Below are 72089 nucleotides of genomic sequence, written 5' to 3' on the forward strand. Positions count from 1 at the left end.
CTATACCTGTTTGGGGTGTAGAAGCCGAAAGGGTTTTAGGTTTAATCCTAGGAAACTTAAAGATTACGATTCCTTAGGTAGTTTTGCATTAAGCTGCTTTCAAAAGGAAAGTAGTGGATCTGACGGATCTGACACGCGAATCCCGAAGTATCTGGGAATTTTAAGAAATCAAGGCACGTGGCCTAGGACCACGAATGTGACCACGCATTGAGGCTAGGGCAAAGCTTAGCTCGTATAATTTTTCAAATCTCAAAAGTAAGCCACTTAAACCTTTGATCTTCTGTACCTCTATAGTCGTAGCTAGAAACCATCTTAGGTCGCCTACTAATAGACCACTTTGTCATCAGGCGATCTAAATCATGGCACCCGCAAAGAAAGCTTCCACGAGCTCCTCTGTTCAGAACCAAGACAAAGGCAAGCAGATTTCCTTTGATTCTCCAATCCCTCACTTTGGTCTTGTGGTGGAGAGAGAGATCGTGGTCGACCCCAACGCATTCTTTGAGGCTGAGCATATAGTCTCCCGGATAACGACTCAGGGGAAAGGGAACAAGATCTTGCTGAGTCACAAGACTGAGATGGGAGCTGACGATCTTGTCGCCCGACCTGCACTAGAGGGAGAACAGAACTGTGCCTCCTCCAAGACAACTACGAGGCTTGGAGTGATGAGCACCTGAAGGTCGGTACATCTTTCCCGTTGGACTAGTATTCGGTAGACTTTTTGAACTACGTCAAACTGGCTCCATTCCAGCTCCCTCCAAATTCATATAGGCTTTTGATGGGGCTAAAGTATTTGTTTCTGAGGCTAAGGCAAAGCTTACCTCTTATAATTTTTCAAATCTCAAAAGTAAACCACTTAAACCTCTTATCTTCTGTACCTCTACAGTCGTAGCTAGAAACCATCTTAAGTCGCCTACTAATAGGCCACATTGTCATCAGGCGATCTAAATCATGGCACCCGCAAAGAAAGCTTCCACGAGCTCTTCTGTTCAGAACCAAGAAAAAGGCAAGCAGATCGGCTCTGATTCTCCCATCCCTCACTTTGGTCCTGTGGTGGAGAGAGAGATCATGGTTGACCCCAACGCATTCTCTGAGGCCGAGCATATAGTCTACCCAATAACGACTCAGGCGAAAGTGAACAAGATCTTGCTGAGTCACAGGACTGAGATAGGAGCCGACGGTCTTGTCGCCGGACCTACACTGGAGGGGGAATGGAGTTGCGTCCCCCTCAAGGACGACTATGGGGCTTGGAGTGATGAGCACCTGAAGGTCGGTACCTTTTTCTCGTTGGACCAGTATTTCGTAGACAATTTGAACTACGTCAAACTGGCTCCATTCCAGCTCTCCCCAAATTCATATATGCTTTTTGTGGGGCAAAAGTATTTGTTTCTGAGGCTAGGGCAAAGCTTAGCTCGTATAATTTTTCAAATCTCAAAAGTAAACCACTTAATGTTAGGAACAAGTTTCCTAATACGCAGCGGAATGGTGGTGGGGTTGGCCCAGTGTACAAAAACAAATTTGTAACATATTTAAAATACCTTGAAATATGCGGATCCATTAATATACATACATTAATCATAAGCAAATTAAGAATATAAATCATACCTCTTGAAGCCTATCAAGTGTCCTTGCTATCTTTTCGTAATAAGAACGATCTTCCTATCCAAGCTGCTCCCAGGTACTCACACCAAGATCTTCCACAGCGTTCTCTACACCTCAAGAAGTGTGTGGGCACTTAGAGAATGAATGATAGTTTATTTGTGATTCTACTTGATGTACTCAATACATGAGATCAAGAGCATAGGCTTGAGAATCGGTTCTTTATTTTTCAGAGAGATAAAAGTATCGTTCTATTTTTCATAGAGCGAATAGACTTAGTTGTCTGAGATATCTCAATTATATGTATATTTTCTGATTAGTCATACTTAAAAGAAAATATTCAAATTTAAAAAATAAATATGTAACCAACTTACAATTTACTTTTTTAATTAATTAATTAAATAAATAAATACGAAAATCCTATCTCTGAAAAAATAGCAGTACACGCCACACACAGTCCATGGACTGTGTGTGCACGTGTACCACCCCTATTTTTAGGGATATTTGTTTTTTCTATTTTTATTTAATTATTTATTCAAAATACTTTGTCAGATAAAAATCTAACAACCTGATAACTAATTCAAATTTAAATTAAATATATTTTTAACTAATTATCAAATATAATTAATTATTTGAATAAATATTAATCTTCTAAATTCTAATCCAATTTGAACTTATCAGATTATTATCTCCCACTCAAATAAAGATATATAATTAATACTACAAATTAATTAAATCCAATATTTTCGAAAAAAATATATTTAATTAATTATATTTTTTAAAATAATAATTAATTAATTATTTAATTAAATTTCAAACTTAATTTAATTATTTAATATAATTTCAAAAATTTAACAATAATTAAATATTAATTAATTTTTTTGATTACAACTAATTTGTAATTAATTAATTAATCACTATTATCATATAATTGCATATTTGGCCCGAAAAATAAATTTCTTCTAAAATTTGTCTTCCAACAATTTTTCCCTTCATATCAACTCTTATCTTGAATAGTGTTGATAGAGCTGCTGTGGGGACCTATGGACCTATAATTCCAAGCTCCAATAAATTTGATATTATTAATTAAACTCTTTAATTAAATAATCTTAATTTATTAATCTCGTGATTATTCTACTATAAATATGAGACTACACTATTTTAATTATAGACATTTCATTTATTGAGTACTTTATAATTATAAAGCGTCCATTGATATAATCATTGCATACAAATTGACCCTCTAATAATAGTTCATAATTAATCGGGAATAAAATTACTATTTTACCCTTTTAATTATCTCTTGTTTCCTTAAGTACCATTGACTTTACTAGTGAAGGTTAATTCATAACTAAATTATGAATTTGAGCTCAATAACCTTTCAGTCCCAAAAGTCAAACCTTAAGAGAACTATTATTCAATCTCTTGCGAGAAGGCATATATTCCATATCTGTATACTATGTCCCCAGCCATCTACATTAATGAGTTCCCAAAACAAAAGTTTCTAGCCTTATCATTCTGACAGACCCTAATGAGTGAATCAAAGAACTCATATAACATAAACAGGAGTTCATAGTAACTTCAGGATTAAGATCTATTTGTATATGATCATCAGTTGATATATTTAATCAATACTTCGAAACGATATTTAACTAAGTATTAATAAACATATCTGATCCAGTTCTATATATTCTCTAATATATAAAGTACATCCACTAAAGTGTCCTACCACACTAGTGATCCGGATCTAGATCACATGTATTCATAATACTAGTGGACCGTACTTGCAGTAATTAATCTAAAGATTCCATAACTTTATTCTATTGCGAACTATTCAAGTTCATTTATCTCAAACACAATCCTCCTGTACCAATACGTTTTTGAGATCACATATATGAACTTAGGTATTCTTTTGATATTTACATAATATTATCATAGAATAATATAGTCCATAAAATATATGCATAACAACTTCAATATATTTATTTATTTCATAAAACAATGTCTACTGCATATGCTTTCAAGGCACAATTCCCAACAATCTCCCACTTGCCCTAAAGCAAATGAGGCATCTCTCTCATTCCCATGTTTCTTACATGCTCCTTAAAAATATTTTATGGATAAAGTCTTTGTGAAATGATCTGCAAGATTATGCTCTGAAGCTATCTTCATAACTGCAACATCTCCTTGATGAACTATCTCCCTAAGCAAGTGATACTTCCTCTCGATGTGCTTTCCCCTTTTGTGACTCCGTGGTTCCTTTGAGTTAGCTACTGCCCCACTATTGTCACAGTATAGGACTAGTGGCTTATCAACATCTGGTACAACTTCCAGATCGGAATAGAACTTTTTGAGCCACACAGCCTCCTTAGCTGCTTCACAAGCTGCTATATAATCGACTTCCATGGTGGAGTCTGCAATGCTGGTTTGTTTAATACTTCGCCAGACTACCGCTTCTCCTCCAAGAGTAAACACTAATCCAAAAGTCGATTTCTGACTATCTCTGTCTGATTCAAAATCAGAATCAGTGTAACTAGTGGGGTTTAGGTCTCCACCTGAATATACAAGCATATTATCTCTAATATTTCTAAGATACATGAGAATATTATTCACTGCAGTCCAATGACTCAATCCAGGATTGGATTGACAACGGCTAACTATCCCTGCTGCATAACAAATATCAGGTCTTGTACACAACATGACGTACCTTAGACTGCCTATCGCTGAGGCATAGGGATACTGTCTCATGTCTTCCTCTTTCTGAGGTGTTTTAGGACACTGCTCCTTTGAAAGGAATAATCCAAAATGGGTTAGCATATCACCCTTTTTGGAGTTTTGCATATTAAAGCATTCTAGCTCCTTATCAATATAAGTTGCTTGAGACAGTACCAAAGTTTTGTTCTGTCTATCTCTAAGAATCTTAATGCCCAGAACATACTTGGCTTCTCCTAAATCTTTCATTTGGAATTGTTTAGCTAACCAGTTATTTACCTTTGATAATGATGTTACGTCATTTCCAATCAGTAATATATCAATAACGTAAAGAACAAGGAATACTGCTATACCATCTTTGATCTGTTTATAGACACAAGGTTCGTCAACGTTTTGTTCAAAACCAAACATTTTAATTGTGTCATCAAATCTAAAATTCCAAGATCTAGAAGCTTGTTTGAGTCCATAAATGGACCTAAGAAGCATGCAAACCTTTTGCTCTTGAACTTTTAATTCGAACCCTTTTGGTTGAGACATGTAAATGGTTTCGTCAAGGTAGCCATTCAAAAAAGCTGTTTTGACATCCATTTGCCAAATCTCATAATCCATGCACGCATCTATGGACAAGAGTATACAAATGAATTTTAGCATGGCCACAGGAGAAAAGGTTTCTTCATAGTCAACCCCTTCTTTCTGTGTGTAACCTTTGGCTACAAGCCTTGCTTTGAAAGTCTTTACCTTCTTATCCACTCCTCTTTTCTTCTTGAATATCCACTTGCAAGCAATGGGTTTGATATTCTCAAGTGGATCTTCAAGAACCCAGACAGAATTGGAATACATCGATTCCATTTCTTGGTACATGGCTTCTTGCCATTTTTCCTTGTCAGAATCATTCATTGCATCTTTAAATGTCAATGGATCATCTTTTTTTGTGTCAGACAGAAGCATTTGGACTTCGTGTTCGTAGCGTGTGGGTTGCTTACTAACCCTCTCACTACGACGAGGTTCTCTACTATTCTGACTAGAACTAGCAGTTTCCTCTTGCTATTTTTCATTGGTTGTTGCTGGTGACTTTACAACTTCATTTGAGACCATTTCCTCCAGAAAAGTTGCATTTGTCGATACAAATGTTTTATTTTCTTTTGGACTATAGAAAATTCCACCTCTAGTCTGTTTGGAATATCCCACAAACATGCACACTTCAGAGCGCGATTCCAATTTCCCGGTCTTTCCTTTAAGCACGTGTGCAGAACACCCCCAAATTTAAAAATGGTGTAAACTAGGTTTACAACCATTCCATAATTCTATGGGTGTCTTTTGGATAGACTTAGATGGAACAACATTAAATATGTATCGAGCACATTGAATCACATAGCCCCAGAATGACAATGGTAATGATGAGAAACTCATCATTGATCTAACCATATCTAATAACGCTCTGTTCCATCTTTCTGAAACACCATTTTGTTGTGGCATTCCAGGTGCTGTGAGTTGGGATTGAATGCCATGCTCACACAAATGGTCCTCGAGTTTAAAATCCAAGCATTCTCCTCCTTGATCAGATCGAAGAGCTTTTAGTGATTTACCTAATTGCTTTTCAGCCTCTGCTTGAAATTCTTTGAACTTTCCAAAAGTTTTAGATTTTCTTTGCATTAAGTATAGGTAACCATATCTTGAATAATCGTCAATGAAAGTGGCGAAGTATTCATAACCTCCTCTTGCTTTTATATTAAGTGGACTGCAAACATCCGTATGTACTAGCTGAAGTGGTTCTGTGTCTTGATACTTTAGCAGAGAAAGGTCTCTTGGTCATTTTGCCTTCTAGACAGGATTCACAAACAGGGAGAGATCTAATAGATAGTTCTCTTAAAGGACCATCCTTAACAAGCCTATTTATTCTGTCTAGACCAATATGGCCCAATCTCAAGTGCCACATATATGTTTCATTATTGGAATCAGTCTTTTGTCATTCAATAGATCTAGGATTAGCTGTTTTAAATAATTTAGAATTATAAAAAATTTGTCATTCATTATAAGTATGTAAATTTTGTTTATCCCAAAGCATTTGCATAACAAGTAAATAGACAATTTCTTTAAATGATAACTACTTTATTAATAAAAGAAATAAATGTTATGAAAAAAATAGAAATAATTTTCCAAACATTAATAATCAAAATTACTAATAATAAACTAAATTTCTAGACTGTAGTTTTCTTTGTTTAAAGAAATCTAAAATTTATAAAACAAAATACAGAAATTTAAATTATTCAACTAACAATAAAATTACTAAATAAAACTACTCTCCAACTCCTCCAGCTCTTTACTTGCTATCAAAATCCTAATCAGTCTCTTCCTCATTTTCAGGGTTCTAATTCTGCAAAAGGAAAAACAAAAGAAAAATAGATTAGTGGCATATATTTTTTAATCTACTATCCAAAAATTTGAATTTGATATTCATAATATTTGAATCTACTATTCAAAGTTGAAAAATATATGTAAATCTTATTTACCTTTTTTGTTTGATATAAACGATGACACTCAACAAAGACTTCCTCTGTCATTGTTCGCCACATCTCATGTGCTGAGTCATAGGGTATATATTTTTTCTTTGTTTCGTCAGGCATGGTTGAAAGCATGCAATAACGTGCCAACCGATTGGATTTCATCCAATTTGCATATTTTTCTTCTCCTTCATAGCTATTAGCCAAATGTGGTTCCATTGGAGGTTTGTTACAGATGGTTGACATCATCTTTTTATAAGAAAAAATGGTCAACATGCCTCGAAACTAGTGCTGCATGTTTTCAGGTTCAAAAACCAAGGATTTGAGAGAGGCATCAGTGTGTAGTTCACCAATAGATATATTTTCTAGGAATAAATAAATAAACTAAATGAATTTATGCATATAATAAATATCAGTCATTTTCGGAATAGTAAGCGTGATGCATGAATGCAACAATTAAAGAATTATAAAAAATAATTACTAATTCCACGATTAATTAATTTGAACATTAATGGACTAGCCTTAGGGTAGGTCAGACTAATTACAAATTAATTTCGAGACAATTTCTCATATTTATAAGTGAAAACTTAAATCAATATTTCTCTTTTGACTTATAAACAACCGCTTGTTTGGTCAATAATACACTAGTCCGCTTGAAAGCCTAATGTATCTTGTGAGTGTAACTCATTATTTTAGATCAATGACTTAACTCAAGAGTGTGCCTTAGGGTCAGTCAAACTTGAAATATATCATTAAATTCTATTCTTGAAAAAGAAGTTTTCCTTGAGAATAACATAGTCGGAAGCCTTCCTTAGGGGGACACAAGAAATGGTGCCGCGAGGCCCACTCCATGCTACCTCGGTGCTAACTAATAATGGAGACCATGAGACTTATTGTCATAACTCCCTCTCCCACTCACTATTTTATAATATGTGTTTTCTCAAAACATCCTATGCTTTTTAATTGGTTGTAAAAATAAAGTGATCTATTTTTACCAAATGATATTCTAATAATTACTAATCAAATTAAGCAAAATTAAAATTATAGAACTATGCCCTAATTAATTCAATTTTAATTTGCTATAATTACTAAGAATTGCATTTAAAATTTAATAAAACAATTTTATTAAATACTAGAAATTAAACAACTTTTAAAATCTATTTATGCTCTTGAACTAGTTAAAAACTAGATTTATTATTATATGGTCCAACATATAATCACATAGGACAATCCTAAGGCATGTTTCTACTCATATGAGATGCATGCACAATTTTAAATACTGTATGTGTTATATGTATGGCATGTCAAAAAATGCATGATAAAGTATTAAACAATTTAATCTCTTTCAAACATTTAAATAAATAAATACCAACTAAATAAATAAATAAATGCGGGTCGGGTGTCTTGGGTATTTCTAGAAAAATTACAACACTTGCAAAATTATACACAAAAATGTAAGAAACTAAATAAGACTTAAAGAGATCTCTATCTTTAACTTTGGGCCTTCACAAGTAGTCTTGATCCATTAAGCCACTTATCTATTTAATTTTGAATTAAAATAACTTTTAATTATCTTAAACAAATTTTAAGAATAATTAACTTGGGCTTTAATGCCCGATAAGTTATTAGGCCCAGTTTTGAATTTGAGATTATACAATTAATTCAAAATAAAATAATTTTAATTATTGGCTAAAATTAATTAAGCCCATAATTTAAATGGATAATTTTAGATGCAAGTCCTAGGGTTTAGAAACCCTGGGGGTGGCTGCATAAGGTGGCTCGGCATGGGGCACAACAGCAGCTAGGAGGTGCAGCTGGGGCGCACAGGATGCTGCTAGAGCAACAACATGGGCGCACGGGGCAGGCAGGTGCAGGGGCGCATGTGCGCGTGGTTGCGTAGGCACAGGGGCGCGCTGGGCGTGATGGGCAGGCAGCACAGGGGCACGAGTGCGCGCGACAGCATCAGGCGCAGGGGCGCGTTGGGCTGGCAGAAACGCAGGGCCTGGGCACGGTGCACAGGGGCTTGGGCTTCAGGACACGGAACCCGGGGCTCGGGCCTTACATATTTTTTTTTTCAAATAATTTAACACAAAAACTTAAATTACAAAAAATTCCCATGCCCCAAAATGGCTTACATTTTTCTATCTAGAATCTTAAGAACAATTCCTAAACCCAAAACACCATATAATTAACGACCCTTAAGAATAAACTATAATCATATATACATCCATCCATTCACATGTATTACAATAACATAAGAATGCATATTATGCCCACACAGTAATTAATGTGTACAGAGATTAGTGACCGCTCTGGTACCAATTGTTAGGAACAAGTTTCCTAATACGCAACAGAATGGTGGTGGGGTTGGCCTAGTGTACAAAAAAAATTGTAACATATTTAAACTACCTTTAAATATGCAGATCCATTAATATACATACATTAATCATAAGCAAGTTAAGAATAGAAATCATACATCTTGAAGCCTATCAAGTGTCCTTGTTATCTTTTCCTAATAAGAACGATCTTCCTATCCAAGCCGCTCCCAGGTACTCACACCAAGATCTTCCACAACGTTCTCTACACCTCAAAAAGTGTGTGGGCACTTAGAGAATGAAGGATAGTTTATTTGTGCTTCTACTTGATGCACTCAACACATGAGATCAAGAGAATAGTCCTGAGAATTGGTTCTTTATTTTTCAGGGAGAGAAAAGTATCATTCTATTTTTCATAGAGCGAATAGATTTAGTTGTTTGAGTTATCTGAGTTATATGTATATTTTCTGATTAGTCATACTTAAAAGAAAATATTCAAATTTAAAAAATAAACCTGTACCCAACTTACAATTTACTTTTATAATTAATTATTTTATTAATGAAAATATCCAAAAACTAATTTTTTGAATTATCCATTAATTAATTAAATAAATAAAAATGAAAATCCTATCCCTGAAAAAATAGCAGTACACGCCACACACAGTCCTTGGATTGTGTGTGCACGTGTACCACCCCTATTTGTAGGGATAATTGATTTTTCTATTTTTATTTAATTATTTATTCAAACTACTTTGTTAGATAAAAATCTAACAACCTCATAACTAATTCAAATTTAAATTAAATATCTTTTTTACTATTTATCAAATATAATTAATTATTTGATTAAATATTAATCTTCTAAATTCAAATCCAATTTAAACTTATCAGATTATTATCTCCCACTCAAAAAAAGATATTTAATTAATTCTACCAATTAATTAAATCTAATATTTTTTAAAATAAATATTTAATTTATTATAATTTCGAAAATTATAATTAATTAAATTTCGAAATTAATTTCATTATTTAATATAATTTTGAAAATTATAAAATAATTAAATATTAATTAATTTTGTTAATTACAACTAATTTGTAATTAATTAATTAATCACTATTATCATATAATTGCATATTTGGCCAGAAGAACAAATTTCTTCTTAAATATGTCTTTCAACTATTTTTCCATTCATATCAACTCTTGCCTTGAATAGTGTTGATAGAACTGTTGTGGGGACCTATGGACCTATAATTCTAAGCTCCAATAAATTTGAGATTATTAATTAAACTCTTTAATTAAATAATCATCATTTATTAATCTCATGATTATTCCACTATAAATATGATATTGCACTCTTGTAATTATAGACATTTCATTTACTGAGTACTTTATAATTATAAAGCGTCCATTGAAATAATCATTGCATACAAATTGACCCTCTAATAATGGTTCATAATTAATCGGGAATAAAATTACCGTTTTACCCTTTTAATTATCTCTTGTTTCCTTAAGTACCAATTGACTTTACTAGTGAAGGTTAATTCATAACTAAATTATGAATTTGAGCTCTGTTGACGCGGTTCTTCGCCAACAGGTAATTAATAGAATAAGATAATGGGATTAGTGCTAAGTAATGAACTATAACAGATGACTGGTCTTGAAATAAAATGGTGATACAGATACTTTTTTAGGTGGTTCAAAGGTTAAAATCCTTCTACTCCACCAGCCAATATTATTGTTAGTTTTCTGGTATTCTTTACAGGGTATTTCTTTACGCAATAGAATCCAACCCTTTGCAACTCCCAGGGTCTCCATATTTATAGGAGAGGGCACCTGGGGGTTGGCAAAGGAGCCATCCTGTGACCTTCTTACCCATCATGTCACTTCTGTGACATTCATAATTAATTCCTAAAACATGACAAATGAAGTGTGGTCTAATCAATAGGTAAGGGGGATAATGGGCCGCACGACCCAACCCAGTCGTGGGTGCCTGAACACGCACGTTTATGCTGTGTGTCCGAAAATTCAGGGATATATCACACATGTGATGTCTGATATATGCATGTTTACATTGCGTGGTTGACTTTATAAGGGGTCACAGCTGCCAACCCAAGCTCGTACCTCGAACTGGAGGTCTTCTTAGCCCACGGTGTCCATACTTCTGACCCGACTCCTTAGTAACCTTAGTAAGCCTTTGGTAACCTCGAGCTAAAGAGGTGGGACCTGGTAACAGCAACTCTGGGTACATGTCACCCACGTGGCTGATAAATGATTATGCCATACCTCAGCTCGCTAATAGCCCGTTGGAGAATTAGGGCGTACATTTGCCCCCCAAGCCCCTGCTCGTGGCACACGACATCACCTGGGGCCATAGTGGGGGCTTTAAGGCTTCCTTGTGGACTCTTCACATCCCGCCCATTACGCAGGCGTCGAATACGTGGAGCATTATGGTTGGTGACGGTACGTCTTCCGAGAATCGCATTAAATGGCCTAGCCTATACCCGACCGTTGTTTCGCCTTTCGAGTAGTGATCCTCGAATCCTACATCAAGGCAATCGAACAGTCCTCCTCACTTGGCCTCTTACGTATATAAAAGGGGTGGCCACCTTACACATGGCCACCCATTCATTTGGAAATTTTCTTATTTTCTTCTTCCTTCTCAGCCTCAAAAAACCCTCCCTTTCTTCCGGTTACTGTTCCCAGCGTTCCAGAAGTTCAGGCGCGAGAGCTCCTTTGAGGCTTTGGCACCAGCAGTTTTAACAGGAATCCAACCCAGACGACCCTTTCAGCCTCCTCACAGTAAAAAATTATGTAAGTTCTCCGCTTATGCATGCTTTAAATTTCCTTTTCACTGTTGCTTAGGTAAATTGTTTCTGTAGCCGCGTGTAGTGTCCTGCTGGTTTTTTGTGGGTATGATAGGCGTAGGTTTTTATTCCAGGGCATCGACCGTAGAAAAACCATTTAGTAATACGACTCAAAGGGTACACTTTCAGGGGAAATTTTCTGGGTAGAAATTTTGTAGGCCTGTTTGAAATAACCAGCTTTTAGGGTGCAAAACCGGGTAGCTTAGGAGACACGCTTCACAGGCGGTTTTGCACTGTTTGCCTACTGAAACTTTCCTTCCAAGGAAAACTTTTATCCTGATCCTCCTGACACACGGATTCCGAGTAATCGGGGATCCGTTGGGAGCACAGGTGCGTGTTCATAGAACCGCGTGGTCTCACTCTCCATGGGCTAAGATTACCTCAGCCCGTGTAAAGGAAACACTTCGCGTCAGATTCTTTCTTATGCCTAGGTCGCCTTTTCTAAATTTTCTTCTTTTGTTCGCTAGGTGACCAGATGGGACCAAAGAAGAACGCCCCTAAGAAGACCGCTGGCAGCTCGTCTTCTCAGCAAGCCAAAGGAAAAGAGGTGGTCATGGACTCTCCAATCCCTGTTTTTGGTCCTGCTGTGGAGCAGGAGATCGAGGTGGGGCCCGATGCTTTCTTCGAGGCTGAGAGGATCGTCTCTAAGATCACCAACCAGGGGAAAGTGAATAAGATATTCCTTTCCCACAATATTGAGATTGGGAGGGGCGCCCTAAACACCCAACCTCCCCTAGAAGGTGAGCGTAGCTGCGCGCCGCTCGATGAGGAATATGCGGCCTGGAGCGACGATCACTTCAAGGCTGGGGCCTTCCTTCCGCTAGACCAGTACTTCGCGGATTTTCTCAATTACGTGAAGCTGGCTCCTTTCCAGCTCCCCCCTAACTCCTACCGTTTGTTAGCGGGGTTGAGATATTTGTTCCTGAAGAAGGAATGGGAGGTCCCCACGCCTGCGAACATCCTTTACTTTTTCTGCCTCAAGGCCAGCCCGGAGTAGAGGGGGCGAGGCGACGGGTTCTACTATCTGACCCATTTTCCAAACACGGCTGCAGTCATCAAGTTGCCCAGCCACCCCAACAACTTTAAAGACCAGTTCTTCATGTCCAAGGGGTTTCGCAATTGCGAATATCACTATTTCAACCGCCCTCGTAAGTACCCTTTACTCTTAGCTCGTAAGTTGACTATAGATTAGCTTCCTTTATTAGTTCCTGACTTAGAAACAATCATGCAGCCATTTTCGTGAGGACGGCCGAGTCTGTGACCCTCGGGGGTCAATACGAGACACTGGCGGGGCTGCCCCCCAGCGAAAAGGACTATCACCAGCTTGTATCAGACGAGACGATGCTGGCATGCAAGCTAATCTCCCCAGGCCAGACTCTGGCCTTGAGGAGACCGCGGGGCCTTCCTCCAGCCCGCGAGATGGTGCCCATCCCCGAGGAGGAGGCCGCGGGAGAAGAAGACGATGAGGAGGATGAGGTGCCCCTCGTGAGGCGGAAGCGGGCGCTGGAGGTCACCCAAGAAACAGACGTGGAGAGGGCCCGGTCCGGAGCAGTAGTCGATCCCTCTGGGCAAGGTAATCCTTATATGTTTAGGGACTTAGATAAGGCCACTGCAGACCTTCGGTTAGCTAGGTTCAACCCCAGCCAGCCCGTTCATCGCCATCGAAGTGACCCAGACCGCGACGTAACCTTAGTCCAATGCGTCAACTAGCTCGTGCTTGATTACGAAAGTAGCCGCCCTAGGGGCACCGTAGTCGTAGATAACACCATAGCTTTTAGGTTGGTCTTTTTTGAGGAGTATGGGACCAATATTCGGTCGTGGCCCTCCCTTTGGGAGGGTATAGTAGCTCTGGGTCTTAGGCAATACGTAGAAGAGTCTAGTCCCGAGCCAGATTCAGACCCAGAGCCTCTTCCAGCTCGCGAAGTCATTATCCTAGATTCCCCCGCTGCAGCTCCGGGGCTGGTGGTCGTGACCATAGATTCCTCCTCTAGTTCGGAGGGTAGGATCCCTTTCAATATATACTTGAGATCTGTTTTCCCTTTAACTTTTGTTGTCTTGCATAAATATTTCTACTTGTATATTAATACTTTCTTTGTTTTGCCAGAGGATATGTCTCAGCCCGAGAGCAACGAGCTATGTTCCCTGGAGGGAACCCTTCCTCTGGGGCCTCCGGGCCCATGGTGAAAAAGCTCCGGCTGGTGAAGAAGGCCATCGGGAGTACCTCTAAGTCCCCAGCAAAGGGGAAAAACCAGGCTCCGGCAGGTCAGGAGAAAGTGCCTCCGCCCCTCCTGCAATGAAGATGCCTCCTCCTCCCCCGCGAGTTCCTGACCCTGCTCGGGAAACGGAGGTGCCCCCCGGGACCTTGTCAACCACCACCCCCGAGGTGTGCGTCCCGGTGAACCCCTGAGCTCTGGAGAAGATCCCCGACGTCTTTCGGGGGACGGTCTATGAGACGGCGAGCTACACCGTGGACCATTACTACAATGCCGCCGAGAAAGACCCTTGGGCGATCGAGACAAGGAGCCCGGAGAACGTGATGGAGTCTTCGCTAGGGATGGCTCTCACGATAAGTTGGCCTTGCCATTTGTATCCCTTGCTCTTTATGCATCACATGTTTTTTTTTTCTTCTAAGGCAGTTGCCTTATCATCTTTTGGTCTTGCAGGGTGCCTTGGCTCTCCATCGGAGCATATCCCGATCTAGGGCTCGGCTCGAGGATATGAGGGGCAAGCACCAGAAAACTTTGGCTGCCATTAAGACTGCCCAAAAGCAGGAACATGATGCCAGGGATGCCCTGGCGACTGCGCAGGCCGAGCTGGACGCATCTCGACCTAAGTTGCAGGAGGCCAAGGCTACCAAGGCAGCCTTAGCCGCCGCAAGGACTGAGCTCGAGGAGGCCAGGGCCGCTCGGTCCGCACTGGACGCCGCGAAGACCGAGGCCGAGGAGGCCAAGGCCGCCCTGGCGACGGAGAGGGCAACCGCTAGCTCCTCTATGGAGGCTATGTTGTACCATTGCTAGGTCTACAACCCAGATGGTGACTTCTCCTTTCTGGAGGTGGATGCATGGGACAGCTTCCTGGAGAAGTTCAAAGCTCGCCTTCAACAAGAGGCACCCTCCAAGACCGGGGAGACCTCCGCAGCCGCCGAGCAGGAGGGCGAGGTGGTGACCTCATCGGAGTAGCCTGGCGGGGCCTAGGACTTCTTTTCTTTTTACCATTCGAACACATTTTTTTTTTGTAACTTTGTTTGAGGTTTTCTAACCTCGAGACAATTGGCTTTATCAACTTTTTGTTTTTAATTGATTTACATCCTTTTGCCTCTATGCATTTTGGTAATAATCTTAGTTTTTGTTGGTGCTGTGATTGACATTTATGCTTTTCTAGGAAAAAACATGTTAATCAATTTTGAACCAACTTCTAAGACAAGTCCTAGTTGCATCCTGGACATTAATTTAAAGACTTAGTTCGCGTTAATTTTCTATTAATATCTCGTGCTTTTTAAGAAAAACAACAATCAATCAATTTGAATTAACTTCTAAGTTTTAGGACCTGGTTACATCCAGGACGTTAATTTGAAAACTTACTTTGCGTTAATTTTTTATTAATACCTTGTGCTTTTTAAGAAAAACACCGATCAATCAATTTGAATTAACTTCTAAGTTTTAGGACCTGGTTACGTCCAGGACGTTAATTTGAAAACTTAGTCCATGTTAATTCTTGATTAATACCTTGTGCTTTTTAAGAAAAACACCAATCAATCAATTTGAATTAACTTCTAAGTTTTAGGACGACCTAGTTATATCCAGAATACGACTTAGTTCGCGTTAATCATTTATCAATATCTCGTGCTTTTTAAAGTTCGTGGGACTGCTTCTCCATTAAGTCGAGCTAATTTGTAGGCTCCTTCCTTTATGACCTCGATTACTTGGTATGGCCCTTCCCAGTTTGGTCCCAATACTCCGTCTTTGGGGTCCTTACTGGCTAAAAAGACTCTCCGGAGGACCAGGTCGCCAATGCTAAATGCGCGTTTTCTGACCTTCGAGTTGAAATAATGAGTGATTTTTTGCTGGTAATGCGCGAGTTGGAGCTGCGAATCTTCTCGTCTTTCATCAATTAGGTCGAGGGATGCGCAAAGCAGTTTGTGATTGCGGTTCTGGTCATACGCCTGGACTCTATGAGAAGATACCTTTATCTCGACAGGAAGGACTGCCTCACTCCCAAAAGCTAGGGAGAAAGGAGTATGACCCATAGGAGTTCGATGCGAGGTCCGGTATGCCCACAGTACCTGGGGGAGCTGTTCTGGCCAGACTCCCTTGGCTTCGTCCAGTCTCTTCTTAAGGCTTGCCTTTAGTGTCTTATTAACGGCCTCGACCTGCCCATTTGCCTGGGGGTAGGCCACGGAGGAGAAGCTTTTCACAATGCCGTACCTTTCACAGAATTCGGTGAAGAGGTCGCTGTCAAACTGCGTCCCATTGTCTGATACGATCTTTTTTGGCAGCCCGAACCGACAGATAATGTTTTGACCACGAAGTCAAGGACTCTCTTGGAAGTGATTGTTGCCAAGGGTTCTGCCTCAGTCCACTTGGTGAAGTAGTCAATAGCCACCACCGCGTAACGGACCCCTCCCTTTCCAGTAGGGAGGGCGCCAACCAAGTCGATTCCCTAGACCGCGAATGGCCACGGGGACGAGATCATCTTCAGCTCGACTGGGGGAGCTCGGGAAACTATGGCGAATCACTGGCACTTGTCACATTTCTTGACGTAGGAGATCGAGTCCTTTGACAGGGTGGGCCAGTAATATCCTTGCCTTAAGATCTTCAAGGCCAAGCTTTTCCCTCCAGTGTGATCTTCGCAAAAACCCTCGTGCACTTCTTGCAAAATGGTCTTTGCTTCGCCTGGTAGATACATCGCAGGAGAGGCAAGGAGTGCCCACACCAGTATAATAGACCATCTACCACCGTATATCTTGGAGCTTGGTAAAGTACCCACCTTGCGTCATTACGCTCTTCCAGTAACTTTCCTTCGGTGAGATATTCGAGGATGGGGGTCATCCAGGTCGGTCTGGCGTCGATCATCTCAACCTCCGCCCCGACTTCTTCTATGCTTGGTTTCTCCAAGAACTCTACCGGTAGTAACCCCAAAGTCTTCGTCTCCCCAGAGGTAGCGAGCTTGGCGAGGGCGTCCGCGTTGGCGTTCTGCTCCCGAGGTATCTGCTCGATTGAGCCCCATTCAAATGCGAACAGCTTGACTTTTACCTTGGCCAGGTAAGCAGCCATCCTGGCTCCCCGTGCTTAGTATTCACCTAGCACCTAGTTTACCATGAGCTGGGAATCGCTGAAGCACTGAATGGAGCTGGCCTTCAGCTCCTGGGCCACCCTTAGCCTGGCCAGTAATGCTTCGTATTCGGCCTCATTGTTGGAAGCCTTGAATCTGAATCTCAACGTCGAGTGGAATCTATGTCCTTCTAGGGATATCAAAATTATTCCAGCCCCGGGGCCATTCTCATTAGATGAGCCATCTACGAAGATCTTCCATGACGACTGGGCCGAGGTGACCTGGGGCAAATCTTCCACAGGATCCTCTCGGAATCATGTGCATTCTGCCACAAAATCAGCCAGGGCCTAGCTTTTTATTACAGTTCGCGGAGTGTACAAAATCTTGAACTGGCTGAGCTCAATAGCCCACTTTAACAAACGTCCCGATGCTTCAGGTTTTTGCAAAATCTGCCTTAAAGGTTGATCGGTTATGACGTGTATTGAGTGGGATTGGAAAAATGGCCTGAGCCTTTGGGAGGCCGTGATGAGACAGAATGCCATCTTTTCCATCAACGGATATCGGGACTTAGCTCTGAGAAGCCTCTTGTTGATGTAATAAACTAGATTTTGAACCCGGTCTTCTTCTCAGACCAATACGGCACTAGCTGCATCTTCTGTAACAGCTAGGTAAAGGAAAAGAGGCTCTCCTGTCGTTGGTTTGGACAATATGAGCGGCTCGGATAGATGTGCTTTCAGGTCGAGGAAGGCACGTTCACACTCCTCTGTCCACTCGAACTTCTTATTCCCCCAGAGCAGGTTGTAGAATGGCAGGCACTTTTCAGTGGATTTAGAAATAAACTTATTAAGGGCTGCCACCCACACTGTCAGGCCTTGAACGTCCTTTTGTGATCGAGGTGAGGGAAGCTCGAGCAGCGACCTGATCTTATCGGGGTTCACCTCGATTCCTCTAGTGTTGACAATGAAACCCAGGAATTTTCCAAACGCGACCCCGAAAGTGCACTTCTGCGGGTTAAGCCTCATGCCGTATTCTCTTAGTATCTTGAAGCATTCCTCCAGGTTGGAAACATGGTTATCGGAAGTTTTCAACTTGACCAGCATGTCGTCAACGTATACTTCCATGTTCTTCCTGATCTGGCTGGCAAACATCCTGTTCACCAATCTTTGGTATGTAGCACCGGCGTTCTTCAGCCCGAACGGCATGACCTTGTAACAATAAATGTTAGTTGGGGTCATGAAGCTAGTGTGCTCCTGGTTCGCTGAATTCATGGCGATCTAATTATAGCCCAAGTACGCATCCATAAAGGACATGAGCTCGTGCCCCGCCGTGGCGTGCACCAATTGTTCAATCCTTGGCAAGGGAAAACAGTCTTTGGGGCAAGCTTTGTTCAGATCGGAGAAGTCGATGGAGGTCCGCCACTTCCCATTGGGCTTCGGGACCAACAAAGGATTGGCAACCCAGATCGAGAACTGAGCTTCGCGGATAAAGCTGCACTTTTTGAGCCGGGCTACTTCTTCTTCTAGGGCCTCAGCTCGAGTTGTTCCCAGGCGCCTCTGTTTCTGGGACTTCGCAGGCACACTCTTATCTAAATGGAGGGTGTGCATGATAACGCTTGGACTAATTCCCACCATGTCCTCATGTGACCATGCGAACACATCCAGGTTCTCCTGCAGGAACTTGATCAGCTCCGCCTTCCTCTTGCCACAAAGGTTTTTCTCGAGCTTAACCACCTGTGAGGGATTCTGTGGATCGATTTTTACCTCCTCGAGCTCTTCGATAGCTTGGAGCTCAGACTTATCCTCGCCTACTCTTGGGTCTATATCATCACTTAGGATGATACTTTCCCCTTCGGTGCTTTGAGGTTTTTCAATCTTAGGATTAGGCAAAGGTTCCTGAGATTCCTCATTTCTATCCTGGACGGTCATCGTTAACTGCCCGGGTTTTAATTTTCCCTTCATGGAAATGCTGTAGCATTCCCTGGCAGCAAGGTGATCGCCACGGACCGTGCATATCCTCGTGGAAGAGGGGAATTTCAACGCGAGGTGGCAGATGGAGGTAGGTCGACCTAAAATGGCATTGTACGCGGCGGGACAATTGATGAACAGGAACTCAAGGAGTTTTGAGACTGTCTGAGGTCCCTCTCCTAAGGTGATCACTATCTCGATCGTCCCTATTTCCGCCGATCCTTCTCCAGAGAATCCATAAAGCATCATGGAGGTGGCTTTCAGCTCGGTGTCAGATAAACCCATATTCTCCAGTGTAGACCGGAATAGTAGGTTTACCGGGCTTCCATTATCGACCAGCACTCTTCTAACCCTCTGATTAGCGAGCTGCACCGCTACGGCCAGAGGGTCGTTATGAGGGAACTGGATGTGGCTGGCATCTTCTTCAGTAAAAATGATTGGTTGCCTCTCCAATCGTTGCTGCTTTGGCAGATGCTGCTCGGGGACGAACTCCACTCCATTATGAGCCTTAAGTTCGTTGACGTACCTCTTTTGGGCCCCTCAGATCATGCAAGCCAAATGAGGACCTCCAGAGATCGTGGTGATTTCTCCTCCTATCACGGGAGGAGGGACGTCCTGATCTACCCGCGACCCGGGCTGACTAACCGGGACTTCAGGAGCTGGATGGCCTGCGGGAACTCTATTCCGTGCATACTGAACCAAAGGTCTGGCTCTGATGAGAGTTTCGATCTCATCCTTCAGGTGTCTATAGTCATCGGTATTGTGGCCAACGTCATTGTGGAACTGGCAAAACTTGGAAGGGTCTCGCTTTCCCCTCTGGTGCTTTAACGGCTCCGGCTTCTTCCAGGGGAGGCGAGCAGAATTTGCTAGGAAGATGTTCTCCCTAGAGTGGGTAAGCTCCGTATAAGTCGCGTAGACCGGCTTAAATTTTTCTACGGACTTATTCTTCTTTGGGCCGTGTTGGTTGCCCTCCCTGATCCCCTTTCTCTTGCCTCCACCAAACTGGTTATTTTGTGTAACGGTCTGGGTCGCTGTCACGACCTCCGTTCCCACTCCAGTGGGCTGCTCGAGGACCTGGCTGGTTCCTGCAGCTGAGGCTTGCGCCTCCTCCAGGTTGATCCACCCCTGGGCCCTATTTAGGAATTCATTTACGGAGCTGACTCCCTTCCTTTGTATCTCATTCCAGAGTCCCCCTCCGACGAGGATTCCAGTCCTCAAAGTCATGAGCTTAGAGCTGTCATCTGCGTCTCTGGCCTAAGCAGCGACGTTCGCGAATCTACTCAGGTAAGCCTTCAGAGGCTCATCAGGTTGCTGCCGTACATTTTCCAAGGTGTCAGCCTTAACGCAGGTAGCCTGGGAAGCTCAGAATGCCCTCTTGAAGTCAGTAGAGAAAGTTTTCCACGAGCTGATTGACTGTTTCTTACTCTGTTTGAACCACTGTCTGGCCGACCCAGTCAAGGTGGAGGGAAATATTAAACATCTCAGCTCGGGGCCGATATTGTGGGCCATCATCAAGGTATTGAACATACCTAGATGATCTGACGGATCCCCGTCTCCGTTGAATTTGGACAAGTGCGGCATACGAAACCCAGGTGGATACGCCGTCGCCGCTATGCTGGGGGCGAAGAGCTCAAGTTCATTCCCTGAATCATATTCATCTTTTTCTTTCTTTGACAGGAGCTTCCTCATTAGCTCCTCCATCTGAGCCAGGCACTCAAGGGTTTTGTCCTGATTTCCTTGGTTGTTCCGGGGCTGTTCAACAGCACCGGATCCATTGTACACGTTTGGCGGGTTATTGTCCCTCCTATCTTGAGATAGGTTATATGGGACATTCCCGCTGTCGCGTACCTCGAACAGGTCTTCCCTTGGGTGAGCACGGCTGCCATTTCCCGTCGGGTCTCCTCTTTGGGAGTTTAGACAATCTCGGAGGTCGTCCCTCGGGGCGTCTTGGGGACTTTGCGCCGAGCTCAAGCGTTGGCGCAGGTCTGAGCCAGAAAGGTCACTTCGACGGCTTCCGGTCCAATAGCTCCCATTTGAGAAGCTCGGAGCCCGCCTCTGGGGAGGAGGATTCGGGACTTCTCTGGGCGCCCTGCTACGATGGGAAGGCCCTGTGGAAGGTGGATTTCTCCTACTGCTCCCATAAGCTGGAATATCTCGAACTGGCCAAGGAGGAGACGAATATCTTATCGGTGAGGGAGGATGCCTGACCGGGGATGCAATCCTGGTCCCGTCAGGGCGGATAAGGTTAGGTAGGGGCCGCTCCGCTCTACCCTTCGTCGGGTCCTGTACTCGGCGGTCTAAGCAAGGCACAAGATGGCTGATCAGGGAGGGTTGTCGCTGTGAGCCCTCCCTAGATCTCCTTCGAGAATTCCCTCGAGCCCTCCTAGGCACACTCGAGGGTGGAAGTGAGCTGGGAGTTGAAGTTCGGACCGATCGGCTGTACTGTTGCTCGGCCCTAGGTAGTTCTTCAAAGATGGTCTCTCGGTGGTGCGATGAGGGAGTAGAGTTTGATGTCAGGGGTCTGACCGACTGGCTAGGCCTGGACCGATTACCCCGGCAGGACTTATGAGTCTCACCTTTCCTCTTTTCGACGTTAGCGTCGGTTGTAAGAGGGGGTAGTCGGGCCAACACCTCCTTAATCTGCTGGTTAGCTTTCGCCAGCTGACTCCTCAGCTGTGCATTCTCCATTTCTACTGCCGTGTAAAAATATGGGTTCAGATTAGGTGGCCGGGGTGCCGAACTTTCAGTGTCATCTTGGCCTATTGGCTGCTTGCCCGGCCGCTGTTGAACCTCAGGGTTCTGATCATCAGAGATGGCGGCATGATGGGCCTCCTGCCCATCATGTTGGTCCGCCTCGTTGCCATGTCTTGAGCGAGTGACCACCATGGTTGGGTATTTGCGATAGCACCAATCTAACAAGCTCTCAATGAAAGCACCAAACTATTGACGCGGTTCTTCGCCAACAGGTAATTAATAGAATAAGAGAATGGGATCAGTGCTAAGTAATGAACCGTAACAGATGACTAATCTTGAAATAAAATGGTGATACGAATACTTTTTTAGGTGGTTCAAAGGTTAAAATCATTCTACTCCACCAGCCAATATTATTGCTAGTTTTCTGGTATTCTTTACAGGGTATTTCTTTACGCAATAGAATCCAACCCTTTGCAACTCCCAGGGTCTCCATATTTATAGGAGAGGGCACCTGGGGGTTGGCAAAGGGGCCATCCCGTGACCTTCTTACCCATCATGTTACTTCTGTGACATTCATGATTAATTCCTAAAACCTGACAAATGAAGTGTGGTCTAATCAATAGGTAAGGGGGATAATGGGCTGCACGGCCCAACCCAGTCGTGGGTGCCTGAACACGCACGTTTATGCTGCGTGTCCGAGAATTCAGGGATATATCAGACACGTGATGTCTGATATATGCATGTTTACATTGCGTGGTTGACTTTATAAGGGGTCACAGCTGCCAACCCAAGCTCGTACATCGAACTGGAGGTCTTCTTAGCCTGCGGTGTCCATACTTCTGACCCGAATCCTTAGTAACCTTAGTAAGCCTTTGGTTACCTCGAGCTAAAGAGGTGGGACCTGGTGACAGCAGCTCTGAGTACATGTCATCCACGTGGCTGATAAATGATTATGTCATACTTCAGCTCGCTAATAGCCCGTTGGAGAATTAGGGCGTACAAGCTCAATAATCTTTCAGTCCCAAAAGTCAACCCTTAAGAGAACCATTATTCATTCTCTTGCGAGAAGGCATAGATTCCATATCTGTATACTATATCCCTAGCCATCTACATTAATGAGTTCCCAAAACAAAAGTGTCTAGCCTAATCATTCTGACAGACCCTAACGAGTGAATCAAAGAACTCATATAACATAAACAGGAGTTCATAGTAACTTCAGGATTAAGATCTATTTGTATATGATCATCAGTTGATATATTTAATGGGGTCCTTGGCAAAATGGCCTCTTTTTATAGTGCAATTTTCACTATGGCCTAGTTTCAATAGTTTTTAGCTAAATGGCCTCTTTTATTAATGAATTTTTTATATTACCCATTTTACCCTTAACATAAAATAATAATAAATTAAAACAAAAACCCTAATAATAACTATCATCTTCTTCCTCTCACCCATCCACCCACACCCATCCACAACCACCCACTATCATCCCCCGCTGCCACCACCACCACCACCACCGGCGACCACCGCCCCTACCGCCGGCGAACACTGCTCATCACCGGCTGCCACCATTTCTCCACAAATCCGGCCACCACTCATTCAAAAGGTTGGTTTATAAAGCTTTTTTTATTTTTATAAAATATGAGATTTTTGATATTGTTTTTGTAGATTTAAAATGCAAAATGATTGTTTTAGTATGTTGAAAGTATAAGTAAGGATTTAGGTTTATTTCTGGAGTTTTATGGAGGTTAAAGCTTGAAAATCTGAAAAAATTAATGATGGTTTCGGTTATTTTCGAGATTGAAAAATCCAAAAAAATTTGACAGCTTGTCTAATTTTTCGACAAGGAGTCTAAATTTTAGACCAGTTGTCTAAATTTTAGACCAGTAGTCGTATTTTTTCGACCACCTGTCTAAAATTTAGACAGGTAGTCTAATTTTTAGACGGGTTGTCAAATTATCAGACATGATATTTAATTTTCAGACATGTTGTCTAATTTTCAGACAGGTTGTCGAATTTCTAGATTTTTCAACTTGATTTTCATTTTTTTATATAACTTTTTAATCAAAGTAATATCAATAATTTATATTTGTTTATTGTATTATTTTTTTTCAGATGTCTTTCAAAAAAATTCTAATATTATGTGATGGAATGTGGAAAAAGAATGAGGACTCGTGGAAATGGATTTCAAATGGCTCACGGTCAAGATTAAGTTTGGTACAAACTAACCTAACTTATGAGGAGTTAGTTGAACATATTTATGAAGTTACAGAAATCGATCGCAACCTCTTTGATATAGAATTAACTTACAAGATAACGACAATGGTGGAGATTGAACTAATTGCAATAAAAAATAGTAGAGACATTGTTAGTTTCTTTACATGGCAAGAGTGTGATTTGGTTCCATTATGTGTGGGTTTGATCAAGAAGATGGAAAATATGCTCAATAAGGATAAACTTGTTACTAATATTGATTCTACTACAAATATTGATTCTATTGCAAACATTTCTACTGATGATGATTTTGATGATGCTGGTTTAAACGATGATAACAATGTTGATTTAGATGATGATGATGATGACAACGACGACGACAACGAAGATGATGATGATGATGATGATGATGATGATGATGATGATGATGATGAGGAGGAGGAAAGAAACAATATTGATGATGGTTTTGTTGAGGTAAATTTGAATGTCCCATGTCCTGAAAATAGAACTTTTGATGATTACTTTGGCGATGCAGACATATGTAATATTCCTGATGCTAGTTATGCACCTCACACTCTTGAAGATAACCATTTACCACTTCCTCGTGTATCCCCTAGTGATCATTGCAATGAAAGAAGTCATGTTAGTAGTACACCAAGCTCAAATGCAACAAGTATTGATGAAGATGTTTTTTGTGTTGGTCAATATTTTGTGGATAAGAAAGAGTTGAAGATGAAAGTACACATGCTTGCTATACGACGAAACTTTGAATTCAAAGTGAAAAAATCAAATAAGAAATTACTGGTTTTGGTTTGTGTTGACCCCAATTGTAAGTGGAGAATTCGTGCGACAAAGGCATATGCAACAGGTTTGTTATTCGCAAGCATTGTAATGAACACACTTGTTCTTTAGAAATGCGACAAAATCATCATCAGCAAGCAACTTGTTCTATTATTGGAGAGCACTTGAAAGTGAGATATGAAGGTGTGAAAAAAGGTCCAAATCCAGCACAAATAGTTAATGAGATGAACAAGAATCTTGGTGTAAAGTGTAGTTATTGGAAGGCATGGAAGGCAAGAAAGTGCGCACATGAACTTATAAGGGGTTCAGCGATAAACAGTTATCCAAAACTCCCCTCTTACTTGTACATGGTCCAAAAGTCTAATCCTGGTACGTACACTAGATTAATTATTGATGAAGAACGGAAATTCAAATATTTATTTTTGTCTTTGGGAGTATCCATTAGAGGTTTTCGTTACATGAGAAAAGTTATATCTATTGATGGAACTCATTTGAAAAACCAATTTGGAGGAAATTTACTCATTGCAACTGCACAAGATGAAAATTTTCAAATTTATCCTCTTTCTTTTGGTATTGTTGATTCTGAGAATGATGCACTTGGAATTGGTTTTTGACATGCTTACGAGATCAAGTGCCTGATACTACTGATTTAGTGTTTATATTTGATAGACACAAAAGAATTATAAAGGGAGTTCGAAATGTATATAAAAATGCTTACCATGGAGCTTGTATGTGGCATCTTGGAAAAAATATAAAGACAAAATTTAGTGGTAAAGGTTTGAAAAAGTTGTTTGAGAAGATGGCAAAAGTGTACAGAGTTTCAGAGTTCACAAAGTTATTTGCTGAGATTTCTACAAAAAAACCAAGTCTGGCAACATACCTGAAGAATGCATCTTTTGAAAGCTAGTCCAGATGTCATTTTCATGGTAATCGATACAACATCATGACCACCAACAATTCTAAGTCATTGAACCAAGTTTATAGAGAAGCTCGAGAATGGCCAATCATTCCTTTATTAGAGGAAATTATCACTACACTCTCCAGATGGTTCTATGAGAGAAGGACAAATGCAAATTCTTGTCCAACACCACTTACAGTAGACGCAGAAGATATAATGAGACAAAGATACGAACAATCAAGTTACATGAGAGTTACACCCATTAATCTAAGTGAGTTCCATGTTAAAGGTGAGCCACTAGGCGGTCTAGTTAATATTGAGGAACATTCTTGTACATGTCGAGAGTTTGACATTGATAAGATTCCATGTATTCATGGCGTCGTTGCAGCGATGCATCGTGGAGTAGATTTTTATAGTCTATGCTCAAAATTCTACACGACTGAATTTTGGAGGATGGCTTATGCAGAATCTATTTACCCTTTACCACCTGAAATATAATGGCTTCTTCCAGAAGAGGTTAAGTCTCAATTCATTATCAAACCAGTTAAGTTAATTCCCCCAGGGAGACCAAAGAATAAAGGAATTCCTTCGAGAGGAGAGTTTCCAAAGGAGAAGAGTAATTCTGCACCTGAATCGTCATCAAAGAAAGTAAAGGGTAAGGTTTCTGATGTTGATGGGGGAAAAAAGCAACGGAAGTGTTCCAATTGTGGATGTTATGGGCACAACAAAACCACATGCGAGAAGTGATTATTTTTCGATTTATTTTGGACATGCTTTGATGTTTAATGTGTTGATAATATTGTGTGATTTCATATTTTGGACTTGGTTTGATATGTAATGTTTTAACTAGGTTGTCCGAGTATTGAAAGCTTTAGACAAGCAGTCAAAATTTTAGACAAGTTATTGAAAGCTTTAGACAGGCAGTTGAAATTTTAGACTAGCTGTTGAAAGCTTTAGACAGGCAGTCGAAATTTTAGACTAGCTGTCAAAATTTTTAGACAAGCAGTCAAAATTTCAGACTAGTTGTCGAAAGTTTTAGACAGGCAGTCGAAATTTTAGACTAGCTGTCGAAAGTCATGGCTAATTGTCAAAAAGGTATAATGAATTAAAATCCAATTCTACATGATAAAGTGTTGTTCTAATACTATAGACACAATCATAATAATAGTACCTCAATAGATTATCTACCACTCAATCCTTGATCATCATAGTAGTTTGATTGAAATATGTACCACTCAATCTGTAATCATCATAATCTCATAAAGATTAAGCTTTGTTTAACTTTATAAAATGTTAATTGAGATATATGTTCTTTAATTGTGTTATTGGAGCCTTTTTAGACATTTTAGACAGGCAGTCGAAATTTTAGACAAGCTGTCGAAAGCTTTAGACAGGCAGTCAAAATTTTAGACAAGTTGTCGAAAGCTTTAGACAGGCAGTCGAAATTTTAGACTAGCAGTCAAATTTTTAGACAAACAGTCAAAATTTTAGACTAGCTGTCGAAAGTTTTAGACAGACAGTCAAAATTTTAGACAAGCTGTCGAAAGTTTTAGACAGGTCGTCAAAATTTTAGACAAGCTGTCGAAACTCATGGCTAATTATCAAAAAGGTATAATGAATTAAGATCCAATTCTACATGATAAAGTGTTGTTTTAATACTATAAACATAATCATCATAATAGTACCTCAATAGATTATCTACCACTTAATCCTTGATCATCATACTAGTTTGATTGAAAATTGTACTACTCAATCTGTAATCATCATAATCTCATAAAGATTAAGCTTTGTTTAACTTTATAAAATGTTAATTGAGATATATGTTCTTTCCTTTGTGTTATTGGAGCCTTTTTAGACATTTCACACATTTTAGACAGGCAGTCGAAATTTTAGACAAGCTGTCAAAAACTTTAGACAAGCAGTCGAAATTTTAGACTAGCCGTCGAAAGCTTTACACAAACAGTCAAAATTTTAGACTAGCCGTCGAAAGCTTTAGACAGGCAGTCGAAATTTTAGACTAGCAGTCCAATTTTTAGACAAACAGTCAAAATTTTAGGCTAGCTGTTGAAAGTTTTAGACAAACAGTCGAAATTTTAGACAAGGTGTCGAAAGTTTTAGATAGGTCGTCAAAATTTTAGACAGGCTGTCGAAATATAACACAAAGAGGTCTGAAACAGAAACATCCAACACAAGTAGTCTATAACAGTTTGTGGTATACCAGAACAATTTTATACATAAACAAAGTACCATTCCATTGCCTTTGCTAATAAATATCCAATACAAGTCATACTATAAGAGTTTGATACATAAACAAAACACTATTCCATATTTTCCTTCACTATGGATCCCAATCTCTATTGTAGATTTCACATGACATTTTCTTTCGAAAGAAGGCAATATTGTCATCGTGAACATAATTCATGTTTATCCCGCACATGTCAAACTCGATATGCTTGATGGAAAATATTCCACAATCTCCGCTGCATAAAGCAATTACAATTATATAACTCGTTCAAAATTAATCAAACCATATACAAATGTTCAGATGAAGTACCTGGATTGATCTTGAGGAATGTCACACAACCTTCGACATGTAAATGGCTCAGGAATTTTGTGAAGACGACCCATAAACTTACCACTTTGACGAAGCAAGTACAGTAGCATACACCGGAAATGATCCAAGTGTTTGGCCAATTTTCGATCAGGTGTGAGGTTTATATTACTATCGAACACTACAATCTCCCACTTCTCCAACTTGACTGCCAAAGACACCCAATGTTTGCCTTCAATATTTAGTGGTATGTAAAGTGTGTGAACATTCTCCCAAGCCTTTCCTCTAAGTGGTTTCTCACCATTAACATACTTAATAAAAACATCATCAAATAAAAAGTCCTTGTAATTGTTACATAAATTGAACTTCTCCCAATGTTTGCAAAGCCACTGAGAAAATAATTCATCAAGAATGGCGACATTCTGATCAAAGAGGTCATGATACTTTTGTGACCTTTTTCTCATGCCCCATAAAGCCTCATCTATATGTTTCATTAGTAATATAATTATAAAGGGTAGCGTAAGTAAACTTTCATTTATAATATTTAAACAAGTAAAATTAAAAGACAATTATACTTACATCAGTAGACAACCATGTTGCTAGGGTAAATAACTGTTCGAAGTATTTCCTTTGGTAGCTGCCGGTTCCATAGTTAATTAACATGCTGCACACATCAATTTTTAAATTGTGTTAGGCTTGTAAAGACAATCATAATGCAAGGAAAAATAATAAATTAAAGTACCTTGTGTTGTTCTCATTGAACCACTTCATAAAAGCCTCTTCCTTGTGCTCGTCAATCTTGCGAAATGGATCAACTTTGAACCCTTCACCTTTTCTAAATTTTCTCCTTTTTGTTGGGTCTGTATATGGTGTCATCAGGGCAGGAGCACGTTTCCTTTTTCTCATTGGCCTAGGATGAGGAGATGTGACCTCAACTTCATTTCCGTTATTGCAAACAACATCATCGCCATTAAATGTAGGTGGAGTGACATAGCTATACGCATCTTCGCACTCACCACCATCAACTTTTATGCCATTATGTTTAGCCTCCAACTCAAACTCAGGTTGATTACATTTACAACCAGAACTACGAACCATCATTGATAACACCAAGTCCAATTTGGAGTCCATTTCATCTTGTCCCTTCATCAACTCATCAAAACGAGTGTTCATTTTCTTCTCCAAATCAACCCATAACTTTATCACATCGCCCAAATTTTGATTTGGATTGACATTTGAAGCTGAAGGGCACATTTTTTTATCATCTGAAACATCAATCTTCTCTTCTTCCTTATTGTATTCACTCAAAACAGGACTGCAAACCTTAAGTTTTTTAACAAAGGTATCAATCAAGTCATCAGCTTTATCATTCAATAACTCAAAATCCTTCATGTATGGTTGGCACTTCTCTAACTCAGAAGCATGGAGGATATTATGTATGCCAATCTGTCAAACAAACATATAACGACTTAAATTTACCTTACCCATATTAAAATTAAATTCACACATCACCAAAATGGTAATTTTGACTTACTTTTCCATGAGTAAGCTTCAATGCCTGACTAATCTCTTTGTATTCAGGCTCTTTGGCTTCCCAATGTAAGCAACGAGGAGTCGCATTTCCTTCTTTTTGGTTTGCAAATAAATTTCCAAGTAAAAATATTGCTTCATAAATCCAAACCTAAAAAACCAAAAATCAAAAGAGATAATTATTAGACAAGCTAAATACAAGATACTGATGTTTAAATTCATTCAAATACATTAAACAACTAACCTGAAAAATATAAGGAAAACCATATAATTTGTATGATTCTTTGATTTTTTTTTTCCCGCCAACCTTATTTTGGTACTTAACAAACTTTTTCTTTAAATTCGTCTTCAAACTATCTAATGTGAGATTATAACATAACCTACCCCATGGATATTTGTTAAAGACATCCAAGTCCTCAACAATACCCATGTTTTCCTCCCCTATAGGTTGTGCAAGCTCATGTGCAAGCACAACTCCTTCCAAACAATAAAGCAAAGCAAGTGTCAAATGATCCTGATTTTTCTTTATATATTTCTGTTGACGGTGAGAACTCTTTAACTAAATTGAGTTGGAAGAAATTATCAAGTTAGGATCGTCAATAAAAAAGCTATAGAAATCAAATCAATAACTCAAGAATTATGACAAAATAACAATGGAGAAATCAATCAATCTTTCATTAACTCTCAAGCCTTTGCTACAGTAAAACTTCCAACCCCCTTTCAGGTGGTGTTCTAGTCCATTTTATAGTAGGCTCTAATGGCCTTAGATACATAGTGGTCCAGGGGACCAAATGGTACATAAGTACTATGTCAGGGTGGTGGCTTCAAAGGTTGTGGTCGTACATCAGTACAGGAGCAGGTGTCAGGAGGATGTCTCCACTACTTGTCTGTACCCATGTCTGATGAGTGGCCGCAGGCGTAGTGGCGCAGGTGGTAGTGGTGTCGACTCTGACCCTTGGCCGTAGACGTACGGGCCATAACTCTTACCCCAGCGGTCCCACTGGTACTGATGTCCGTACTTAGTACTAGGTCGTACAAGTACGTCCCATTCGACTCGTACTAGAGCCTCTAAGCATAGGGGTCTCAAGGTGTAAGGAATGGGACCCTTGGTGCATGGCTCTACTTATGTGGCCACTAGGTGACGTAGCTCTCATTCCTTTGCGAGGCCCCCTCGGAAGGCTTATTGATGGCGCGACTCTCTTAGCTGTTCACGGGGCCAAATGTGTTGCGGATGTGACCTCCATGAGGCTATGTGCGAGGCCGCCACCATGGGGCCTATTTGGCGAGGCCACTCCGTGGGCATGGGCGAGGCCATCATGGGGCCTATTCGGCGAGGCCACTTTGAGCTTAAGTGGCGAGGCCACCTTGGGGCCATGGGTGAGGCCACGTTGAGCCTATGTGGCGAGGCCACATTGGGGTCATTAGCGAGGCCACCTTGGGGCCATGGGCGAGGCCACTTTGAGCCTAAGTGGCGAAGCCACCTTGGGGGCCATGGGCGAGGCCACGTTGAGCCTATGTGGCGAGGCCACATTGGGGTCATTGGCGAGGCCACCTTGGGGCCACGGGCGAGGCCACTCGGGCCCTTGGAGATGCGCGCGCGGTGGCCGAGCGACGTCAGGGAGGCGCGCGCGCGGTGGCCGAGTGACGTTAGGAGGTGCGCGCGCGAGGAGGGCTTTGCTCCTGGGGCATGGCCGAGCGAGGCCATGGTGACGGGGTTGGGATCTCACATAAATGTCATATTTTGCCATGGTGGAATTTTGTGCATCAACAATTTCTTTTCTTTTTTCAACTCCCCTGCTATATTTTCTTCACTCATATCCACAAACATAGTTTCCAAATCTTTAAGAGTAATGTGTCCTTTTATGTCACTAAAATACTCTTTTTTAAGCCTATTACCCTTTCTTAGACTACTCAAGTTTGAGTCATTGGATTTTCCACAATTAAAGCCACTAATCAATGCAAACTCGTGCATTGAAAACCTAATAGGCTGACTATCAATATCAAACCATAACTCATTTTCTTTATTAGTTTGTACCCGCCTCTGTAAAAGAAAATGTATCAACTGTCCACTACTCTTCGCTAGATCGATTAGTTTAAGAAGATGACCAAAACAAGAAGCTGTGAATGCTTCCAAATCTTCATAATAAAGTAGTGATCGTATATTCCTCAACACTTGTATCCTGTAGGCTACAGATACACGACTTGTAAAATGCTCATTCTCCATCAATATCAGTCTTAGTGATGGTATGTCTAAAGATTTCACTTGTAAAATTATAACATTATGAATCAATTATATTCTTATTCTTACTTATCCAACAATGATATCATTCTATTATTTATTTATATACCTTAGACAATAGCGGTGATGGTTTCAATGAATATTTTTCATTTGTCTCTTCTCTTGCATGTATTAGAAGAGAAGATAATTTTTGTGGAGACTTTCTAATTGCTTCTTCTATTGCTTGAGTTGGAGGAGAGGCCGATGTCATTGGATACTTTTCTGTTACTTCTTTTATTGATTGTTTTTTAGGAGATGCCACTAATGAAGTGCTTGAACATCCAGACACCATTTTTCTTGTAATAATACTACCTGTAAAAATATTCAGCAAGACCTGAGACAAGTAATTTATAATTTGACAGTCCAAAACTAAATACCTATTACAAAAAATCAGACAAACAATTTACAACTAACCTGTCCAAAATTGAGCACCTATTACAAAAACCGAGTCAACCAATTTAACCTGTTCATAAACCATGCTCAAAATCTTATTGTAACTACCATATATTCCTAATGAAAAACATACAACCAAATACTCTATCCCAATAAATTTAGTCATGAATTGTGCCTATTCTAGTAAATATCCTAATTGATTTGTTCAAAAATCACAGGAAACCAATCAAAGTTGTAGCAAGTTATGTAAGTTGGCTATAAAACCTTATTTTCCTAATGCCTCTCATCAAATACATGCATCAGTAAGAAAGCTAAGATGTGAATATTAATGTTAGTGACAATAATCTAATCCTAGGAAATAGGAAATGAAACCAATAAATAAATTCAGAAAAGAAAAAAAGAGGTAACATGAATTATCTCTAAAACCAAATTGAACTTAATAACAATTTAGAATAAAACTAAATAGACTTCTAGATTTTTTTTCAGAAATCATAGGCCTAAACATAGCATAAGAATTTAACATCTAATTAACTGCCTATCATTTCATAATTATTGGATATTGTTATGGATTTAAAGTAGCACTAGATTTTAAAATATTCAATGGAAACATAGGAAAAAAAAAACTCCTAATTGAATATTCTACTTCCCACCACCTTTGTTCAAATTCAATTGTTTTGCACTTGCAACTTAAGCATGCTCTCTACAATAACAAGAAAACAGATGCTACATAAGCATGCTCTCTACAATAACAAGCAAACAAATGCTACATAAGCATGCTCTCTACAAGCATCATAAAGTACATCATTTTGAAGATGAAAGAAACTCCATAAAGTAAAATGATTGAGAGAAGCATGCTTTGATATTTTATCATCAATTTCACCAAAAATTACTACAACAAAGTCAATCTAATACTATGCTTCTCTCAATCATTTTATCAAACATCTTTCATGCATAAATGAAATATCTCAATGTAAACAATAACATTCTTAAAAATCAGTAAAAAATAATAACATTTTAGCCAATGTAAACAATAATCTAATACTCTGCTTTTCTCAATCATTTTATCAAACATCTTCCATGCATAAATGAAATATCTCAATGTAAACAATATTATTCTTAAAAATCAGTAAACCAACACATAAATTAAAAAAAAATACATTAACACATACATATAGAGAGAGTAATAGAGAGACAAGAGGGAGGGAGAAGAGGAAGGGTGGCTTGCCGTGAGTGAAGAGAGGGAGGGATGGGTTGCTCGGGTCAATGAGAGAACAAAGAGACGAGGTGGAGGGATGGGTCGCATACCTGCGTCGCCGTGAGCAGAGGAGGCCGACGTGAGCCGTGTGTGAAGGGGACCACCACAGTTGTGAGCTGCCGTAGCCATGCGTGAAGGAAGAGGTTACATGAAGGGGATTTTTGTTTATTAGCATTTCTTTTTAAATTTTTTTTCTGTCAAAGTAAAAGTAAATGAAAGGGTAAATGTGTAAAATTATACCCACTCATTTAAAAAAGAGGTTATTTGGCTAAAATATTTTGAAAGTAGGTTATTGTCCAAAATGCACTATAAAGAGGGTCTATTTCAACCAATTTCTCATATTTAATTAATACTTCAAAACGGTATTTAATAAGTATTAATAAACATATCTGGTCTAGTTCTATATATTCTCTAATATATAAAGCTCCTCCACTAAAGTGTCCTACAACACTAGTGATCCGGATCTAGATCACATGTATTCATAATACTAGTGGACCGTACTTGTAGTATTTAATCTAAAGATTCCATAACTTTATTTTACTGCGAACTATTCAAGTTGATTTATCTCAAACACAATCCTCCCGTACCAATACGTGTTTGAGATCACATATATGAACTTAGGAATTTTTCTGATATTTACATAATATTATCACAGAATAATATAGTCCATAAAATATATGCATAACAACTTTAATTTATTTATTTATTTCATAAAAAAATGTCTACTACATATGCTTTCAAGGAACAATTCCCAACACTTAAACCTTTGATCTTCTGTACCTCTACAGTTGTAGCTAGAAACCATCTTAGGCCACTTTGTTATCAGGCGATCTAAATCATGGCACCCGCAAAGAAAACTTCCATGAGCTGTTCTGTTTAGAACGAAGATAAAGGCAAGTAGATCGCCTCTGATTCTCCCATCCCTCACTTTGGTCCTGTGGTGGAGAAAGAGAGATCGTGGTCGACCCCAACATATTCTTTGAGGCCGAGCATATAGTCTCCCAGATAACAAATCAAGGGAAAGTGAACAAGGTCTTGTTGAGTCACAGGATTGAGATGGGAGCTGACGGTCTTGTCGCCCGACCTGCGCTGGAGGGAGAATGGAGTTACGCCCCCTCCAAGACGACTACGGGGCTTGGAGTGATGAGCACCTGAAGGTCGATACCTTTTTCTCGTTGGACCAGTATTTCGTAGACTTTTTGAACTACGTCAAACTGGCTCCATTCCAGCTCCCCCTAAATTCATATATGAGTGGAAGGTCCCAACTCCGGCAGACATCTTGTATTTCTTTTGCCTCAAGGTCAGTCCCGACCAGAAGGAGCGAGGTGATGGATTTTACTACCTCACTTGTTTCCCAAACTCCCCCTTTGTCATCGACCTCCCCAGCAACCCAAATGACAATAAAGATTTATTCTTTATGTCAAATGGGTTCAGGAACTGCGACCATCAATACTTCAACCATCCACGTAAGTCTTCTGTCTTTGTGAATTCAGCACATGAACTTTTATCACTTGTGCATTATATATATATATATATTCTTTTAAACATTTTGATGGAGTTCGCTCTTTGTAAAGCTATATTCGCGAGGACAGAGTAGTCTGCGACCCTTGGGGGTCAGTATGAGACCCTGTCTAGTCTTCCTCCCGAGGAGAAAGACTATCATTAGATTGTGAACGATGCCACCATGGTGGCTTGCAAACTGATCAGCAAGGACCATACTTTATCTCTGAGGACCCGAGCTCCTCTCCCTGTCATCCCTGAGCTCCCCCTTCTCAAGAGGCCTTGCCAGCCAACGAGGATGTCGAGGAGGAAGAAAACGTGGCACTGCTGGTGCGTAAAGGGCGAGCTCCTGAAGATAATCATGGGCCCGATCCTGAGTGAGCCATGTCTGGGGCAGCATCTGGCCCCTCCAGCCAAGGTAACCCATACCCTTACAGAGAGTTAGATCGGGCTACTGCCAGTTATAAGCTAATTCGATTCAACCCTAAACAGCTTGTTAGTGTCACCCTACTGACCGAACCTAAACACAACCCTCCTCCAGTGCGTGGATCATTTTGTGGTACGCTATGATCATAGCTATCCCAAAGGAACCACCATAGTTGACAACACTTTACATTTTAGTTCCACCATTTTTTAGGAGTATGGAACAAACCTTATGTCCTGGGTTTCCCTGCTTCAGGGCGCGCATGACCCTGGTTTTAGGCAGTATGTAGATCAGTGCAGCCTTGAGGAAGGACCTGAACTCTCTAGAATCCAGGAAGTCATAGCTTTAGATTCTCCCGTATCTCCGTTAATCCCAGAGTTAGAAGTTGTGCCTAGCCCGGTCAATACCCCCGAGCTGATTGTAATAGATTCCTCCCCTAGCCCGAAGGGTAGGATTCTTGCTCTTTTTCTTGTGTTTATAATATTTTTGAATTATTAATCATGTGAACTGAGTCCCCTACTCGCCCTTTTTCAGGTGAAGAGATGGAACTGCCAAGAGCTCCGGATTTGAGGGGTGCCTTTAAGGTGCGGGACCGGAGCTAGTCCCGTAGTGAAAAAGACCTAGGGTGGCCAAGAAAACATCTCCAAAGATGGGAGGTACCTCCAAATCTCCGTCTAAGGAAAAGGGTGCCAGCATCGCCCGAGAACAGCCACAAAGAGAACTTCCCCCAGCTCTGGTAACAACGGTTACTGTCCAACAAGCTCCTCATCCTCCTCCTCCTCCTCGACACATACCTCCCTCAAATCCTCAAGTGATCCAAGACAAGGCTCCTACTATCTGGATCCCGATTGAGCCACATGACCTGGACCAGATTCCTGAGGCCTTTTGGGGTATTGTGTATGAGACATCAAGCCACATGGTGGGCCACACCTACAAAGCCAGTGCCAGAGATTTGAGGGCTATAGAGGAGTGCAGTCTTGAAGACGCCCTCGAATCTGCTATGGGGATGAACCTTACCGTGAGTTCCTTTCACTCTCCTAACCTTGTCTTTTTCTTTAGTTTTTTTTTTAAGAAAAAAAATTCTTGACTTGTTTCATTCTTCTGCTGTCTATCTTGGCCCAATATCGAAGCATAGCTCGCGTTAAAGCTAGGAACGAGGAACTTCGAGCTGCCCTGATTGCTGCTCAAGAGAGCGAGCAAGCCGCCAAAGCTGCCCCGACTTCTTCTCAGGAGGGCGAGCGGTCTGTAAAGGCCGCCCTGTCCGCCTCTTAGGATCAGGTCATGGAGGCGAGTCATCGTACAGATCAGTTTCAGGATGAAACTGAAGAACTCAAGAAAAAGTTGATCGAGGCCGAGGCTAAGGCCAAGGAGGAAGCTGTAGTGTCCTTATCTCAAATGGAGGAGATGCGTTACCGTTGCTGGGTCTTCAACCAGGACGGGAACTTCTCTTTCATGCAGCCCGAGATGTGGGATCCGTTTCTTGCTATGTTCAGATTTAGTTCTCACAGGAACCCTTGGAGACTGGCGAAGCTTCTGGAGCAGCAGAGGGGGATGGTGAGGAGGTGACCTCATTGGACTGTGCTGATGGAGCTCAGTGATTTTATTTCAACCTTTTTATTATTATTTTTTAGTTTTTGTAACAGTCCCTTAGGACCAAAACAATTGCCTTCGGGCTTAGTTCAAGGTTTTTCTCCTCGAGATGACAATATACTTTGGAATATACACCTAACTTGTGATCTATTTTTGTTTCCCCCAGTTTATTATTTTGTCATGTTTATGAGTCCTTTGACTCTTGTACATTCAAAATCTTAGGGATTGACTTTTAGATCGAGATAGATTTTATCGATATCTTAGTTGTATCCAAGATTTTTCTTGCTTATTTGCGTCATACCTGTTAAGAATCAGGCATCGGACCTGGTTATGTCTAGGATTTTTAATAAACTTAATAGCATTATATCTGTTAGAAATCAGGCATCAGACCTGGTTATATCCAGGGTTTTTAATAAACTTAATAGCATTATACCTGTTAGAAATCAGGCCTCTGACCTAGTTATATCCAGGGTTTTAGTGATGTCTCAAACTTAGTTCGCGTCAGGTTTATAGAAAACTCGAGCTTTAAAAAGTCGTTGAATAATCAATATCTCCAAACTCCTAAGTTTTAATCATTATCCGAGTAAGATTAAGTTTCTCAAAAACTCTCCTCGGTTATGTCCCCCCCAAGTAACCAGAACGTATAAACGTTCTTGGTTGCTTTTACAATGTGGGCTCGTAATAATAAAACAAAGAAGTGGATATTTAATAATCCAACTGTTATTTAATTGAAATGGCTTTTATAAATAAGCCTTACATAAATGGTAACACTATTGATAATACTTTATTAAATGAAGGGCATTCCAGGCCTGTAGGACTATTTCTCCAATTAGTCTGGCTAGCTTAAAAGTTCCTTCGCGCAGGGCTCTACGATCTGATACGGTCCTTCCCAATTTGGGTCTAACACACTATCCTTGGGATCTTTATTTGCCAAAAAGACCCTTTGGAGAACCAGATCGCCTAACTCAGTCTGCGTCCCTTGAACTTTGAATTGAAATAATGAGTGATCTTTTGTTGATAATGGGCGAGCTATTATTTTTATGCCTTTCATTTTTCTTTGATCAGATCGAGGGATGCACTAAGTAACTTGTTGTTATGATCTTGATCAAATGTCCTTTGTCAGTGAGTAGCCACCATTTCCTCAATTGGAAACATGTCCTCGCTTTCGAAGGTTAGGGAAAATGGGGTATGTCCCGTGGAGGTTCTATGCGAGGTTCAGTAGGCCCAGAGTACTTGTGGGAGTTGCTCAGGCCATAATCCTTTGGCTTCATCCAACCTTTTCTTCAGGCTTTCCTTTAGGGTCTTATTTACAACCTCGACCTGCCCGTTGGATTGTGGGTATGCTACTGACGAGGAACTCTTGGTTATGCCATATTTTTCACAAAATTCTGTGAAGAGATCACTATCGAACTGCGTTCCATTTTCTGACAAAATATTTTTAGGGAGTCCAAATCGCCATACGATATTCTTCACAATGAAATCTAGGACTCTCTTTGAGGTGATGGTTGCACGAGGTTCATCCTCTACCCACTTCGTGAAATAATCGATCGCCACTACTGCATACTGAACCCTTCCTTTTCCCATAGGTAGGGAACCTATCAAGTCAATTCCCCATGCTGGAAATGGCCAAGGGGATGGAATATTGTTAGCTTGACTGGGGAAGCTCGGGCAACTATGGCGAAACGTTAGCATTTGTCGCACTTTTGAACATAAGAGATTGAGTCCTTCGTTAAAGTGGGCCAAAAATAGCCTTGTCTCAGTACCTTTAGTGCTAGGTTTTTCTCCCATTGTGGTCTCCGCAAAAGCCTTCGTGTAGTTCTTGTAAAATAGTTTTTGCTTCCTCGAGTAGGACACATCATAGGAGGGCAACAAATGACCTTACTGATATAGGATTCCCTCAACTATTACATACCGTGGAGCTTGATAAAGTAGTTTTCTTGCATCTTTCCTGTCATTAGGTAGCTTTCCAGTCATGAGGTATTCCATTATGGGAGTCATCTAGGTCGGTCTTATGTCAATCATTCTTACCTCCACCATTTCCCCCGTTACACTCGGGCTTTCTAAGAACTCCACCTAAACTACATTCAATGTTTCTACCTCTTTGGTTGTAGCAAGTCGAGCTAGAGCATCAGTGTTGGAATTCTGCTCGCTGGGTATCTGTTCAACAGAGCTAAACTTGAATTCAGATAACTCGCTCTTCACCTTAGCCAGGTAGGCCACCATCTTGATGCCTCGAGCTTGGTATTCTCCCAATATTTGATTTACCACGAGTTGGGAATCACTATAGCATTGGATGGCTTTCACTTTCAGCTCTTTTGCCACCGTTAGCCCTGCTAATAAGGCTTCATACTCTGCTTCATTGTAGAATGCTTCAAACCCGAACCTAAGAGTTGTATGGAACCAATGTCCTTCAGGTGAGATTAATATTATCCCAGCTCTCGATCCGTTTTCATTTGACAATCCATCAATGAATATTTTCCATAATTCCTGCACTGGCTCCCTTATCAGCTCATCCTGAAAACCAGTGCACTCAGCCACAAAGCCAGCAAGGGCTTGGCTCTTGATTGCTGCTCGTGGCATGTATAATATCTGAAGCTGGCTAAGTTCCATAACCCATTTTAATAAATGTCCTGACGTTTTTGAAATTTGCAATACATGTCTTAAAGGTTGGTCGGTTAAGATGTTAATAGAATGGGACTGGAAATACGACCTGAGCTTTTTTGAAGCCAAAAGTAGATAGAACGGCAACTTCTCTATTAGTGGGTATCGTGATTTAGCTCTGAGAAACCACTTGCTTACGTAGTATATGGGTTTTTGCCCTCGATTTTCTTCTCAAACTAACATGGCATTGACTGCATTCTCTTTCATGGCCAGGTAAAGAAACAGACACTCCCTGTAACGACCCGAATTTGCTAATCGGGCTTAGGGCCTTGATTAGTGTGCCTGGAGGGCAATAAATAATTTAATATGCTTATATGTGGATTTATGTGAATATATGATTATGATGCATGTTTAGTTGAGTTAAATGTGCATGTGGACCTCGTCTGGATATTAGGGGTATAAATGTGATAAATGCTATATATATGAGATATGTTTGTGCAGCACGGTTCGAGAGAGTCCTGGTGAGCGGATAGTCAGAAAGTCACAACAAGGTTGAGATTCGGACTGGGGTGAGTCGACAGGTAATTTGGGTACTAGGTGTGTTATGGGGTTATTGGGGCATGAAAATAAATATTTGGAGATATATTTGAGAATAGAATGTCTAGGAGGGAATATTGGGGAAATTTACCATTTTGCCCTCGGGGACGTTTTGGTACCCCGAGCCCTGAGGTAACCACATAGACTTAAGCTGAATAAACCAAAAAGGGAGAATTAATTAGAAGCTTTGGGGAACCGACTTATACTTCTGTTTTCAACTAAGATTAGCTCTTCACCATTCTTATTTCTCTCTTTCAATCTCTAAGAAACAACTCAAGGGAATTTGGTGTAAGCTAGCTTAAGCAAGTATTTGGGCTGAGGAAACTTAGGAGCTTGAAGCTTGGGGATTGAGGATCAACTTCAAGGATTGAGTTAAGCAAGGGGTAAGTTTTAATTATAGGATTATGCTTAAATTTGCTGCTGGTTTGTAAGAGTTGCATGTTGGTTGAGTTTAATCTGTTTTAAGTGTTTTAGTTGAGCTTTGGAGTAGGATTCAATTGGGTTGTGGTGCTGTTATTGAGCTGAAATGATTGTGTTAATTATCTGGGCTTGTTAGATAAGTCTTAAGTGTGTTAGCTTGAGGGAAAATGCAAGAAAAGTGATGGAAATTCTGGGTTCGGTGGTGAGGGCTGCGGCCCGTGCGCGCGCGGCCATGGGAGGCCGAGAGGATTCATGCGCGCCGCGGCGCTTGGTGGGTGTTTCGCAGCCCGTGAGGGTGTCAGTGAGATGCTAGCCTCTGTTTTGAGGATAGCCGCGATGCTTGAGGGTAGAGCGGCGACCCTTAGTGTCAGCTTGTGTTTTTAAGGGTGTTTAGGCTTGGGAACTCAATGGTTAAGGCTCAGGATGGATTTTATCACCCGGATTGATAGAATTCAAGGTCCCGGGGGTTAGAGTTATGGCTCGAAGTTATTTATTGGATTAGAACTTGATGGATGGATATGGTTATTGTGTTGTGACTAGGGTTTCGGCGAGGCTTGAGCTAGAGGACTGTGCTCGGGACATTGGTGCTCGGAGAGCTCGGGACTAAGGTAAGAAAATCCTTGTTCCCATAGATCTTGTATGCAGGGCTGAGCCCAATGTGCTTGAATAGAACTGGTATGCAGGGCGGAGCCCAATATGTTTGAATTGTAGGGCGTGACCCTTAGACTATATCTGTTAGTATTATGTACTTGTTTATTATACTATGAGTGCTATAATGTGAATGATCGGCAAGAGCTGAGAACGGTGTAGGCCGAGATCGACAGGGGGGCAGGAACGGCGTTAGGCACGTTGAGTGCAAGGCCGAGTACGGCAAGGGGCCGAGAGCAGCATTGACCATGTGGAGTGCGAGTTGCCAGGGCGAGTCCCTAAAAGGATACCTGGGATATCCTCACGATGTGGACCGCGAGCCCAGGGCTTGGTAAACACCTGGGATGGCTAGGCTGTATGTGTTTAGCCCATTGGTGGCATGTTTATATGCTTGATATATGTGTTGCATATGTTATCTGTTTGTGGGTTTTCTTGCTGGGCTTCGGCTCACAGATGCTCTGTGGTGCAGGTAAGGGTAAGGAGAAAGCCAACCAACCACATGTGTAGCAAGCATGAAGCGGTGTGTACATGTTTGGCCAGCCTGGCTGCCACAGCTGGTGGATTTTGGTAGATGTTTGTAAACAACCCTAGATTTTGTCATTTAGTCGACTTGATTCAGTTTGTATGTCGTAAATATTTCTAAACTGTATTTTGGGATCCCAAGTATTAAACTTTTACGATTTTCAATGAAAGGAGTTTATTTCTAAAGTTTATCCTCAGTATATGGCTTAGTCACACTGTTTGATCTAAAACCTCGATTAGCGAGTTAAGTGCACGTTCTAAACTCACTTAGTAACGGCTCTAAGGAAGTAGGGCGTTACAACTTGGTATCAGAGTGAGCCAAGGTTATTGGTTTTGGAGATTGACCGAACATGTACATTCGCTATCAGTGACAAGCTCGACTCAGGGTTGGTTGGTATAATTGACTGATATGTTTGAATATATGCTTGGATGCCCTGTTTGCGTGCTTATTTTATATAGAGCTTGATGAATGAGTTAATATATGCATGATGCCAGGGCATGGCCCGTTGTGTGTTATATGCTATATGAGTTACTGTTTGTGGATGACAAATGTGTTTGGGAGGTGGTTTTGGATGTTGTTATCATGCCCGATGAGCGGTGTCGTTGGTTGCGGGCATATTTGTTGAGATGCCTCGACAATCATCTAGACTCCATGGCAGTAAGGCCAAGGATGACAACTAGGGTTAGGACCCTCCACCTGCCCCACAGAATTGGCAGGGGATGTTTGCCGAGATGGAAGCGAGACTGTAGTGAATAGAGGAGGAGCTACGACAGTTAAGGCAGCAGGCCTCCCCTCAGGTTACTGGGCTGCCAGTTCAGCGGGTTGCAGCGCCAATGCCGGATCAACCTGTTAAGGAAAACAGGTGGGAACTTTTGTATGAGAGATTCAGGAAACAGCATCCTCCCACCTTCGAGGGTGGATTGGACCCACTGCGGGCAGAGCAGTGGATGAATGTGACTTCCTCAATTTTGGATTTTATGAGAGTTCAAGGGAATGAGAGGGTAGCTTGTGCTAGCTACATGTTTAGAGAGGATGCCGCATCTGGTGGTTCAGAGAAGGGATGTATCAGTTATGACTTGGGAAGAATTCAGAAACTTGCTCAACGAGAAGTATTACAATGTGGTAGTTCGAGCTGTGTGGGTTGATGAGTTTATCAACCTGACTCGGAATCGATCGACAGTAGCCGAGTATGCTATAAAGTTTGATAGATTGGCGAAGTTTGCGCCAGATCTAGTGCCGACTGATGCGACAAGAAGGGACAGGTTTGTGCAGTGGATGAAGGTTATGATTTCCTGCATGTAAATACTACCTTGGATCCAGAGACTACTACCTATGGCCAAGTTATGGATAAGGCCCTTACTACTGAGAGGGCGGAAGATCAGATTTGGAAGGAAAGCGCTGTCAGGCGCGATGCCAGGAGGACAGTGCCTCCTTTTGTTGGGTTCGATCGTGGTGGTGGTTCTAGTGAGCAGAAGAGGAAGGCCCCAGATTCCTTTGTTCCTCCTAGTTTAGATAGGAGGGCACTGGGTGCTTCCACTAGCCGTTAGGGTGGCAGTGACAACTGGAGGAGTTTTCCATTGTGTCTGCAGTGCAGGCGACAACATTAGGGTGAGTGCAGGATTAGGGCCTTCTTTGTTTGTGGGAGTGCCCGTCATCTGAGGAGGGATTGCCCTCGAGTTAAGAAGGAGGAGCAGAAGCAGAGTGACAGTCTTGCTCCTGCCAGGGTATTTGCTTTGATACAGACTGAGGCGGAGGCTAGCCCCTCAGTTGTGACAGGTTAGATCTCTAGTGCTGGTTCTTTGTATATTGCATTGTTGGATTCAGGGGCTACTCATTCATTTGTTTATACTAGAGTGATAGACCATCTTTCTAGACCTAGCGGTGTGTACGCTAGGGGATTTCGGATTTTGCTGCTGACAGGAGAATTGGTAGTCTCTAGGAAGTGGATTAGAGTGTTATCAGTAGAGATAGATGGTAGGGAACTGTCTGTTGATTTGATTGAGTTAAGAGTGGATGATTTTGGGTATGATCTTAGGAATGGATTGGTTATCAAAGTATAGGGAAATGATTGACTGCAAGCGCATAATGGTGACTTTTGAACCAGAAAGGGAGGTACCCTTTGTGTTTGTGGGGTCAGTTAGTGGACCACGTGTACCAATGATTTCAGCTCTAAGGGCTAGGGACCTGATGCAGGAAGGTTGCATAGGATTCCTGGCAAGCATTGTGGATACTTCTAGGGTGGTGTCGGTTGGACCGGGTGAGACTAGATTGGTGTGTGAGTTTCCGGATTTGTTTCCAGCGGATTTGCTAGGGTTGCCGCCGTAGAGGGAGATTTACTTTGTTATAGAGTTGGTACCAGGAGCGGAGCCAGTATCTAGGACACCTTATAGAATGGCTCCGGCGGAGTTAAAGGAGTTGAAGATTCAGTTGCAGGAGTTACTTGATTTGGGGTTCATCAGACCGAGTTTCTCGCCATGGGGTGCTCCAGTGTTGTTCGTTAAGAAGAAGGATGGGTCCCTTAGGATGTGTATTCACTACAGGGAGCTAAGCAAGTTAATCATAAAGAACAAGTATCCACTGCCTAGGATCGACGATTTATTTGATCAGCTACAGGGAAGAATGGTGTTTTCCAAGATAGATCTCTGATTAGGTTACCATCAGTTACGGAGTAAAGAGGAGGACTTACCAAAGACTACTTTCCGAATGAGGTGTGGACATTATGAATTCTTGGTTATGTCCTTTGGATTAACTAATGCCCCAGTTGCTTTCATGGACACGGTGAACAAAGTTTTAAGGATTATCTGGACAAGTTTGTGATTGTATTCATCGACGACATCCTAGTGTACTCTCAGTCGGAGACAAAGCATGAGCAGCATCTACGATTGGTTCTACAGCGGTTGAGAGAGCACGAGTTATACGCTAAGTTCAATAAGTGTAAGTTCTGGTTGCCACAAGTTACATTTTTGGGCCATATTGTCAGTAAGGAGGGGATTTTAGTTGACCCAGGTAAGATTGAGGCGGTCAGAGATTGGCTTAGACCAAGCAATGTTCCTGAAGTGAGAAGCTTTCTGGGTTTAGCAGGGTATTATCAGCGGTTTGTTGAAGGATTCTCCAGAATAGCTATGCCATGACAGAACTGACAAAGAAGAAGACAAGGTATGTCTGGATGGACAGATGTGAGGTCAGTTTTGAGGAGTTGAAGCGGCGATTGATCACTGCGCCAATGTTAAGCTTGCCGACAGAGAATAAAATTTTGTGGTTTACTGTATTGCATCCAGACTGGGTTTGGGGTGCGTGTTGATGTAAGTTGGTAAGATAATAGCCTATGCATCGAGACAGCTGAAGGAATACGAGCAGAAATATCCTACGCATGACCTGGAGTTGGCAGCGGTGGTGTTTGCACTTAAGATTTGGAGGCATTATATTTATGGTGAGAAGTGCAAGGTATACACCGACCATAAGAACCAAAAGTATTTCTTTACTCAGAAGGACCTGATTATGCGCCAGTGGCGATGGCTGGAGTTGGTTGGGGATTATGATTGTGATGTCCTATACCATCCTGGAAAGGCTAATGTAGTGGCTGATGCATTGAGTCGGAGAGGCCCAGGACAGTTATTTAGTTTGAGGCAGATATCTAATAAGTTAGCTGAGGAGATGACCAGAGCAGGCATAGAGTTGGAGGTTAGTCAGTTGGCCAACATCACCCTTCGGTCTACACTCTTGAGAGGATCAAGGAAGCGCAGGGGAAAGATTCCCAGTTGATAGGTCAGAGAGAATGTCTTAGTCAGAGCGACTAAGGACTTTTTCCATTTCAGGGATGGGGTTACTGAGGTACAAGGGTCGGATCTGTGTTCCGATGGATTCTGATATCCGGCAAGAGATCCTAGGTGAATCGCATACCACTCCCTGTTCTTTGCACCCGGGTACGATGAGGATGTACCAGGATTTGAGAGCTCTGTACCAGGGTATGAAGAGGGATGTGGTGGATTATGTAGCCAAGTGCCTAACTTGTCAGTGGGTTAAGGCTGAGCGTCAGGGGCCAGCAGGGTTGCTGCAGCCTCTGGGGATTCCAGAGTGGAAGTGGGAAGATAACATTATGGACTTTGTAGTTGGTTTGCTGAGGACTGTGGGATAGTATGACTCGGTGGTGATTGTGGATAGGTATATCAAGTCTGCCCACTTTTTGCCTGTTAAGACAACTTATACTGTGGAGCAGTACGCTGATATGTATGTGAAGGAGATTGTTCGACTTCTTGGGGCTCCGAGGTTGATGGTATCCGACAGAGACCCCACCTTCACTTCCTAGTTTTGGGAGGGTTTGCAGAAGGCTATGGGTACGCAGTTACGGTTTAGTACCGCTTATCATCCTCAGGCGGATGGACAGTCTGAGAGGACGAATAAGATATTGGAGGACATGTTGCGAGCCTGTGTGCTAGATTTTGGGGGATCGTGGAATAAGTATCTCCCTTTAATTGAGTTCTCGTACAACAACGGTTATCAGGCAACCATCGGAGTGGCTCTGTACGAGATGCTTTATGGAAGAAAGTGTAGATCACCTGTTCATTGGGATGAGACAAGTGACAGGAGATATCTGGGTCCAAAGATAGTTCAGAGGACCAATGAGGCGATTGAGAAGATTAGAGCGCATATGATTGCCTCCCAGAGTTGATAGAAAAGTTATTTAGACCTGAAACGCAGGGGTGTGGAATTTAAGGTTAGTGATTATGTGTTCCTTAGGGTTTCACCCACGAGGGGTGTGAAACGGTTTGGTGTTCGGGGAAAAAAGAGCCCTAGGTTTGTTGGCCCTTCGAGATTTTGGAACGAGTTGGAGAGGTAGCTTATAGATTAGTGATGCCTCCAGCTTTATTAAGGATTCATAATGTGCATGCTTTAAGTTTTGAGAATTTGGAGCTTGACCAGGATTTGTCCTATGAGGAGAAGCCGGTTTAGATTCTTGACCGGAAAGATAAAGTCTTGCAGAGCAAGACCATCGCCTTAGTGAAAGTGCTGTGGAGAAACGGCAAGGTTGAGGAGGCGACATGGGAATTTGAGTCAGAGATGAGGGAGCGGTATCCCGAGTTGCTCAAGTGATTTCGAGGACGAAATTTCCGTAAGGAGAGGATAGTTGTAACGACCCGAATTTGCTAATCGGGCTTAGGGCCTTGATTAGTGTTCCTGGAGGGCAATAAATGATTTAATATGCTTATATGTGGATTTATGTGAATATATGATTATGATGCATGTTTAGTTGAGTTAAATGTGCATGTGGACCCCGTCTGAGATATGTTTGATAAATGTGATAAATGCTATATATATGAGATATGTTTGTGCATCACGATTCGAGACAGTCCTGGTGAGCGGATAGTCAGAAAGTCACAACAGGGTTAAGATTCGGACTAGGGGCGAGTTGAGGGGTAATTTGGGTACTAGGTGTGTTATGGGGTTATTGGGGCATGAAAATAAATATTTGTAGATATATTTGAGGATAAAATGTCTAGGCGGGAATATTGGGGAAATTTACCATTTTGCCCTCGGGGACGTTTTGGTACCCCGAGCCCTGAGGTAACCACATAGACTTAAGCTGAATAAACCAAAAAGGGAGAATTAATTAGAAGCTTTGGGGAACCGACTTATACTTCTGTTTTCAACTAAGATTAGCTCCTCACCATTCTTATCTCTCTCTTTCACTCTCTAAGAAACAACTCAAGGGAATTTGGTGTAAGCTAGCTTAAGCAAGGATTTGGGCTGAGGAAAGTTAGGAGCTTGAAGCTTGGGGATTGAGGATCAACTTCAAGGATTGAGTTCAGCAAGGGGTAAGTTTTAATTAAAGGATTATGCTTAAATTTGCTGCTGGTTTGTACAAGTTGCATGTTGGTTGAGTTTAATCTGTTTTAAGTATTTTAGTTGAGCTTTGGAGTAGGATTCAATGGGGTTTTGGTGCTGTTATTGAGTTGAAATGATTGTGTTAATTATCTGGGCTTGTTAGAAAAGTTTTAAGTGTGTTAGCTTGAGGAAAAATGCAAGAAAAGTGATGGAAATTCTGGGTTCGGTGGTGAAGGTAAGCATTTTTAAGTGTGTTAGCCTCTGTTTTGAGGATTGCCGCGATGCTTGAGGGTAGAGCGGCGACCCTTAGTGTCAGCTTGTGTTTTTAAGGGTGTTTAGGCTTGGGAACTCAATGGTTAAGGCTTGGGATGGATTTTATCACCCGGATTGATAGAATTCAAGGTCCCGGGGGTTAGAGTTATGGCTCGAAGTTATTTATTGGATTAGAACTTGATGGATGGATATGGTTATTGTGTTGTGACTAGGGTTTCGGCGAGGCTCGAGCTAGAGGAATGTGCTCGGGACATCAGTGCTCAGAGAGCTCAGGACTAAGGTAAGAAAACCCTTGTTCCCATAGAGCTTGTATGCAAGGCTGAGCCCAATGTGCTTGAATAGAACTGGTATGCAGGGCGGAGCCCAATATGTTTGAACTGTAGGGCGTGACCCTTAGACTGTATCTGTTAGTATTCTGTACTTGTTTATTATACTATGAGTGCTATAATGTGAATGATTGGCAAGAGCCGGGAACAGTGTCGGCTGAGATCGACAGGGGGCCAGGAACGGCGTTAGGCACGTTGAGTGCAAGGCCGAGTACGGCAAGGGGCCGAGAGCAGCATTGAGCACGTGGAGTGCGAGTTGCCAGGGCGAGTCCCTAAAAGGATACCTGGGATATCCGCACGGTGTGGGCTGCGAGCCCAGGGTTTGGTAAACGCCTGGGACGGCTAGGCTGTATGTGTGTAGCCCATTGGTGGCCTGTTTATATGCTTGATATATGTGTTGCCTATGTTATCTGTTTGTGGGTTTTCTTGCTGGGCTTCGGCTCACAGATGCTCTGTGGTGCAGGTAAGGGTAAGGAGAAAGCCAACCAACCACGTGTGTAGCAGGCATGAAGCAGCGTGTACATGTTTGGCCAGCCTGGCTGCCACAGCTGGTGGATTTTGGGAGATGTTTGTAAACAACCCTAGATTTTGTCGTTTAGTCGACTTGATTCAGTTTGTATGTTGTAAATATTTCTAAACTGTATTTTGGGATCCCAAGTATTAAACTTTTAAGATTTTCAATGAAAAGAGTTTATTTCTAAATTTTATCCTCAGTATATGGCTTAGTCACACTGTGTGATCTAAAACCTCGATTAGCTAGTTAAGTGCACGTTCTAAACTCACTTAGTAACGACTCTAAGGAAGTAGGGCGTTACACTCCCTAGACGTCAACTTTGATAGTACGGGGGGTTTAGCTAGATGCATTTTGAGGTCATGAAATGCCTGTTTGCATTCTTCGTTCCACTCAAATTTCTTGTTTCCCCTGATCAAGTTGTAGAATGGTAGACACTTGTCAGTGGATTTTGAAATGAAGCGGTTTAGAGCCGCCACCCTTCCAGTTACGCTATGAACTTCCTTATGCGACCTGGGCAAACACATTTCTAATAACAACCTGATTTTTTTTCGGATTCACCTCTATCCCTCTTGTGTTGACTATGGACCCCAGATACTTTCCAGATGCCACCCCAAAGTGCATTTCTAGGGATTCAGCTTCATGTCGTACTTTCTCAAGATGCCAAAAACATTCTTCCAGGTCGGATACATGGTTATTGGCAGTCTTTGACTTAACAAGCATATCATCAATATACACCTCCATGTTTCTCCCGATCTGGTTAGCAAACATCTTGTTGACCAACCATTGGTATGTAGCACCGACATTTTTCAGTTCGAATGGCATAACTCTGTAGCAATATACGTTATGTTCGGTCATGAAACTGGTATGATCTTGGTCTGCAGGGTTCATCGCGATCTGGTTATATCCAGAATACGCGTCCATGAAAGACATGAGCTCGTGACCTACCGTGGCGTCTACCAACTGATCAATTATTGGTAGTGGGAAACAGTCCTTGGGACAAGCCTTGTTGAGGTTGAAGAAATCGATACAGGTTCTCCACTTCCCATTTGGCTTCAGGATTAGCACGGGGTTAGCAACCCAGATCGGGTATTTTACTTCCCTAATAAACCCGTATTTCAGTAGACGAGCTACTTCTTCTTCTAATGCTTCAGCTCGTATTGTCCCTAAAAGCCTCCATTTTTGGGACTTTGCAGGCACGCTCTTGTCCAAGTTTAAGGTATGCATGATTATACTCGGACTGAATCCCACCATATCCTCGTGTGACCAGGCGAAAACATCCAAGTTCTTCAATAGAAACTCGACTAGCTCCTTCTTCCTTTCGACTTTAATATTTTTCTCAATCATTACAACTCTTGAAGGGTCTTTTGGGCTGATGTTTACTTCCTCAAGCTCTTCTATTACTTGCAGCTCAGACCTGTCTTCTCCTACTCGCAGATCAATATCGTCCTGCTGGGCGACCTCACCATCTTCTTCTTGAGGTTCTTCTGCCCCACAGGTGACTTCCACCCCCTGGGACTCCTCACCTCTCTCATTTATGACCATTGCCTGTTATCCGGGTTATGATTTTTCCTTCATATAAATGCTATAGCATTCTCTGGCGGTGAGCTGGTCTCCTCTTACGGTGCATATCCCCGAGGTTGAGGGGAATTTCATTGTCAGGTGTCGGATTGAAATGATGGCTTCAAATGCCATCAGTGCAGGTCGGCCCAAAATCATGTTATATGCGGCCGGACAATCGATTACCACGAACTCGAGTATTTTGGAGACAGTTCGTGACTCTTCTCCCAATGTCACCACTAATCCAATTTTCCCTATGGCCGATGCTCCTTCACCCAAAAACCCGTACAAAGTCATTGAGGTCACCTTCAAATCGGATACAGACAATCCCATCTTTTCTAGGGTGGACCTAAAATCTAAATTTATAGAACTTCCATTATCCGCTAGTATTCTCTGTACCCTTCGGTTAGCGAGCTGCACGATTTCCACCAGCAGATCATTGTGTGGGAATTGGACATGGCTAGCATCCTCTTCCGTGAAAATGATTGGTTGTTTTTCCAACTGTTGTTGCTTTGATAATTGCTGGCCAGGGACAAACTCCACACTGTTATGGGCCTTCAACTCATTGATATACCTCTTTTGGCCCCCACTGCTCGTGCCCACCAAATGAGGTCCTTCGACAATAGTTGTTATATCTCCTCCTACTATTGGGGGAGGGTTGACTTGATTCTTCTGAGCTCTAGGTTGACCTATTGGAGCTTCTGGAACTGACTGAGGATTCTTCCCGGCAGGTTGATTTGGAACTACCCGATTTCGGGCGTACTGGGCCAATGGTCCAGCTCGAATGAGAGTCTTAATTTCATCCTTCAGTTGTCGACAATCATCAGTGTTATGACCGATGTCATTGTGGAATTGGAAAAACTTTGAAGGATCTCTCTTCGCCCTCTGGTGCCTTAAAGGCTCTGGCTTTTTCCATGGGAGGCGATTAGAATTAGCCAGGAAGATATGTTCTCGGGTATTTTTTTAGGTCGGTATAGGTGGCGTAAATGGGCTTGAATTTCTCCACATACTTTTTCTTCTTCGTCCCCTTCTAGACGCCTTCACCATTCCCCATCCTCTTGTTACTTCCCCCTTGGTTATTATGGGTCACGGGTTGAGTCAGAGCTGCAACATCCGTCACCGCTCCAATGGGTTGGATAGGGGCCTGGCTGGTTCTTGTGACAGAAGCTCGTGCCTCCTCCAGGTTTATCCACTCCTGAGCTCGGGCTAGAAATTCATCTACGCTTTTAACTCCTTTTCTTTGGAGTTCTTGCCATAGGTCACCTCCCACCAGGATTCCCGTTCTCATTGCCACGAGCATGGAGCTGTCATCAACATCCCAAGCTCACGCAGCAACATTGGAAAATCTACTCAGGTACGCTTTCAGTGTCTCACCAGGTTGCTGCTTTACATTGGTCAATGAATCAGCTTCAACACGAGCTGCCTGTGAGGCTCGAAATGCTCTATTAAACTTGGAGGAAAATTTCTTCCATGAGCTTATCGAATGCCTCTTGTATTTTTTAAACCACTGCCCGGTAGGTTCGACCAGAGTTGCAGGGAACAAGATACATCTTAGATCGAGCCCAACATTGTGGGAAATCATCAGACTGATCCCCGTTTCCATCAAACATCGACGTGTGCGACATCCTAAAGCCAATAAGATATGTTGCTGCTGCAATGTTTGGAGCAAAAGGTTTGAGCTCCTCATCTGAGTCACAATCATCCTTTCCCTTCCCAGATAAGAGTCTTTTCATTTGCTCTTCCATCAAAGCAAATCTTCAAGGGTTTGGTCCCTGGTCCCTAGGTTAGCTGGGGGTTGTTCAACAGCTCCCATCCTATCATACACGTTTGCTGGGTTGTTGTCCCTCCAAGTTCGAGCTTAGTTAGGTGGGATATTCCCATTGTCACGTACAATGGACAGACCTCCCTCATGCCAAGTATAGCTAAAATCCTCATTCCGAGTTGGATACCTTCTTTGTGAGTTCAAATGATTGCGTAGGTTGGGCTGTGGATCATATCGAGGACTTTGTGCTGAACTCAAGTGATTTCTCAGGTCGTTCTCGGACCTGCCTCCATGTTGGCTCTTCATCTAGTAACTTTCGTTTGCGAAACTTACTGCTCGCAGTTGAGATCGAGGACCTGGATTCTCAGGACGCGCCCGTGGGATGTAAGTATTTACAGACGGGGGAGGATTTCTCCTACTTTTCCCATGAGCTGGAGTATCTTGTTGAGGGCGAGGTGGTGTTGGATGTCTTACCAGTGACAGAGGATGCATTATTGGTGAGGTTATCCTCGTTCCATCAAGACAAACTAAATTAGCTCGCCTCGGTTCTATTCCAACGTCCCTAATTCTCGGTGTCTGGGGCTCTGACCACGCCACAGAGGGATAAGCTGGAGAATTTCCTTCGTGAGCTTGTCCCAGCCCCTCCCCGCGGGTTGTTATGGGAATTTCTATGAATCTGTGAAGAAGGCACAGAGCTGGGAGTAGTAGTCCTGACCGACTGACTGACATGTTGATGATGACCCGTGGGATGACCAGTGGGCTGAGCACTCCAGTGGTTTTGCTCTGTGGGCACAGAACTCGGAGTGGCGGATCTGACAAAATGACTCGGTTTATACTAGTTATTCCTGTGGGACTTATGAGACCGACTTTGCCTCTTTCTGACATTAACGTCGTTTGCAAGAGGGGATAATCGAGCCAAGACCTCTTCAATCTACTTGTTTGTCGTAGCGAGATGGCTCCTTATTAACTGGGCATTTTCCATCTCGAAGGTAGTCAAATATCCTGGATTAGGATTTGGTGGGAGTAACACTAAACTTCCAGCGTCATCCTGACCCACCGGTTGTTTCCCAGGATGTTGTTGAACATCTAGGCCCCTTTCATTGGGAACAGCGGTATGATGGGCCTCCTACCCACCAAGCTGTTCCATCTCATTATCATGCATCGATCGAGTGAGCTCCATGATGAAAGTCAACTGAAACTTCTGAAGCACTAATTTCCTCTCAATGAAAGCACCAAATTGTTGACGCGGTTTTTCGCCAACAGTGTATTAAGAAATTAAACAGGTAGATTAGTGCTGAATTATAAACAGTAATGAAATAATAAACACTCTCTTGAACACGTACAACTTTGACGTGGTTTAGTTGTTAAAATCCACCTAGTCAATATTATTACTCTTCTCTCTCTATTTCTGCAGAATTTCGTAATACAAAAATGGTTGTCCCCTTCCCTGTCCATTATCCCTAGTATTTAAAGGGGAATTTTATGGAAATGTTTGGGTAACTGCGTGAATAAATAAGGTATCTATATAACATAAATTATTCTCACTTACATTGGGATATGATTTGATAACATAATATAATATACATTTATTATCTCGGATAATAAATGATAGATATGTGATATAACCTGGGAATTAATGAGCGTATAAGGAGTCTTCGAATCTCTTGGGAACCTTCAGTATGCATTTTGTCCAAGTTTCCATGAGCTGAATATCTCACCTTAGCTCGTGTTGAATAGCTATCTGAACCCTAGCTCGTAGTAAGCTTAGAGCGCCCAAAGTTGGATCTGGTTATTATAATTCTCGAACTCAATTGTTATCTCGAGAGGCGGTCTGATAATAACCTGTGTATCATGCTGTCCAACTCCCAAACTTGAGTTGTTCACATCACAGTTAGCCTAATATTATACTTGGCTTCCACATATTCATTTACCAGTTGTACCCGAGCCAAGTAAATGAACTCGTACAAATTTCAGGGTACAACATCATCTTTTTCGAGGATGGCAAGAAAGTTTATTCCTTCCCACATGTCAAAATTATCACCTTGAAGAGTACGTTACGATAATACCACTCTTGAGCCCAAACGACTAGTGGTGTGGCCGGATAAAAATTTTAGTCGTGGAGATAAAGAAAAGGATTCTAAAACAATTGGGAAGAGAGAGAAATTAATTAATTATTTAATAATTTATTAATTAATATATAAAAAAGGCAAAAAAAAAAAAAAAAAAGACGTGGGGGAATAGCAAACTTCACATATGGAGAGATGAGAGATGATTGTGTATTAAGATACGGTGCAATTAAGTTTAAAAATGGTATGAAACTAATGTGAATATTGTAAATAAAAAAATCAACATTATTTTTTGAATTAAAATGATAAAAATGGTGTGTCATTTAATTTTCTCTAAAATCAATCCCATTATTTTTATTATTGCTCTTGGTCAAGGAACAACTTACTCTATAGGGAGTAGCTCATTTTTTTTTATATATAAAAACATATATATTATAGAGAAATTTACATGAAACACGATAAAATCATTAAAATTTATATTTTTACGATTACACGGGAATTATAAAAATTTTAATGTACAATAAAATTATATCTTTTTTTACGGTATCGATTATTTTTCTGTAGGAATAGTTACACCGCTGCTCTGACCACCGACTTGCTTAGGGAAGCTTTTGTTTCATTATCATCTTCTTTGCCAGAGAAAGAGTTGAACATATCTATGGCTTTATTTTCTTCGGTGTCAGCAGCTACTAAGACATCAAAATACTATAAAGATGACGTGTTATAGGATTTGACAGAAGACGGTGCATAGCGAGGTCAGGATCAATCTTGAGAGCACTCAGTAGGAAATATGTATTGTTCTTATAATCACATAAGCACTATAATTCAACGCCTTTAGAGCGTCACATCTCAATTAGGTCAATGGAGCAAGGTTCATGTTGTGACCGATTTAGCAATAACAAAGATTTTGCATGCGGCGACCAATTGTTGCAAAGGAGGACCGAGGTTACTCTTATTCTCATGGTGTGGTGGTTAGTCAACTGACTCTATGAAGCTTTGATGGTCTTGTTGTTGCTACTACTAATGATGATAATTCTCATGATCGATAAAAAGAGTATCAAGCCGAGAAAGTTTTCAAGCTTCAGTTGCTATGCGTAGTCGACACCTAAGCAACTATATAAAATCAGAAAAAAAAACCATTGTATAAATTTTGATAAATCTAAATATGTATAATAATATATACATGTGATTTGATGCAACTTGTCTTTTTTGTTTTCATGTTATCGTGTTATCTCATTTTTATTATTAACACATGGTAGCTATGAAACCTTTGAAAAAGCTAACCAAGCCACTACAATTACACTTTTCACTATATCAGCAACACAACGTGATAACATTAATATAAGCCACAAAGACTACCACAATTCTTCCGGAACAAAACAAGAGACAAAAGCAATTGAAAATTTTAGTAGAAGTAAAAAACAATTGAAAATAACACCCAACTCCACCACTCTAGAACTAAGGGTAAACCACTTAACCATTTTTTTGTCGTTTAATTTTTTGTTATTTTTAGTATATGTTTAGTTGTTATTAGGTATATTTTAGGTTGATGGAGGCTAGTTCAAATTTAATTGAGTATATATTTTTAACTTATTTTCGATATTTGTTTGTTATATTATTATTTTATTTTAGGTATATGTGTAGTTGTTTTTATGTATATTTTGAGTTTATTTTTGACACATTTTAAAATGCAAGGATAAATTTTTCAAGATTGTTTTTTTGTTGTTTTATATTTTATGTTGGGTTGATGCAATGGGTTGATGTCTAATTAAATTGTAATTGCTTTTTCAACATTATATTGTTGTGGGGTTGTTTTCTAGTTGATTTGAAGTTATTTTTTCAATATTGTTTGCTATAGGGTTGGTGTCTAGTTAAAATCATATTGAGTTAGTAAATTTATAAAAAAAAAACTTCAAGGATCGTAAAAATATAAAAAAAAAACATGTATTTATGAAAAAACCCCTATATTATATGTATATATAGCAAGACTCTTTAGTACCCATTGCTCGTTCTATTTCATTATATATATATATATATGTGTGTGTATAAATATATATAGTGGATGCCTTAATATTTACATGTGTATATCTATATGGAGCCAGACTATTTAGTATATATACAATATAGATAGGGAAAATACTATTTTGGCCCTTGTTGTTTGCCCGAATATTTGATTGGCCCTTATGTTTTGTTAAATGACAAAACGAACCTTTTGTTTTGTAAAATAGAAAAATATGATATCCTGAGCCCGATTTCGATCAAACAATTTTTCAATATGACTAAAATGACCTTTTTTTATTTTTCTGTTTATTTATTCCCTTTAATGAATTTTCATTTTTCTAATATATAAAAAGTAATTAAAAACTATTTTAAATAAGAAAAAATTTACATAGTTTTCTAAAAATAAAAAAAATCAAATTTAATTAAAAACATTAAACATAAAATAAAAAATTAAATACTAAAATTAAACCAACAAATTTAATATTAATAAAAACTTTTCCTAAAACGAAATTAGAAAGAAAAAAAATATTTGCGTCTCTCTCATCCTCGCCTTCTTGACCTTCTTCTTCAACATCTTCAGATCTTGTTAAAGGGGGAGATCTTCCTCTCTCTTTTCTCTTCCCTATTCCCTTTCAGTTTCAACCACCAGCCCCAGCACCCAATCATCAGTCCAAAGCCTAGCATCTTCAGCAACACCCTATTCGTTGTTACAGAAAGAGAACAATGACATCTTCGACAGCCTCATCACCTGCTTCAGGAATGGTGGTTGACGAAGAGCCGACAGCCCCATCACCTACTTCAACCACGATCTCCTCCCCGGTCCTATTGTAACGACCCGGATTTTCAAAACTCGATAATGCAGAAATATAAATGTTTTCATTTAACAAAAAGTCTCAAAAACCCGTATTAAAAAAACTCTTTAAAAAGTCGTATGGCCATACTTAACATTTATTTACAAACATATTTTATAACGAGTAGAGTGAGCCTAGTTTATGAAAATTACACAACATTTTCAAAAATAAAACGGCTTCCCAAAAGGTCGGTCCACATGTACATTTGCAAGGTAGACTCCGACTCTCACTGCTCTGCCTTGCCCTTGCTCTTACCTACAACATGAAACAACTAGGTAAGCGAAAACGCTTAGTAAGTTCAACTTTTTTTAAAAAAAAACATTTAGAGAATTAGGGTTCCGGATCCATCCAGACCCTACATAATCAATTTCAAGAACGCAAAGCATCCTGGCAAACTTGTGGTCAAGCCTGATAACCAATGATAAATTATTTCCTATAAACAGATAAAACCTGCACTCAGAAAATCCCAGAAGAATCAGATATATTATACCACAACTATTTTTTTTTAACAAATATATCCCTGCACTCAGAAAATCCCAGAACAAGCAGATATATTATTTCACAACTATAATTCGAGACCAATGCTCGACAATTTCCAACAATTCGGGCGTAACACGCCCTCCAACATAATTGATAAACTATAAGAGAGAATCGAGTCTCAACACTAAGAACTAGCCAATAAATATCCCCATCAAGGGTAACTATCGTGTTACCTAGGGCATCGCTACTTATCCAAGAGTGTAATCGAGTTTACACGGTTTTACAGAGACTTCTATGCTAATCAGTGGTGCTGGTGAGCAGTTTCCCCTAGGGTGTTCAGCCTCACTCAATCTGGCAACCCCTAGTATCTCTAGGCACTCTCACTGAATGGCCAGTATTCACGGCTGCTATCCGGGAATAACTTATCAGAGCACTTGCTCGGGTTCTATTCGTTCACTGATTAAGTAAGCATGAGGGCCCCTAGGTCCCATTTATTTTGGTGCACCTAGGTTTAACCAGCTTATCCTCACCTCTTGGCCACTCGTCGCGGTAATGAGCTGGGCATAATAAAATCAAGTAGTGTGACAGGGATCAACCGTCTAGGACATGACGGAGATCTATCATTCATATTTTCTAAATCAGCACTCACTAGACTAACGTCTCTAAGCAACTTTCTACGACAATCTATATATGTGCATGTATCCCTATACTAACATACAATACAATAATCGTTTCATGTTGCACCCATACAATATAAGTCACTTACTTGGAGTCCTTATCACTCAGCAAGTTTTCACCCTCCAACGTTCAGTCCAGTTACGCTTAGGCAATACTGTAGTTATCCATACAATATACTCGGATTAATTATGGCACATAATTCATTATTATTATTTTGGGCAGTTTGGTCATTTTCAAAATCATTTGTAAGGATTTATGATCCTTATTTGGTTTTAAACCCATTAAGGAAATTCATACAAAAATATTTGAGACTACACTCTAAGTCTCGGGGAGACCTATGATATTGTCTCGATACCTAGGCTTGGGTATCACAATAGTATTTTCCCACAATCCGCTAAAAATCTTATTTTTTTTAAAAAGGTATCACTATTAACCCGCACTTTCAACAATTCGGTTAAAATATGTAAGATTTTAGCCGGTATTATATCCAGAAAATACTAATTAAATTCCTTAATTATTTTTAAAGAAAATAAACCCTTACTTTCCCTTTTATTTTTCTTAAGGTTTTAATCTCTAAAAATCATTTTAAGAAAATTGTCTAATTTGTCTTAATTAGGAAAACCGTTAAAAGTTTCCCATCTTGACTAATTAATTTTCTAAAATCAATTAATCAATTTTAATTACTAGAAAAAATATTTCACTTAATTATTTTATTAAAATATCGGGTTTTAAACCCTCTTTTAATTTATTAACTATTAATAAATTAAATCTCTTATTTTTAAAAAGAATACAAATTCTTCAATAAAAATAATTCACACTAAACTCAAAGTGGTAATTTTAGTGAAAATATGATTTCAAGACTTACCAAGTTTATATCTTGAAATAAGCAAAATTTTACTTTTTACCTTATGTTCCAAAATCTCACTTTTACACCAAGTGTGAAATGCCTATTTTTCATATTTTTAACTACATACTTCGTTAGTTAATAACTTGAAATTTACCTACTCAATTGTTACCAAAATTTTCCAATTCCATTTGGTATGCCATTTAGGTCTTTGTAAAATATTAGGTCAAAATGAGCATTTTTTATTGGTGAAATCATTTTCCCATAATAAGGTAAAAATGACCTTATTTTCAAGTCCTTATTTTTTTTCGAAATTTTGACAATTAATAACTTTCAAACCGTTTAATATTTTCTTTCCAAATTCTACAGTGGAATACTAGGTTATGTCACCAATATTTCCACAAAAGTTTAGAAAAGACTGGGTTCATTTTCCCTATACAGTGGCTGTCCAAACTTTGTTCCGAAAATAAGAATACGAAAAAACAGTTTTTTACCGAAACTTTGAAATAGCATAACTTACTCATTTCTAAGCATTTTTTAGTGTTTCAAAATCTCAATTTTATGTACTAAATCTAAAAAACATCACAGTACAATTTAGTTTTACAAAATCAATATGCAGTGGCTGCTTGATCCCTTGGAAGTCACAGCTCAAAACATGTTTTGTTTTAGGGTTTCCTACAAAACTCTTGTGGGTTTTGGTTCCTATTTTCAAAAATCAATACACAAGCATCATAAAAATTATAAAACAACTACCATAACATTATTACATTACCAATAAGAAAATTTAAGCATTAAATATACAAAATAATGCTTAAAACTAAAAACCCTACAACAAAAATTATCAAAAGTAAACTTTTTACCTTTTGTTGTTCTTGCTTAAGGTTTGGACCTTCCTATTAGCTTTGGCTCCTTCAAAACCTTTCAAAAACCCTAACCAACTTCCCCCAACAATATAGTTAATTAGCTATTTGAAACTCTATGATAAAAACTTTACAAAAGTCTAGATTAATGAAACTTTACCTTAGGGAAAACCCTTCGTAGACCAAGACTTAGCTTCCAAGTTTCCTTGGTGTTCTTGGGGTTGAAAATGGAGAGAACACTTGAGAGAGTCTTCAAAAATCAGATGAGAGTGAATGGGAGAGAGGTGTGGTCGGTTTGGGGTATAGAACGGCTCACAAAACTCTTCAAATTATCACAAAACACTTATAGTGCTTTTCTACCCACTTGCCCACTTGACTTCTTAATTAAATGAGATTTAAAGTTAATTAATTTTTTGGTTCATATCCTTTTTAACACCCCACATGGCCGGCCACCTATCCTAAAATACCCATTTATAATATTTTTTTTAAAAAAATGTGAATAATTAATTCATGAGAAGAAAAGTCCAAATTGACTTTCTATACATTTTTCACTCTTATTAAGTTTTAATCACAAAACTTAACAATAAATAATTAAATTAAATGTCTCTCACATTTAATCTAATTAATCACACAATAAAATTTAACCTAAGGTCCATTCATGAAATAAAATTCCCCATTTCAATAAAATTAGGCATTTAACACAAAATGCCCTCAAATTTCCATTTTTCCTTAGGTTTATTATTTTTTACCAAACTTTAATTTATATGAATTTATTTTATGCCCAAAATATATTTTCCATAACTTTTCATTTTATTTTCAGATATTTTTACCCGATCAGGGTTTTTGTGTCGGTTAAGGACCGAAAGTCTTATCTTGAATTTTAAATCACAAAATTCGTAATTTGGCTAGCAATAACTCATGGAATAATTTCCAAAATAATATCCTTAACTCGGGGACAAAAATCCTGACCCGAGTCGTTTAAAGGTACCCGAAAATACAGGACGTTAGACCTATGAAGACCCACGAATCTCCTCCCTCGTCCTCTCTCACATACCAAATGAAAATTCCGTTAAAGATAAAAAAAAACCCAGATCTGGCGACCTCAACATCTCGCACCCAGTCGCATGACCCCAATCCCGCACCTTGTCGCAATCCTCTGCTAACCACCTAGATCGGCACACCCACGACTACACCCAGTGCATAGAGGTAGGGAGATGAATGAGGTAAAGAGGAAATGGAGAGTGATAGGCGAGAGTGAGATGGAGAGGGATTTTCATTTGATTTATGGTTTTAGTAAGAAGAAGAAGAAGAAGATGGTGGTGACGATGATGATGACGACGACGATGATGATGGTGGTTCTTTGAAGAATAAGATGGAGGCTGATAGATTGGGACTATGCTTTAGGTTGATTAAGTTTTGATTTCTTTAGTTTTTTTAGCTTTATTTAAATTATGTTTAGTGAAAAATAAGGATAATAGATTAGGATTCAGATTTCTAAATTATGTTTAATGTTTTTAATTCAATCTAATTATTTTTGTTAATTTTTAAAAACTATTTATGTTAATTTTTTCTTATTTAAAATAGTTTTTTAATTATTATTTATATATTAGAAAAAATAAAATTCATTAAAGGAATTAAAAATAGAAAAATAAAAAAAGAGGGCATTTTAGTCATATTGAAAAATTATTTGACCAAAATCGGGCTCAGTATATCATATTGTTCCATTTTACAAAATAGAGGGTCCGTTTTGTTATTTAACAAAACATAAGGATCAATCGAGTATTCAGGCAAAACACAGGAGCCAAAATGGTATTTTCCCATGTAGATTTAGATAGTGAACAAAAAAAAAGTAGTGGTCCAAAGTAAATACTTGGCGACAAAAATTGCATTAATCAATAAATGTAGAGGAGTGATTAGCTAGCTAATATTTATTTTATTTAAAAAAAAAAGGTTTGATGGAAAATTTGAATTTATTTTTTCTCATTTATTGTTTTCTTTTTCTTATATAGAAACAATCTTAGCTAATTAATTCTCTTTTCCTAATTAAGTATTTTAATTCTAAATTTTAGGATTTGAAATTTCCTAATTAAGTATTATAGTTTGCCCAACCTAGAATGTGACCCTATGTCCATCCCTAGTCTTGGTAAGTGATCTATTTTTTCTTGTAATTCTATGCATTTTTTTTTTTTTAGATTTTGATGAATATTGGTTTTAGTGAAAATATATTCTTGATCTACTTAGAAGTTTTGCATTAAGTGGAGTTTTTTTTAAAAAAAGAAACTTCATTGAATTAATCAGATGAGTTAACATCAACCAATTGGGCAATACATCTTGCAATTACATCATTAGAAAGAGAAAGAAAGTCCTCTCTTAAACTAGTCTTAGCTAAAACATGTGCTACTTGATTACCTTCCCGTTGGATATAATTACTAGAAGTAACCTGACAAAGCTCTAAGTAATATTGTATATCCCCCACAAGAAGCCCAACTTCAGAAATAGCACAAGGTGCATGAAGAGCTAGAATCACATTTTTACAGTCACTCTCAAGACTATGAATGCGAATTCCTTCTCTCGAACACCACTTCAAGGCTTCCAGGCAAGCCATCAATTCGGCTAAAAAAAAGGAGAAAGGATCATTCTAAAATGGCAAAATAAGAAGCAAACCACATCTCCATTCTCATCTCTAAGGACTCCCCCCACACCATTCAAGCCCAAACTCTCTAAAATTGCAGCATCTACATTGAGCTTGTAGGTACCTTCCGATGGAGGTTTCCATATACAATTTTTTCTTCATCCTACTTTGGTCCATATTCATTGAAATATTTGTGGCCTGAAGATGTTGCCTACAAGAAGATGCAGCTGTCACACATTGTTGAAATTCATACAAGGAAGCAGCTGCAGCATCACGAACATCAATGGGAGATTTACAGACCTCCCCCTTTTGGATTTGTTTCTTTTATACCAAAGCATCCAACACATATAAAAGCAGCACTCCACCTCATCTTTTCAACGTTGCTACCATCTCAAGAAGTACCAAAGTCAAAGGCACATGTACCCACTTAACAATTAATGCCCACCATGGGGTGGTTTCCCAACACTTCATAGAATAAGGGCATCCCAATAAGGCATGGGATCCATCTTCAATTTGAGCACCACATCTAAAACAATTTATTGGAGTATCAATTCCTCTATGACTAAGCACCCCAGCTGTAGGTAGGATGTTGTGATAGACTCTCCATATAAAAATCTTGATTTTTCCTAGGATGTCTAGCTGCCATATTCTTTTCCACCACTCCATCATGTTGTAGGAAGTTGAAGAGGAACCCTCTTGGACAGACTCCATAATAGCTTTGTATCCTAAACGAACAGAGTAATCTCCATCCTTATCAAAGTGCCAAATCAAACGGTCAGACACTTCTTGATTACTGAGGTGGATATTTCCAATAAGTTCACTATTAATCTTCCAAAAGCATTGTTCTATAAAACTTGTATTCCATAAGCATTGTTCTATAAAGCTTGTATTCCATCTTATGGGGTCTGTCGATATAAAATCTACAACTCTCAAATCATTTTGAAGGACCACGGGAGTGGTAATTGGCTTGAATGTTGTCAACCTAGGCAGCCAAGGGTCCGTAAAAGGACGAATAGATCTCCCATTACTCACTCTCCACCGCAGCCCCAAACTTAAAGCCTCCCTCCCCCATAGGATACTTCTCCACATATAAGAGGTGCTACTGTTGAACCTACTCTCCATAAAATTCCTATCCTTGAAGTATTTTGCTTTTAAGACTCGGGCAATGAGACAATTGGGGTAGTTAATAATGCGCCACCCTTGCTTTGTCACCAATGCCTGATTGAATGCCCCAACATCTCTAAACCCCATACCACCCTCCCACTTCCTTTTACAAAGAACATCGCACCTATTCCAATGCATTTTATGATTTTCTTTGGTAGATCCCCACTAGAACCTCACCACCATCGCTTGTATGTCCTCACAAATGGATCTCGATAATTTAAAGACATTAATGGTGTAGTTGGGGATGGCTAGAGGTACTGCTTTTATCAATACTTCCCTGCCCCCCATAAAGAGAAGCTTACTCTTCCAAACTTGAAGGCGTTTTCACACCCTTTCTTTCATGTCCTCAAAAATCGCTTTCTTTTTTCGACTAATAAAGGCAGGGAGACCGAAGTACTTTTTGTATTCCTTACGGTCCACCAATCCCATTTTGTTTTGTGTCATCATCTTTATGTCATCCAGAACATTGGGGATAATAGTAATGGATGACTTGTTCAAGTTCACGCATTGTCCCGAATCAAGCTCATACTTATTAAGGACCTCCAAGAGCGCCCCACATTCACCTTCTGAAGCATGACAGAACACTACACTGTCATCGGCAAAGAAGAAGTGACTTATACGAGGTCCACGATTGCAAGAGAAACTGGAGAGATGCCTCTCAACCTCCGCTTGCTGAAGAAGTTTGGAAAGACCTTTGGCACAAATGACGAAGAGATAAGGAGAGAGAGGATAGCCCTGGCGTAAACCGCGTGTCAAAACTACTCTCCCATAGTTTACACCGTTAATAATGAAAGAGAATTGGGGCCTAGAAATGCATCGCAGTACCAACTCGCACCATTTTGGACAAAACCACATCGCTGATAACATTGCCTCCACGAACTCCCACTTTACTCTATCATAAGCCTTGCTCATATCAAGTTTTACACTCATCCACCCCTTCTTTCCTTTATTCTGTTTTTTGATAGAGTGTAACAATTCATAAGCCACTATTGTATTATATAAATTAGTCGACCAGGCACAAAAGCACTTTGTGTGCCGGATATCACTGTCGGGAGAGCCACTTTAAAATGGTTAGCGACAGCCTTTGTGATGTTCTTATAAATTACGTTGCACAAACTAATAGGTCGGTACTCCGAAACACGTCGAGGATTTCTTATCTCGGGGATAAGCAATGCACTAGTTTTATTTAGATCACCAATCGATTCACCATTATTCAGGATGCTTAAACACACACTAACCACTTGAGTCCTTACTACATCCCAGATTTTCTGATAAAACATAGCCTGGAACCCATCCAGGCCAGGTGCTTTCGTTCCTCCCATATTTTGATTTCTTCTTTGTCAAACGGTTTACCAAGCATAAGATTAACCTCATTTGAGACGACCCCATCCATAGATTCAGTGATCTTTGAGATTACTTCTGTGTCAACCTTTTTGGCTCTAAATAACTCTGTAAAGTGGTTCACTAAATAACTCTGTAAAGTGGTTCACAACAATAGAAGCCAACTCTCCCTCACTCTCTTTCCAAGTCCCGTCTATATTTTCCAAACCTCAGATTTTGTTTCGACGCTTCCTAGAACTTGATTTTCTATGAAAGAAGCTTGTGTTACTATCACCTTTTCCAAGCCAATCCACCCTCGCTCGTTGCTTCCAATAGCTCTCGTCCATGCTACAAAGTTTGGAAAGGTCCTTGTTAAGGCTTCTAATCTTCAAGACATTTTCTTCGATGGGAGAAGTCGTATAAAGCAGTTTTAACTCCTCACGTGCACTCTTAATGTGAATAGGAAGGTGCCCAAATTTATTTTTCTTCCACCTGTGTAAAGAAATTGCACACTGGTTTAGACCAGCAATAAAGGATGACGGCTCCCCCCGCATTAACATTGGACCATTCTTCCTTCACTGCTTGAGTACAACTTTCATCTCGAAACCATTGTGGCTCAAATCGAAACCCTCTACCTTGCTCCACACCTCTGCTCCTCACCGGGTTATGACACAAATCAAGCTCAACCGCACGGTGGTTTGATCCCCAGAATTCAAGATGAGAGATCCTGTATTTTGGAAAAACGGAGCACCATGAAGGCATTGCAAGGCCTCTTTCTAGCTGTTCCATCACATTAGCATAGCCTATACGTCCATTGTTCTAGGTAAATGGGTCTCCAACAAACCCCAAATCACTAAGAGAACAGTCATCCAATACCTGTCTAAACTTGAGCATAGAGTTGATACTTTTATCTGATCCACCTTGTTTCTCACCCATACACAAGGTAGCATTAAAATGTCCTACAAGGCACATTGGAAGGGAAGACATCCCCGCAAGCACCCTTATATGTTTCCAGGTATCCTTCCTTTGGGATGCAGCTGGATTACCGTAAACTCCTGAGAACCGCCTTCTCGGGCCATTCTGATAAGAAATCCAACAATCAATATGACCCTTAGAATAGCTTTTAATGTCTATCGCCACATCTGAATCCCAACAGAGAGTAAGACCTCCACTAAGACCTTCACAATTCACATGAAACCCGTTTGTGAATCCTAATCTCCACCAAACCCCTCAACCTTTTGTCCAAACAACAATGTTTCCATCAAGAATACCACCTTGGGGTGTGAACTCTGCACAAGTCCACGAAGGTTACCGAACGCTCCGGGGTTCCCCAGTCCCCGAGCATTCCAAGATAGAGTTTCATGGTGAGCGACGAGGTTGTTCAACAACCTTCGCCGATGGGGCATCGCTTGACGTGTCACCCAGAAGTTTTCTAATCTTACTATCCTTCTCTGTAACAACATGCTCCACACTGCCTCTCTTTTTTGTGTCCTCCTCATTCGCTGGCAAATTACTGTGTACCTGTCCTATGCTTCTATCTTGAGACTTCCATTTTCGAGTTTTTGGTCGGGACTCACCTAAGGCTCCAAGAGAGAAGCTCAAGTCCAACTTACTGATTGTTGTCATATTAGGGCCCAATACAGTAGCCCCCAGATTAAGTGGGTCTTTTTGGATTTATGATTTAAGTCAAGTTTATTATTTTTATTGAAGCCATAAATGCTTATGAATCTTGACAAAATTCCCTAAAAATTTGCTCTTTATATAAATAAAATAAGATTTCTTTATATCAGAAAAAACAAGAAAATAAAAAACTTAATAAACGTGATGTTAGTTTAGAACTTTGGATGAAAATAATAGTAAGATACTACCATATTCAAGAGTAGCTATTGTAGAGTAAACTAAACTAAACCAGTTAAATGTTTAATTTAGTCAATTCTTTTTTGAAATTGTTCATTAATTCCGTTATCTGATAAAGTGTTAATCAATATTTGAATATAAACCTACAATAACTATAAAACAAACAAACAAATAACGAGAAAAATGAGTAATTTTAAAGTGAAAACTCTTAAAATCTTGCTTAAATAAATAATATAGAAATTTCTTGTTTGATGTAATTGCTTATTTTCATGTATGTCTTGTGAATCAAATTATTTTGAACATGTCACTACCACAAAAAAAGGTCATTTGTGTCAATCAAACACGTCAATCAACGCAGTTGAGTGATGCTGTTGACTAAGAATTAGCATTTGTGGCAGTTGGACACTACAAAAAATGCAGGGGCATTTGCGTCAGTTCGTATACTAACGACGTTAAATGGCTAGGTTTGCGTCAATGACACTGTGACACTGTTAACGGGACCATTTGTGTCAGTGGTCCACTGACAGTAACGACCCATTTGCGTCAGTGGGGCACTGACGCAAACGCCTAAGTAAAATGCCACAAATGCTAGATTTGTGACAGAGCCTCACTGACGCAAACGCCTAGCATTTGCGTTAGTGGGGAACTGCCAGAAATGTCTGATTTGTGACAGTTCCCCACTGACGTAAATGTCAGCCTAGTTTGCGTCATGGAATTTCGCGTCATATATAAAACTAACGCAAAAAATTAATTGTGGCAGTTAGAAATTGACGCAAATGACTTTTTTTGTAGTAATGGGTAGAGAAATATTTTAAAAGAAAGGAACCAAAATTTCCTAGAAAGGTTGACATTGCTAAAATGAGTAATATAAAAATCAACTTTGAAGAACTTTCTACTGATCTCGGACTAAGAATTCCAATCATGGATTATAATCCTAATCATCGAGATGAAGTTCGATGAAGATATATGCTAAAAGATTCTTGTCAGCCATATAACCATGACTTTGCCCCTACTTAATTTGGGAATAAATAGAGAAGTTTCAATCCATATTTGTTCAAAGAATATCCTACTTGGTTAGAGTATAACATAGCAAAATATGTTGTTTTTTTGTCTATGTTGTTATCTTCACAAAGTAAATGTTGGGAGGCAAGCAGGTAATGATTCTTTTGTTGGCAAAGGGTTTTCAAATTAGAAAAAGAAGAAAACATTTCAAATTCATGTTGTAGGTCCTGGGAGCGCTCACAATTATACTTGGAACAAATTTTTTGATTTGATGAACAAAATAAAAACACTTTGAAACACTTTCCATGTCCAAAGAAAAAAATGAATATCATTTTAGCTTGGATGCTTTAATTGATTGTAGTCGATTTCTTGTTTGTCAAAGACTTTCTTTCTATGTCCATGATGAATCTAGCGACTCAAGTAACTGAGGTAATTTTCTACAACTTTTGAAATTTATGGGTGAACTAAAAGAAGAAATCAAAGTTGTGACATTGCAAAATGCTCCAAAGATGTGATTATAAAAGAGATTGGCCATTCTTTGTGTTTTATTCTAATTGACGAATATTGTGACATCTCAAACAAGGAACACATGTTATAGTGTTGCAATATGTGAACAAAAATAGGTGTGTAATTGAACTATTTGTAGGCCTTGAGCATGTTACAAGTACCACTGCTATCTCACTTAAGGCTACAATTGATAAATTATTTTCAAAATATGGATTCAATATATCTAGACTTTGCAGGCAAAGTTATGATGGGGCTAGTAATATGCAAGGGGAGTTTTGTTATGAATAGTTCGTTAAAGCATACATAATGGACATTACTTTTATGAAATAAATAAAAGAAATGAATTTTTCCATAAATAATTGTTTTACATTATTGTTTGAATAATAATATTATATAAATATCAAAAATTCCTAAATTTATTAATGTGACTACAATTTTATATTGATATGAGGTGATTAAAATTGTAGGGAATGCATTTAATTAATTTATAGCAAAATTAAGTTAAAGAATCTTTAGATTAAATACTGTTAGTACAGTCCACCAGTATTATGGATACATATGATCTAGATCTGGATCACTGATGTAGTAGGACATCTTAGTAGATGTGCTTTGTATATAGAGATTATACAATACTGGACCTGTCATGTTATTAATACTTCAGTAAATACCATTTTGTCATAAAGAATTAATCAAACATGTCAATTGGTGATCACTCATTAGAGTTAGTAGGAATGATAAGGCTAAAATCTTTTGTTTTGAGGGCTCATTGGATGGGGAAATGATATACATATATGGAATCTATACCTTCTTCTTCAATAATTGAATAATGGTTCCCTTAAAGGTTAATCTTTGGAAATGAATGGTTAGTGTGTGGTCAAAATCATAAGCCAATTTATGAATTAATTATTCACTAGTAAGATTAATGGTACTTAAGGATAAATAGATAATTAAAAAGGTGAACAGTAAACTTATCATAGCTTTAATTATGAATTGTTAATAGATGATTGAATTGTATGAAATGATTATATCAATGAACACTTGTTACAATAAAAAGTATTGAGTAAATACCATGTCTATAATTAAAAGAGTGCAATCTCATATTTTTAGTAGAATAATATTGTACCCTGATTTCAGCACGAGTCCTTCACTCAGCTCGGGTACAGTTGGAAAATACATATGTGGAGGAAATAACCAAGGAATCCATTTATTATCCACATGGATTTTCACGGTGATTATGCGAGCTAGTGATGCATAGGTTGTGAAGTGCGAGCTCATGATATTCATACGGCCTTTATAGTACGAGCTCGGAGATATATCCATCTCGTGGTAACTCAAATATATTGCGTACCCACGAATCCCCAAAGACTCAGGTACTTTTATACGATCATTTATATGGCCAGTGTGTAATGTTTAATGTCCCAGATATTAGGAGACCATTTATTTCATGATCACATCATATCCTAGTATAAATGGGAATATTTTTTATTAAATGTAATAAATATGTAAATCTGTAATTGACTCACGCGGTTAACCAAACCTGTCCAAGGAATTTCTCTATAAATACTGAGAATATTGGACAGGAAAAGAGACGATTATTCTGTAATACTGAAACTCTGCCAAAATAGAGAGAGAAAAATAGTAATAATATACACTCGTGGACTAGGTGGATTTTAACCACTGAACCACGTAAAAAGATGTGTCCTTGAGAGTTAATTTCTTCTTTCGGTTTATTATCAAGCATTAATCAACCTTGCTATTTTCTTAATTCGCTGTTGGCGAAAAACCACGTCAACAATTTTGTGTTTTCATTGAGAAGTGAGATTAGTGATTTCTTCAAAATCTCAATCAAATCTCATCATGGTGGTCACTCGCTCAATGCATGATAATGAGATAGAACAACTTGGTGGGCAGGAGGCCCCTCATACCGCTGTTTCAAACGAGCATGGCCTTGAAGTTCAGCAACGTCTGGGAAAGAAATTGGTGGGCCATGGAGATACTGAGAGTTTGGCGTCATTACAACTGAATCCAAACCCAAAGTACTTAACTGCAGTTAAGAAGCCATCTTGCTAAGGCAAACAAGAAAATTGAGAAGGTTGGCTCGATTACCCCCTCTTGCAACCGACGTTAATGCCGAGAAGAGGCGAAGTGGGTCTCATAAGTCCCACATGAATAACTAATCCAAACCAAGCCGGTTAGTCAGAACTGCCACCCCAAGTTTTGTGCCTACAACGCGAGATCGCCAAAATGCTCAACCTAGTGGCCCTCCTAAGGGTCATCAGCACGTCAGTCGATCGGTTAGAACTGCGACCCCAAGTTCGGTACCTCCGTTGCACGTGCCTGGAAATACCCATGGCAACGCAAAAGGAGGGGTTGGAGTAGGTTCACAGAGACAAAATGTTCTAGCTAACCCTTCTGCGTCACGGTCAGATTGTCAGCCGCAGAGAGCTGGAAATGATGGGACAGAACAGAGGCAGGCTAATTTAGTTTGCCCTAATGGGACAAGGATTTCCTCACCAGTTAGGCATCCCCCGTCACCCATAAGACATATGACGCCACCTCTTCCTACACGGGATATTCCTGCTTATGGAGACAACAGAAGAAATCCTCCTCCGTCTGCCCATATGTCCCACGAACACGTGCCAAAAATCCAGATCCTCGGCCTCAACCGTGAGCTGTGAGCTTTGCAAATGGAAGTTATTGGACGGAAAGTCATTGAAGTGGTAGGTTCGGTAGGTCTGAGGATGATCTAAGGAACCATCTGAGTTCAGCTTAAAGCCCTCGGTATAATCCACAGCATGATCTGTGTGATCGCCTAAATTCGCAGAGAATAAATTCAACTCATGATGAAGGAGTTAGTTACACTCGTCAAGAGGGAGGTCCTTCCGAAGGACAACAACCCACCAAACGCGTACGATAGGATAGGAGCTGTTGAATAGCCCCAGAATAACCTAGGGACCAAGGACCAAACTCTTTAAAGGTTGGCCCAAATGGAGGAGCTAATGAAGAAGCTTCTATCAAAGAAAGAGAAAGATAAGTGTGACTCAGAGAATGAGCTCGATTTTTTTGCCCTGAATATTGCGGTGGCCGCATATCCAGTGGGTTTTAGGATGCCACATTTGTCAAGGTTTGACGAAGATGGGGATCCGTCTGATCACCTGGGGATTTTCAACACCATAATGATGGCCCACAATGTCAGACCCGATCTAAGGTGCCTTATATTCCCCTTGACTCTGATTGGTCCAACTAGGTAGTGGTTCAAACAATACAAGAGGCATTCAATCAGCTCGTGGAAGATTTTTTCCACTGATTTTAAGAGAGCTTTCAGGGCTTCCCAGGCAGCTCGAATTAAGGCTGACTCATTGGCTAATGTAAATTATCAGCCTGGTGAACCGTTGAATGTGTATCTAAGTAGGTTTGCCAATGTGGTTGTGCAAGCT

At 40.1% G+C, this 72089-nt stretch overlaps 1 protein-coding gene across 1 annotated transcript; it reads left to right on the forward strand.

The window, feature by feature from the left end:
- The first annotated feature begins 24342 nt into the window (after nt 1-24342).
- Nucleotides 24343-25541, forward strand: LOC133824561 (uncharacterized). Its single transcript, XM_062257481.1, has 3 exons — nt 24343-24468; nt 24562-24994; nt 25039-25541. Exons 1-3 carry the CDS (start codon nt 24343-24345, stop codon nt 25539-25541), a joined length of 1062 nt encoding a protein of 353 aa, XP_062113465.1.
- Nucleotides 25542-72089: the final 46548 nt, after the last annotated feature.

This window comes from Humulus lupulus, chromosome 3 (assembly GCF_963169125.1).
Source record: "Humulus lupulus chromosome 3, drHumLupu1.1, whole genome shotgun sequence".
NCBI classification, from domain to species: domain Eukaryota; kingdom Viridiplantae; phylum Streptophyta; class Magnoliopsida; order Rosales; family Cannabaceae; genus Humulus; species Humulus lupulus.

Excerpts from the sequence above, each read along its gene's own strand:
- LOC133824561 (XM_062257481.1), top strand. The coding sequence starts at position 24,343 with ATGGAAAATATGCTCAATAAGGATAAACTTGTTACTAATATTGATTCT. Across the intron at positions 24,469-24,561 it reads GTTTAAACGATGATAACAAT|GAGGAGGAAAGAAACAATAT; the intron begins GTTGATTTAGAT and ends GATGATGATGAG. Across the intron at positions 24,995-25,038 it reads GACAAAGGCATATGCAACAG|AAATGCGACAAAATCATCAT; the intron begins GTTTGTTATTCG and ends CTTGTTCTTTAG.